The sequence below is a fragment of the Scatophagus argus genome, chromosome 1 (assembly GCF_020382885.2).
Source record: "Scatophagus argus isolate fScaArg1 chromosome 1, fScaArg1.pri, whole genome shotgun sequence".
NCBI lineage: Eukaryota > Metazoa > Chordata > Actinopteri > Scatophagidae > Scatophagus > Scatophagus argus.
Window position 1 is genome coordinate 11,870,790 of NC_058493.1, and position 72,089 is coordinate 11,942,878.

General features: G+C 40.4%; 1 protein-coding gene across 1 annotated transcript; it reads right to left on the bottom strand.

The window, feature by feature from the left end:
* Positions 1-21,631: 21,631 nt before the first annotated feature.
* On the bottom strand, positions 21,632-57,087 carry spata17 (spermatogenesis associated 17). Its single transcript, XM_046383502.1, has 10 exons — positions 56,952-57,087; positions 55,850-55,939; positions 54,658-54,739; positions 53,070-53,120; positions 50,410-50,513; positions 43,987-44,110; positions 40,229-40,471; positions 36,822-36,970; positions 35,946-36,054; positions 21,632-22,164 (listed from the first exon to the last, which is right to left on the bottom strand). The coding sequence occupies exons 1-9, from the start codon at positions 57,017-57,019 to the stop codon at positions 35,973-35,975; spliced, it is 993 nt and encodes a 330-aa protein (XP_046239458.1). The 5' UTR covers positions 57,020-57,087; the 3' UTR covers positions 21,632-22,164; positions 35,946-35,972.
* Between the last annotated feature and the right edge of the window lie 15,002 nt (positions 57,088-72,089).

Here is a 72,089-nt window from a genome sequence, read left to right on the forward strand (position 1 = left end):
GTATAATACACACATACACACACACACTAACTCCCACAATACTCTTCATAAAAAAAAAACTCTTCATTAACTTTGGTTGTATTCTTACTTTTCCACCAGTGAAGCCATGAAGTTCACATTTGTGGTTTTGAGTGAAATGTCTGGATGACTGTTGAATGGATGAACCATGAACACTGAAAAATACATTTGCATTCCTCTCACACAGTAAATTCAGCAGTGTTGAATTTAACACTGAAAGAGTCAATTCTAACACAGAGGTAGTGAAGATAATGGTCCTGCAGAGTGTAAAAAATAACGTAGAGATAAATTTTCAGCTAGTCAATTCAACTATGGTCAGAGTTAATATTTTACACTACACAGTCAGTGTTACTCAAATTTTATACTATCAAGGAAATATATTGGTTTGTATAAATTATAATTTACTATTTAATTTTCATGCCCCAATCCCTTGGTTATTGTGCACTGTCTGATCCTGCTCCCTGAGTAACATTTTTAAACAGTTTAAAACTTGCCCACAACTGCACTCAAGCAGTCTATTAAAGCCCATGTGAAAAATCATCATTGAGCACTAAAAACACTTCTTAAGGCTGCATTAGATGGCAATATGGAACTATTAAAAGGGAGGAATCTGTAGGTCCATATGCCATTTGGTTTGTAGTATAGCAATTCCTGAACATCAAACACCTTAAGCGTCTGGAATGGCTTGAACAAAACCTTAAATGCATGGTAATATTCATCAAAGCAAATTGTCTTCATACCAGAGCGAGTGAGTACAACTTTCTCATCTTTCACGATAATAGTTCTAATCTTATAAAATACTGGCATCTCATCCACTACCTCAGCACATACTATAAAGCCAGGGTGATATTCAGTGCCATAGTGCTTTAGCCACTTCACAGACAGAACATTTCAGTTCTCTGAGTAGCACAATCTTTCCTGGACCAATAGTTAATCTACACTGGTCGAGAGATTCCCAGTTCAGGGCCATGTACCTTTGGTGCTTTTTGGCCAGTGTTTTAATGATATTTTTGAAACTCTTCAGTTGAGTCTTGAAAAAGCTTTGCCTTGTAACACATATACTATGTATGCAGAATTGGTCCAATATTACTCATAAAGAGATAATGAGTCATAAATGATGCTTAGACAAGACAAGTAAGGCATCTTATTCTCACTATTGTTGCAGTCCCAGTTGCAGTCCCAGTACTTTGTCACTCCATATTTTACACTACAGAATTTACTGTGCAGGATAAACTTTGTTGATCATAGTGCTATCATCTCTAATTTCCCCTTTGGAGATCAGTAAAGTGTCATCTTGTCTTGCCAGGTCTAAAAATCTGTCCCACACTTTGGTTTATGACCAAAGAAATGACATTCCCACTATCCTCAGCTGTATGAATAACCATGATTGAAAAGACTGATTTTGTGTGTGCCACATACTGTAAATGTAGGGTCACATGCAAGAATAAACATGGGTCTCTGCTGAATATTCAATCTAAAAAAATAAAAGCTGAATTTACGTAGTTATAGAAAAATGTGATAATGTACACAAATTAAGTTAAACATGTTTGAAGTGCAAACATTGCCACCTCTTTAGCAAAGACAAATAAGAGTAATAAATTGTCAGATGTGTTTTCTACATTCAGTACTTATTAGAAAACATGAAATAATGCAATAATTCATATGACAATACACAATTCCACTTTGAGACAACATCTTTTACTCTCAGTTTCTCTCCTGTAATTCATTTACTTCAATCTCTCTCTTGCTCTCTTTCACATCTGTTTATCCACTTATTTCCCTAACACTGGGCAGCTAATCCTGACCCTCACCTTGCATCTCACTATCCACACCTCTAGGATGGTTATTGATCCACACATAGATGAAAATAGAGGCCTGGCATTTGGCGCTTGGCGGGTGTTATAAAGCAAAGTCGAGGCCGAAATGAGCCCTGCCAGACACGTTTGACAGCAACAAGCATAGACACAAACATAGCCAATTTGACCAGTCACTTAACAGTCAGTTGTACCCTTGCTTTATAAAAACATAGTTATTTCATTGCTTCTTCCTTTATGAAGTTCTCAACGACCTTTTTAGCTAGCTACCTCACACAGACTGCTATGTATGTTGAATTGTACATTCTGCTGTTAAAGTCGTGGCATTAACTATAAATTTCTCAGTAAGTTTGATATAATTTTACTTACCGTTTAAGCTACATGAGAGACTACATATAATTGAAAGAATTGGGTCTGCATGGGCAGGGTGTGATCACATCTCGAAGGAGTTGAGCTAACACTAATGCCTTTCACACGTAACAGCATGTCATTAACACTTAACAATATTTGACTCTTTTAAAATTACTCTTTAGGAGTCAAAATGAACTTTGAAATATTTAACTCTGAAATTTCAACCCTCCAGTATTTACAGTGTAGGCCAGACAGACATCCTCATATTACAAGCGCAGATTAGTTTGCAAGGTATATTGAGGCAATAAAGCAAAACAAAGCAAAGCAAGAAATGAATAAATAAATAAACACTGCCTCACCTGCACAAACATAAGCACACACACACACACACACACCGTCAACCCCAAAACATCTGAGAGGAGGGCAGAGGTGATGGGGGAAGGGGAGAGTAAAGGTGTGTCTATGCATGTATGTGTGTCTATAAGTGTGTGTATGTCTATTGGTATGTGTGTGTGTGTGTGTGTGTGTGTGTGTGTGTGTATGTGTGTGGTGAAATCAGTCAGTATATGTGTATGTCAGTGTGCTTGACAGAAAACAGAGACTGTTGAAATTGATATCCCTGGCCATCTTTTCATCCAAGGCAATATGTTGCCTGTTCAGGAGCGTACCAAACTGATGGATGGGAGGGGGGCTTAGTGTCGGGGACCCCTGCTTTAATCAACCACACACAAACACACACACACTGCAACAAACTACACTCAACACTTGTCCACAACCTCCTTAGGTGTACACGTTCTCTTTGGAATAATCACTGAAAACTGCAGGCCCACATAGGATAAGAAGTACAAAGAGAAAGAGACAAAGATGGCAGGTAGGAAATAGGAGGGAGAGAGAGAGAGAGAGAGAAAGACAAACCCTGCAAGGAAAACATTGAAGCTGGTGTTAAAATGTACAAAAAGTTTAAGATCAAACTATGCATATGTTTTTGTGCGTATTGTAAAATAAATTAACAAAGATTGATAAATTATTTTGAATAATAAATAATAATATTTGTTTTGGTTCAGACAGAAATCATTCTTAGGCTTGAATTTTTACCCTGCAAATATATATATTATATAAAAAATATATATATATTCCTGTTTAAATCAGCCATCAGCATTATCATTTAAAATGTCTTGCTTACAGTAATTGATGCATTAATCACCACATCAAGTTTCTACTAAATAAACAATTTAAGATTTAGGGAGTAGCTGGGCAAAACATTTCATATGATATTATTCCTTCATGAGTATATTTCTCACATCAGGACACATAAGACCGTAACATGTGTAGTGACTTTGATGTTCATACTAACCTAAACCATTCAGTAATATTCACTTAATTCCTCCATCATTCCATAATCTGAATAAATTCATCCTTTATTTTAACTTCATATAGAAAATTGAATTTCAGCTGTACATTAAGCTGTGATTAAATTTCTATTTGAAACATTTGTCTTTGGTCTCTCAGTGCTGTGTGTCTGTGTGTGTCTGTGTATGCACACACTAACCCTGCTTTAATGACTCTGGAAGCTGTTTATCAGTGAAGGGTATACAATCCTCTGTTGTCAGGACTGTCCAAAAAAAACGATGGGACAAAGAACACACACACAGAGACATACACACACACACACTCACGTATAGATGACGATGCTCTCTAAATTGTCCTTCACACAGCTCTCCCTGTATATTGACCGTGTGTCTTTTTTCTCAAGCTGACGTTATTGTCAAATTGTTTCTCAAACGGGACACAATTGAAAAGGCGGACAGTTGTTCAATGGCTCGAGTTTAACCATTGATTACCAATATGGCTGTCTATTCATCTGACGGCTGGAGGAATGGCCAGAAACTCTGCTCTGTACTCATCCCATGACCGTTCTTATTTCAACATGCACACAGGTGCACACATGTACACACAAACACACAGGTATTTGTATCTATGCACACACACACACACATTTCCCCTTTCATTTAAATATTGCTCCTGTCCCAATGCATTCTATTACCTGATACAGTATGATACCCACAGATCAATTGAAGCCAAGGAGACACCACACACACACACACACACACACACACACAGCAGCAGCAGCAGCAGACTGTAGCCTGCAGGCAGATGGTATCTGCAGCAGACGCTTGTTATTCTCAACAACTCTGATATGGAGATCATTAGCACAAGGAAAACACTAAAATACGTTGAAACACCTGAAGCGTATAGACGAAATAAAACTTTTTACTTGAGAAATCACCATATTAAAGCAGAGATGTGTGTGATTTCTCTCTGTAATACACTGCTGTTAAACTACTGAAAGAATATGCCACAGCTAAAAACAACAGAGAGAGAGGAACTTCTTAAAACTCAGGGACAGACAGACATGCAGTATCTAGAATATGTTATTATAAATATTTTTTTACTATATTTAAAGAGAAAATTTCATATCATTAGTGTTCAGCAGAGAAAATATCTCTATATCCACAAATTTATGTTGCTATACAATATATATATACAATATATATGATATTTCTTTCAATTTTAACACACTTCACAGAATTTTTTAGAAGAAATGTTGAGTAAATATATAGCAACTAATTATTAAATTGCATTATGATGTCCTAGAAGCCAGCAAAAAGCTGTCAAAGCATTGAACATCATGTAAATGTATAACATATATTAAAAAAAACACCAATAATGTGCTTTAATTTAAGGACTGCAAACATGTGTAATAAATTAGTGGCTAAGATAGTGTCAGTGTTTCTTCAAAATTGTGCTTAAAACTGTTGCCTTGCAAAAAGAAATTCCTCTTGTCGGACAATAAACTTGAACAGAGCTGAACTGCTTAAATCCCCTGAGCAAACATGCAATGTACAGACCATACTTCGTGTACATATATGAAAACATTCTGCTCACTAATGCAGGAGGAATTTTTCTTCCAAAGGTTATTTTTTGTGCAATGAATGATATGCACATAAACATTTAAGTACTGTATGACTGTACTTACTATTCAAACAGCAAATTAACCAAACAGTAGTAGTTATGTCTGAGGAAGTAAAGTAACATGAAGAAAAGAGATGATGAGAATTATTGGAAAAAAAAGTAGAGTAGAGTGAAGACAAAGAGGATGAACATTATTTTTCTCCTTTCTCTGTCCCTTTCTCCTTGGTGGAACTTTCCAACAGTAAATAAATTAAACAATAGAAGTGTGTGTGCGTGCTTGAGTGTGTGTGTGTGAGAAAGAAAAACAGAGGGAGATAGCGCCAGATACATTACAAGGCCCATGGTGTGTGTGTGTGTGTGTATGTTTGTACCTCACTGCTCTCCTCTGTTCCTCCTTCTCTCCCTCTGTTTGTGAACGTGTGTGAACGAGACAGTATCTGAGGGAGTGTGTGCTGCTAGATTGATGTGTACCGCCAGCGTGGCCGTTTCTGCTGAGAACGGCCACACTCCTCTGCCTAATGATGCCACATCCATCCTGGAGCGCCAAGTGCTATGCGGGTAGTAGTAGTGTGTGTGTGTATGTGTGTGTGTTGCGTCCACAAGGCGTCTATCCTGGGGGCTACAACGCAGCACCTTACACAGCCTCTGATCACTCTTTATTTGGCACAGAGCATGTGTGTGTCCATATGTGTGTGTGAGTGTGAGAGTGAAGGGTCCTATGTGCCCATTAATATTAAATATAGATACCCTTGTCAGTGAATTACATCCTCTGATCCCATATCCTCCTCTCAGGGAGGAGAGGTGAGGAGGGAGGAGACATGGGAGGTGAAGGAAGGGAGAAATGAAGTGAGGAGAGAAGAGGATGAGGACAAGAGGTGTTGGGGAAGAGAGAAAGATGACAGTAGAGATGGGTACAAGGAATGCTTATAGCGTGGGGGGAGAGGGGGAGTAAGGAGAGAGAAAAGAGAGAGGATGTAGAGGGTAGAAGAGAAGCAGAAAAGGTCATGATGAGGAGATGAAGAGTTTAGGAGAGAAGTTAGAGAGCAGATAGAGGGGGGGAAACTAAGGTAGATGTGGAGAGGATTATGGCAGACCTGTCTTGTTAAAAGTGGCTCATAAATGTTTAACTTGACCAGAGTGAGGAAGAGGAGGATTAAAAAAGGGAGGGAGAAATGAGTGTAGAAGAAGAGGAGAAAAGGGAGGAAAAGACGTGATTAGGTGAAAAAGGTATGGGAAGCCACAGGAAGAAAGGGGATGCAAAGGGAGAGAGAAGTAAGATGGGGACTGGAGGAAATCTCGGGAAAGAGGGACTACAGAGGAGACTAAGGGGTTTAGGGGGGAGGAGGAGCAACTGATTTATTGTACAGAGTGTTGGAGACTTGAGGAAAGAGGGATGAGTAGAGGGGGAAAGGGAAAAGAAAACAGAGGACTGAATCCATCACCTCGAGGGGGTAAGAGAGAGGAGAGCATTGGCAGGCAAACAGAGAAAAGAAAGGTAGAAGGAGATCAGAAAAAGAGAAAAAAATAAGAATAATGCAAAAATGTAACCTGCAGGTATAGAGTGGAAAGTGAAATGGAAGAGCAATAGACTAAGCAGATAGAGATGAAGAGAGACATCCACAGAAGCAGAGATTTGTTGGATAAAGATGTAAGAGAGCAAGAAGTGATTGAGTGATGACGGATGGAGGAAAAACAACAGTGTGAACGACAGCAGCTTTGACCTGTCATCTGTCTGTAATGAAGGAGAGAAGGGAGGAAGAGAGGAAAGGAGGAGTGACAGTTTGATTTTCCTAGCCAGGCGTTCATTCCCATATTCCCTGGCAGGCTCTCACCTGATGGAAAGATGGCAGAAAATCAATAGTCCATGTGCGTAATGGAGTAATGACTCTGAGTATATGTGTGTGTGTGTGGATAATGATAAGTGTGTGTGTGTATCTGCCCGATCCCTAAGCAATCACACACAGTTTAAGCCAGTCCCGAGGGGTGGGGGCCACTTTAACTAACAACTTCATTACTGCAGCCACACACACACACACAAGCATGCACACACAAAACACATTCTAACGCAAGCACCAAGCACTGTTGATCATAGTGACTTATCTAATTTCAGTTTTACTTTGAAATTGTCTGACAAACATACAGACATTACACTGAAATATTTGATTTGAACCAGCATACTGAGTTTACTCCCTCTGTGATTCACAGCCAGTGGCACCTTTGCTGTCAGGGCCTGCTGAATACCCACTGGTGCGCAGTGTCACTCAGAGACACACAGATACTTTGGCGATAAGAACATTTCTTTAAAATGATGTAATTTTCTTTAAAGAGCTCTAAGTATACAGTCCAGGTGTATCAGCATGGTGTCCCTTTGTGAGTGTGTGTGCTTATCCAAACAGCTCTCAAAGTGTTTCCAGTCTCTGCCAAGTTGTTCTGAGGCTGTGAAAACATTCCCAGTTCTGGGAATGCGAGGCCCTGGCACACACACACACACACACACACACACACACACACACACACAGATGCACCTCAATCAACCAATTAGGTCATCAAGGGGATCTCTCATCACAAAAACAGGCTCACTGCCATGTTCAAATGATGGGGTGCAGACATGCAAACACACACACACACACAGCCGTGATCCTCGTTTGGCTCCAAACTCAAGAGACACTGATCCACAGAATATGTGCACACACACGGGTACACACACACCACCCCTAGAAACAAGCATGCACAGATACACACAAACACAATTCAAACACACACGTGGCCCCAACTCATTATGGGTCCACTGATCAAAAAGAATGATGCTCCCTTTAACTATCTACCAGAGGAGGATGGAGAGAAAAGAGGAATTTGGACAAAAGGCGGCCCGTTGCGGCTCGGCGGCGGCACAGACCGGCAGCTCGTGGCGGCAGCCCCCTCTGTTTACTAGCGGCTAATTAATTCGCCACATATGCTGAGAACATCTGTCGCTAGTGACCTGCCGGGAGAGCAGAGGACGCACTGCTGCGATGGCCCGCTCCCCCCCACTCTCATTAGCACACACACATACAGTTTCATACACACACACTAACAGACACGGGTGAATGTATGCGCTTGTGTGCGCAGACACACATAGCTTCACATACATGTAGCTGTGTTGAGAGACATAGAGAAACTTTCATTCATGTCATTAGTTCAGGATTTGTTTGGCTGCAAGATTAGCTTCAAACGCACGACCCTTATACTCAGACATACAGGAATCACTTTGGTGCAGTTATCTACAGTATCAATGTTGACTGAAAGTGCTAAAATATGTACTTTATTTTATGAGGAGCAACTTTGTAATTACTCTATACTTAATTACAGATATCAGGTAAAAGCTCAGTCTTAGGGACATTTACCTAGAAGGTTGGTGCTGAACACAAAATATGAATTGTTAACTTCTACCACACAACAGTGTAATATTGATATTCTGCATAGGTGTTCATGAAAGTGTAGTCAGCTGAAGGGCAGCCAAGTCTCAAAAATCTATTCAGTGTGGACAGATATTACAGGCATACTGAAGGACTTCCATGATTCTAAGCGTTTACACTAATTCTATCTAAATATCTCATTAAAAAAATGACCACAACACATACAAAATGTTTATGCATTCCAAAAATAATTTTATAATTAAAAACGGTCATATAGGTCAGTGGTAGTGCGTGTGTGTGTACTTAACTGTAAATAAAAATGTGTTTTATTAGTTTTTTAAATCCATTTTAAAGACACAGATGATACAAACAGCAAACAGCAAAATACAGTCAGGCTAAGCCAAATAAAAGAACAGGGGTTCTAGTTATAAAAAAACAAGCAAACAAACAAACAAAAAAAACTTCTAACACACTGGTAAAACAATGATAAAATATTGCCAAATATTCAAACATAATGAGGAACCGTATTTTGCTCTTTACCTTGTGTCACTGCAGGTGTTACTGACTTCGTGTGTCCACATGTCTTTGTGCAGTACTTTTGCTTCTGTAATTTAAAGCCTCTACAAAGAGCTTAAGTTGAGCACTCTTTTTGTCTACCACTCTGTCCTTCATGCTGCACTGTGATGAAGCCAAACTTGGCGAAATAAAAAAGTGAAACCCTGCGAGTGTGCAAACCGCAGCACCAGCAGAAAAACTCTCACCATCCAATCAGATTCATTAACCTCTACTATCCCACAATCCCCCTGGGGGGACCTACAGAGACAAAGACAAACTCACTCCCCCTTGTGTCCTGCATGTCCCCCTCCTTCCTCCTCCCACAGCCCATAATGCTCCCTCAGTTCTCCCACTCTCGCTTACATGTCACGCAACAACCAGGTTATTGACAGTGGAATAACTACACAGGGACATACTTAACAAAGTGCAGATCTCCATTATTGCTACAAAATAAAAGAATCATGATCAGATGCCACTTTCAGAGGGGTTTCTCACAATCAAAATGCCATGTGTCTTAAAATGACTATTAGTCCATTAGTTCTCATAATTAAGTTTGAAGGTGCACCAATGAATATGGTGTACTTCAGCTGGGCTGAAATGGCATTTTGACTTAAGTTACTGATGGCTGATACTTAATCCGATTATTGTTTCCATATATAAATTTTTGAATTTTGTGTTATTTATGTAAAGTCAGTCTGAGCTTCTCCTCACCTTCAGTTTGAATGAAGGCCTCTAATGCAGCCAGCCAGTCAGTAAACCAATCAGTTGGTCAACGACTCAGTCAACCAACTACTGAACAAGTCAACAAGTCAGTCACTCGGTGAAGCAGCCAACCAAGCATCCAGTCAGTCAAAGAGCCACGCAGCCGGTGAGCCCCCCCCACCTGTCCCTGCTAATTTGGTGAGGAATCAATTAAGGCTGTGTTTGCTGAGTTCTCCTTGCCTTCAGCTCATCTGCTCCTCTCTAATGCAATTGTCCTGTGTGCTGCGTGCAGAGCGGCATAATAAAGTGATAAGGCTAATCAGGTTGGCTGCTCCTCTCCTCTCCCCATACGCACACTACACTTATTCTATTAGATGTGTAATGAGATTCTGCACTCCATCAACACGATGCCGCTATGTGTGTATGCGCATGAGAAAAAGTGTGTGTCTTTATGTGTGTGTGTGAAAGTATGAACGTGGTGTGTGTGTGTGTTTGAGCAAGAGAGCTTCTGTTCTTGCAGAGGAAATTTGCTCCATTTACATTCTATCATTAGCTTGAAACAAATGTGCCCTTGAGCTTAGCGCCCCTGTCTCTCTCGGCTGCAAACACTTTACTTTGGCAGGCGATCATAGTAACATGCGGATGCACGCGCAGACACACAAATACACACACACTCTGAGAAAGACACTTTATAATCGAATACAAAAATGCACAAACACTCACTTAAATGAAACTAACGGCACAAAGTATCACTCAAATGAACGTGTAATGCTGCATGTACGGGTGTGAGATCATTAGCTTAGGGATCATCTTACTTTTCATTATGTGAACACACACAAGCAAATATCCACTCACACGCACACACTCATACACCTTCACTTCTACCCATTCACTCATCCCTCCATTTATCCATCCATCTAACAACCACATCTCACCTATCACACACACCAGTCCATTCAACCCACCGTACACACACACACACACACACACACACACACACACACCCTCCATACAGCCAAGCAGTGAGAGTGATGGTTGAGTAGATGTAGAGGACACGAGGCTCTATGATGTGTAGAACAGTTCTGGTCAATGGGCCAGATAATGAGTTGCCATAAACAGCAGCAGTCTTCCACTGTCCAGCTCAGCTCATTACCGTAGCTAGCATATGTAATCAGTGTGTTGCTGGGGCGTGTCTTAATGTACTCTACTCTGCTGTTTCTCAAAGACAGGCCTGGGCCCACAGGGTGGGTCACAAGAAGGTAAGAATGGATCAGAGGATCCTCCTCGGGAAACGTTGGTGATTGGTATTCAAAGCTGCCAACACTGGCCGAGTTATGAAGCTGAAGTCTCCCCAGTCCTATAAATGTAATTTAGGCTAAATGAGCTACTAAAGTGCACAATATGTGGTAGAAAATACTCAATTTTAGTAGACCAAAATGTGTTAGCTTTATGAAATAAATAAGCATGGAGCCAATGTGGCTACAAGGATTTTAGCTCAAGAAGTATATAAAGTACAAGCTTATAGAGCCCCTCTTTTGTGATAGACTTCATTAACATAAATCATTTGGAAGACAACACAACAGAGGGTATACAGTATATGGGTATTTTGGAGGCCAGAAAGCTCTCAGAGAGAAATAATTAGAAAACACACACACACACCCTCACACACATACAAACACCATATCAAGCTGTGCACATCCTCATTAACTCCTCGAGTATGATAAAACACGATTCTCTCTCATCCCACCCAAGATTCCATAAAGAGGAGATATTATTTCAAGCTGCCGACACTAAATCTCTAATTATAACTTTATTTGAAGAAAACAAGGGAGCACTTAATAAGCAAATGAGAGTGATAATAACTTGGAATATGGATTGGACCTAACAGACTAGATTATAGGGGTGAACCCCTGCTGAGAGAGAGAAAGAGAAAGAGAGAGAGAGAGAGAGAGAGAGAGAGAGAGAGATGTAAATAATGTGACAGAACGAGTGAATTATGAGGCTAAATACTCAAAGCTGTAATTATAGCTTTCTTTGAATAGACAGAGATGAGTGGGAATGAGGATGATCGGATAAAAAAAGTTAACTGCCTTCTTCATTTGCTCTCATTCATACACAACAGACACTCATTCTACATCTTTATTCTGCCTCTTACTTTTTCTATCTTGGTTTTTCATTGTGTTTTCGAACAGATTTTAAAGGGAGACAGTAGAGTTCATCTAAATACAAGATGAGGATGCACAAGTTTCTCCTGGTTTATTTAAATCCATTTAAGAGGCCCTCTACTCTTTCTCCAGGTGAATATCAGTTTACTCATCCTCAGGAAGACCACTCATACCTACTTGTGTATAATATGTATATATCATAGCTCAACAACCCAATAATAACCACTTCACTTGTCTGTACCTGTGAAGTAATGTCTTTTTACCCCTTCTCCCCAAAGGCTGACACCCAGAATCGTCCCAAACATGGCAAAATAAAATATACAGACGGAGGACAGAGTCTCTGCACATACAGACGCTGCAACATCCACACACACACTTCTAGTGGGTCATAAGTGAAGACAGAGAGGGATTATTTTTGCATGAGTATATACACTGTTCGTTTTTAGGAAAGTCCTACTCATTCTTCCTTTATGGTTATGGGACCTTTTTAATAACCACTTGGTTAGGGAACATGGTTAAAAGAAACCAATGCTGAAAACTTTGGGACCTTTCCTTTTCCTTTGCCAACACATTTACCCAACTGGAACTGGATGCACACTGCTCTCATCTTTTTTGCGAGGCTGTTTTACTTAAAGAGACAGAGGTTGTTCGAAGGCAAATTATTATTCATTTTGACAGCCTGAGAAAAAGGCAAAGATCTCAAACCCACAACATCATTAAATAGTATCATGTGTCTTAACCCACTGAGCTGTCTGAAAGAGTAGCAATCAAATCTAATCTTGTGCTACAAGTCAGAGTAGTTGTAGTTATGAATGGGATTGTTATGACTTTTCAACCCCAATTTAACACACGATCCCAGCCTTCACCAAGGTCTTTCTCTCTCTCCCCCTTCACACGCTCTTTCACTTTCTTCACTTTCTCTTTGTAACCCTTTTTATTCCTCTCCATCTTCCATCTGTTTCAACACTGTTCTCAAATCTCTTTAGATTTGTCTGGTGCTACAGGATATGAAATTGACTTGTAAAGAGGAGACAAGTATTCACAGAGGGTTTTGCCATTCAAGGTTGATTTCATTTTATTCGCTATCAGGGCTGTCTGTCTGTTTGCATGTTAAAGATATGAGCTGTGTGTGTGTGTGTGTGTGTGTGTGTGTGTGTGTGTGTGTGTGTGTTGCTCTGTGTTTTGTGTCTCTGCCATTCAGCCAGCTGTACATATGTCACACAATCTCACTTTCTATACATGGTTATATTTGACATATGCTTAACGGGGGCCAGGGGTATTGCTCGCAGCGTTGTGTGCTTATGGAGGTGTGTAAGTGCATGTGTGTGTGTGTGTGTGCGTGTCCCTTAACAGCAGTGTGTGCTCCTGTACCAATCCAATGAAGTTGTCTGAGAATGACAGCTTCATTATCTTGTATGAAAGCGGGACAAATGGAGGCTTGTCTCTCTACCACTCTGCGTGTGGAGAGCTGCAAAACAACACCTTAACACACACACAAAGACACACACAGGCACACACACACACATAATTCCTTTTTTTTACTTGTGTTTCCTTCATAACTTCTCTTCTCTCGTCTCTTTCTTCTAATAAGCACATGGTGTGTGTGTGTGTATGTGTGTGTGTGTGTGTGTGTTGGCAGCTGGGACCAGTAAGTGATGACGTGTGTCTAAATGTTGATCACTGGGAGCTGCTCTGTTGTTCTGAAATGAGGTGGAAGGGGAGATATGTGTGTTTGTGTGTGTGTGTGTGTGTATGTGTTTTGGGGTTCGCTGGCAGATGTCAAACAGTTGAAGCCTCACACAGACGTGCTGACAACTCTCTTAGTAACTGGGCACCTTAGGGGGGCAAGACAGGTGTGTGCGTGTGTGTGTGTGTGAAAGAGAGAGAGTGAGAAAAAGATAGGCAAACAGACGTGACCCACCCCCCCACATCCCATCCCATCTGCGTCCTGACATCTGACAGGGGCATCACACCAGGCCAATCCATGTGTGTGTGTGTGTGTGTATACCATACCACATATCCAGTACAGAGGTAATAGTATGTAAATGACCTCACATATGTCATCTATGAGAAGATGGGGATGGACACACACACTCTTTTCCCCTTTATATCACACACACAGACCCTTGTTGCCCCCAGGGTTGGAGGGTCTCGGCCTCTGTCTGATTTCTTTGGGTCAGTCTCTCACACTTCTGACAGGGTCACATACCTCTCCTCTCATTATTAACCTGCAGTGAAAGCCACACAGGCAAACACTGAGTGCATATATGGGTGTGTGTGTGTGTGTGTGTGTGTGTGTGTGTGTGTGTGTGTGTGATTTAGAGAGAGCGGGAGTGTGTTTGAAGAGAAAGAAAATGATACACTGTTCATGTGTATGTGGGAAGGAGATTGAGATGGAAAGAGATGGAGAAACTGAGGTGTGTGTAGGAGTATATAGAAAGACAGATAGTAACTCTGTTGAGTGTGTGTGTGTGAGTGTGTGCGTGTGTGTCCTCGGGGCATTACCTATCACATTAGCGATATGACAGACTGCCCAGCCTTCTCTCTCATTACCTGTCAATCAAGCACAGTACATCACATTCAGCCAACAATACCTCACTTTAAAGAGAAAAAGCACCCAATTACAGTTTTAACATGCTGCCCCTGTGCTTCAGAACAGTTTAATGTACATCTACAACCATTTAGTAGCCTTTACCCTCACAGCTTCCATCTGCAGTCACATCCCCGCAGCCATTTCCAGTCCCACATAGGCCCTTTAATTTGGTAACAATATTATGTAAAATTGCCACAAGGTAGAAGAAAAATCACAAGTGCTTTGAGAAAAATAACGGATGTGGTGAATATATAAGTTGTCACCTGTTATTGAGGCTTGAGGAGCGCAGACTCCCAACTGATACTGCAAAAGAGGAAGAACAGAAGCAAGAGGATCAAAGTGACAAGAAAACATCCATCCATCCATTTTCTATACCGTTTATCCGTCATGGTTGCGGGGGAGCTGGAGCCTATCCCAGCTGACTACGGGAGAGAGACGGGGTACACCCTGGACTGGTCGCCACAAGAAAACAAATCACAAAAAATAGAAGAGCACTGTGTGTGTGTTGTGTTGTGTTTGAGGATGGACATGCCTTACTTTTTGCTCCCACGATTCACAGTGTGCTGTTAGATTTATATATATATATATATATGAAATTAAATCCCTTCTGAATTCCATCACAGTTACTGACAGGATTATAGTGTGTGTGTGTGTGTGTGTGTGTGTGTGTGAGAGAGAGAGAGAGGTGAAAGGTGATGAGAGTCCTGCACTATGGTCACTGCTGATACACAATAGGATTACAACCAACACCTACCTGTGTGCACGTGACTGTGTGTGTATGTGTGTATGTGTGAGTAAGCAGAGCAGTAACCAATGGGAGAGGCTCCTGAATGATAAACAGACACTACATGTGTCTTTGTTCTCTCTTTCTTTGTCTCTATATATTACTCCATCTATCTTTCCAACCATCTGGACCCTCTGTTCAAATCCTCATCAGCCCACAGACCCTCAGCCGTGAAACACATAAGTGTTGAGTATTTCACATGCGCATGTGTGAATTTTGCAACATATGCACAACAGTTAAGACAGATAATGCTTGTGTGTGTCTCATACAAATGCTTGCTTCTTATATATTTCCTTCGAGACAAACATGTCTCAAAGGAAATGTATTTGCTCAGTAAAATATGGTGAGTGGCAAAGTTTTTCTCAGTCTTGGCTGTGTTTAGATTTAGGCAAATAAATAAATAAATAAACAGACACTGGTTGAATGGTTGAGGGGAGGGTTAGGGTTAGTTTCAGTTAAATGTTAATAAAGCAAATCCTTTGTATCTTATACTTCAAGGCCACAATCCTCTCCTGACATTAACCAAGTGATGAGTCTAAATATAACCATAAAAAAGCTTAATCATACTTTAGGGCTTAACAAGAAGGATTACCCACTTGTCCCTGACAAATAATACGCCAAATCGGGCTAGTACCTCTAGCAACTTACTTGCCTGACTGGGCAAGTCCACAGTCCACCAGAACCATAGGACCTGAGACCGAACCCAGGGACTTGTAAGATGAAATGACAAGTGGATTAGCCATGCTGTTTAAACCAGCAAGAGAGGAATCGCAGAAAACATGGATGTATTTTACCAACTTCCTCGGCAAGGAGGATGGATTATATGCCTAATGGTCAGGCACATGGGAGAAGACTAACATTACAAGACACAAAGTTTTGTTTTGACAACTTGTAAATTAACATTAACTTGTCTAAGATCTATGCCCCCTGGCCAGATTCAGGTCCAATCTTTCTCAGTTCTACGTGTTCCCAGATTCCAGCTTTGAAATGATACACGTTTCTGGTCTGGTTCTGGGTAGCATATTTACAAGTCTTTTTGGATTCAGACACGTATTTCTGGACCAGTGAAGACCTCTAATTTAAGTCCCAAAGGAGTGAGCCGTGTTGCTTCCTTCTGAGCTTCATTGAGAATTGTACATGTACAGTGCCAACCAGGCACTCATGAGAAAACAGGTAAAGACATTTATGAGGTGAAGCTCAAGCAAATATTTCTATTATCCTGGAAACAGCAGTTAAGTTGGATGGTGTTACAGGATGTCAGAAGGCTGATAAGATCAAACATGATCATTTACTTTAGTCTGCGTCATTTAATAACCACTAATAAATATTTTGCATTGCAAACTTGAACATTTGTATTGTACTGCATGTATAGTTTAATTCCAGTGTGTCCTTAATACTGAAATGTGTTTAGTGGAATATAAACATATACAACATACAAATACATTAAGCAGCATCAAGAGTGTATAACAAGTTGGACCAATGCAGCTGTGCAGTGGTGCACAAGTCATTCGCCATTCTACATACTAGCAAATGAAGGGAAAAGCGTCACCGCCCACCCAACAAAGAATATGTCCATGTGTTACTGTTAACACCATGTTTGATGTGAGCATACACTGTCTCCTTACACTGTTATAAAGACAATGTCTGCTCACGTGTTAAAGTGTAGCACTGTGTTCATGTGTATATTTGGGTGTGTGTTTGTGGTCCCCCAGGCTCACTCCATCAACCTCCCCTCACCACCAGCTGTCTCCCCTCATTTACATACTCTCTCCTCCCACTAATGGAATTAGCCACAAGTTTCCTGAGGTGAGGCAACACACACACACACACACACACACACACACACACGGGGGATGGGGATGCTGCGAAGGTCAATCAGAAGATTGCAATTCAGTCCAAAACTGCTGTGCCAAAACAATGAAGAACTAAAAGAAAGTAATCATCAGAGCATTCCTTCTTTTCTTCCTCGACAATTCAGTTCAGTTTAAAGGGTTTGTTTTTTTTTCAGCCAAAAAATTCAAGTGAGCAAACTCTTAAGTAAGATAAAGTTCCAGTAGTAAGTTGAGTTACTGTACCTGTTACATTAAATACCTGATTCTGTGCTCAGATCAAATTTCTTATGTGCGCATGACCATGTAGTGCTTTCATACCTCCATGCCATGGTGGAATTAATCCTCAGCAGGAGCCACTGCTCATCCTCTGCGGCATGCTAAAAACCTAAAAACTGTCCTTTTCAGATTACATGCCATGCTAGTCTTTTTAACATTTTATTTCCTAAGAAAAAAAAAAAAAAAAAAGCTCAGCCTTGAACTGTTGAACACACTGGAGAAAATGTGTATTAGTACCATTTAGCCCACTGTCACACTATCATGACTTACTGGGATGCCTGAGCAGAATGGGGCCATTGTTAATGCTATTAGTAACTATGCTTTTCCTGCTTGCCCGGAGGTTCAAGTTCTGGGTCTCTGTAAAGCATCTAGAGACAATTTTGATTGTATAAGGTACTATATAAATAAATTCAAATTCAAATTGAAACTACTTGAATGGGATGTATGTAGATAAGTTACACAGCTCAACTTAAGCACAGTTCAACTCTTTGAGTAATTATGCGTAAAGTTTGAAGTTAGCTGAAAAATCAGCACTGTCTGAGAAAATGCACACTGACCTTCGTGCAGTCATTCATTATTTCTGTCTCAAGACTTACCACCCAGGGAGGTCCATGAGGACATGGTGCCAACACTACGGTGGCATGGCTCCCTCAGACTATCACCTCTTCCCTACATGAAGAAGGAGCTCAGTGGTCGCCATTTTGATAGTGATGTTGCTTCCACTCTCTTGAGATCCCAGATGCTGAGCTCTATAAAGAAGGGATGCATATACTCTGCGACCACCAGACTAAGTGTACAGATGTAGGAGGGGACTTTGTTGAAAAAATAAGTTTTCTAAAAATGACTCCTTCTATGTCAGGCCTTCTCAATTACTCCTCATAGAAAATGTTTCAATACTGTTGGTCTAAACATGTGTGAATGATTCAGTCTGTTACAAAGACAAGGGCATTATTCATTCATTACAGAGCATTATCAACATGTACCCTTTTGATGTAGCTGCAGGTGAACTGATCCAGACTCATGTAACAAACTCTCCTTCCAACTCCTCTTCCTGTCTCTTTACCATGACCTTGAGAAAGTGTAATGGGTGCCAGTCAATGTACTCCCTCTGCCGTTTTTACTCCTTCTCTTTGCTGTCTCCTCTGCCCCCGTTTGCCAACGCTGCTCTGTTTCCTCTTGTTTTGTCCTCCATCTCTCTGTCAGCAGGTCCCGTCCATCAATACAGAACTGTCAGTCACAGGAGTGACAATTGGCAGCTGTCGATACAGTGTAGAGGGACACCAGTTTGTATATAGGCTTCAACTCCTAAAATGCTATCAGCTGCCAATACATAGACGCACACACACACACACACAGAAGCACGTGCCTGGCTTGACATGCACACAAGCACGAAGCACACACACACACACACTCACCTTTTTCCCTTTGCATCCTCATCACGCTTCATCATCGCTGACACAGGAAAATTTGGTTTGGTAGATCAGATCAGATGAGGAAACAAAGAACCACCTTCTGACTATTCAATCTTTGGCAGCACACACACACACACACACACACACACACAGTCTTACTGATGAAGGTCTTTGACATAGACTGGAGTCACTGACATATGGCTCCCCCTGCTGGAGACCTATAAGACCTTTGGCAATGACATTGTAGTCCCTGGTTACACTGGAGCACATTAACATTCATTAATTGATTCAATCATCCATCAATTCATTTAATCACCCCTCCCTCTCTCTGCCATCCCTTTCCACTTACTTTATCAAATTATTCCCTCTTTCCTTCCCACAGTCTACTTTTATTCATTTAACTAATAAACTTATATCCTTGTAGCCTTCTTTCCATCTTTCCATTTTTTGTTTGCCTTTTTCTGTTCTTTGGACATATACCTACACATTTTGATAGATATTGAGTCTGAATCAATTCTTAAAAAGTATATTACTAGATTATAATGTGTTGTTGACCACTGAAAACTAGTATCACTTTTGCTTCAAAAATCAAGAGTCAGTTGGGCTTTAGCAAGTATGGTAGATGAAAATCAATCAAGATGTTGGTCATTAAACTGTGATGAATTTTAACAGCAGACACTTTGGGTAATAATTGTACCATTTCAGTCAGGACACTCATGGCAAGATTTTAACCACTACTTCATTATGAATTTTAGTTCGACGGAGTGACTCTGCTCATGTCATTCTCTGACTCAATCTGAGCTTTACACGGACTCGCCATGGGCTCATAAAATCCCATGGAAGAGATTGAAATGCACAACATCTAAAGACCACATAAATGCTAATACAGGAACAGGTTAAGGTAGAGATTTAAATTTCTGAAAGCAGGCAACAAGGATGCAAAGCATTGTTGTATTTAGATTAAATGAGCGGCAACTGTTTAGATGGGCTGTCTATTGTGAAAGAGAAAGAGGTCATGGTCATACATGATTGGGGGATGCATGAAACATGTGACTATGAAATGATTTCTGTGTCTGCCTAAACTAGATGAAAAGATGAAGATGAAAGTGACATATTTTGTCATTGGAGGGAACTCACTCCAACAAAATTTGTGCTCTGCATTTAACCCACCCAAGTGACGTGCACACACACACACAGCAAACCCGAGGCAGTGGGCGACCGCGTGCAGCGCCCGGGGAGCAGTGGGGGTTAGGTACCTTGCTCAAGGGTACCTCAGCCATGGACACCAGTACGGGGAATCGAACTAGCGATCCACCGGTTACGGGTCCGACACCCTAACCGCTGATCCACGACTGCCCCCGCTACTACTGCAAGGCCCCATCTGTATGTGTTTTCCCTTTTACACAAGTCTGAACTAGGAACCTGTATGATCTTCAGACTGCTTCTTAATCCATTACACTTCTTTTTAGTGTCGTTATTGCTGTTTTTAGATCTCAACAAATAATGTGGTGAGTGCAAAGTTAAATTTGTCTATTAGCTACATTCACATACTACTGATGACAATTTATTTATGCCTTTTTATTCTACTATACCCCACTATAAACTTTAAAACAGTCCAGCTGCTGCCTAAGACTATGACTTAATAGAACTGAGTGCAGTAGAACCAGATTGAAACAAACAGAGCAGACGAAAACAATGTACTGACAAGAACTGGGAGGGGACATTCCTGTCTATCTGCTTTCTCTCTTTTATGCACATGGCGTCCATCCGTATGAGAAATGTGATTACAAATGAGAGTGTGAGTGAGAGAGCCGAGTGCCACAGCTGGCATGGCATCTGGCTTGGCATATCGCTGCCTGGCCTCGCCCGCTGCCTGCGCGCTCTAATGTGGCTGTCGACAAGCCCATTAAGAAGCCATTACTAAATGCTCTCTCTCTGCTCCTCTTCCACGCCTTACAGCACAGGCCCGGGGGAATGCCAGCAATGTGGAGAAGAGAGAGAGAAGTGAAGAGACAGACAGATAAGAAAGAAAGTCTGTCTTAGCCTGTCTTAGAAAATTAAAAAGTAAACGTAATGATATAACTTTTGTGTGACTGTGCCACAGACATAAAGTGATGGAGAGGAGAGACTCTGAACTTACTTTATACTTAAACATCAAAACAGACGTTCATGTGTGAAGGTTCTGCCTCAGGGTCTCATAAGAGGAGGTGTCAAGTGAAGCCGCAGACAAAGTTCAGTGCTGGTCTAAATAATTTACTCAAGTTTTAAGTAAGCTATGAAAGTAAAAAGTGTAAAATAAAGAAAGATGATAAATTAGTGTAAGATATAGATATTCTTCAAAGCTGGAGCAATCAGGTGATTAACATAAGTTCTTAACTTTTGTTTCTGCTTGAGCAGTGAATTGTTTCAGCCCTAACTATTTTTCTGTTTGCTAGGACAAGGCTCCAAATAACAAGATCATGAATTTCCTTAGCGACCCTCACCTGGTCATCCTCATAATGTATGTTACATTATAAGGATCGTCTCAATTCTACCACTACATAACTAATAATAATAAGGGTCTGAAGTCAAACCCATGTGTTGTCTGTAAACACAAATCCTGTCATTCTGTATCAGATCATAAAAACACTGGATCAGAAGCCACATCACTGTAGAGTTCAAATATGTTTATAAATTAATTTGTTGACTTTTTTTGCTGTGTTGACAATAATTTAATGAATGTGAAATCATCAAATGTATCAACTGAGTACAAGTGCTGCTGTTGCTTTTCATATATTTTGACCTTTTATTGCTAGAAAGGAAATTTGACTTACTGAAAACTATACTTAAGATCCAACCCCACTGTGATAGTGCATGTCAATATAAACATTTTTAACAGCACAGAGCGGTTGAGGAATAGCATGGGAGATGTTCTTCATGCTTTCCATTGCTGACACTATCACTGCCTACAGGCACACATGCTGTTTCTCAGAATGGCCCACCAGATTAGACATTTCCGCTCATTCACACACACACACATTCTTGACAACACAACTGACATATCAAGCAGCAGAAAACTAATTACTGTATTAGGTCACATGAGGTGAACGGTAACTTGGCAGACAATGCTGAACTTTAAGAGTCAAAAGAAGAAAAGGTTCAGATGAACCAACAGCTACTGGAATAAATGCCATATAAATACATTAAACAATCTTTATTTGTACTTTTCTTCATTTTTCAGGCCAGGAAGAGGTGTGTCACACAATGCTGCCAGCCTTGGAGAACAGGCAAGGAAACCTGCATTGTCTTGAAAGGCTGGAGGGGAGGGGAGGCGAGGCAGAGAGGACAAAAACAGAAGGGACAGAAAAAAGAGAGACATTAAATCTTTACTGTTTTGATTAAAATATCACTTCAAACATGAGGCAAAAAACACTGTTAAAACCAAGCATCACCTGCATCAAATGTGTCCAAAGACTCCTTTTCAAGGTTAATTAAAAAAAAACTGGTCCAATGCAAACCAATCACAGGGCCAAAACAATTATTAGATGACTTGTGCATTAGGGAAAGCCTTTATTTACAAGATTTCTTTTACTCTGTGGCTGCCCATCTCACATGCTGAATTTGCATCTGGATACGTTCGGAATAATTACAGAAATCTAACAAGTCAATTTGAATTGAGTTGTCAGGCTGTGGTATGATACGATGGTACTTATTCACTTTCCTTGTCTTCTTCTTGAACAAAATAACATTGTCCAATGAAGATGGCTGAAGAACACAGCAGCTGCCATGGTAGTTTTCTAGCTTTCACAAATGAAGATAAAGATGTACAGTACATTAACCGATTATTATTCCCAAATACACTAAGACTGTGCGCCACATCCTGCTGTGTGTGTGCGTATAGCCGTGAATTGCTCTTTTCATGACTGACTGTGGCAGGTTTCTCATCAGACCCCGAAGCTTTCTTGTAGTTAGAGACCATGTACGACATAACCCCCAAACAACAAACACACATGAATGGATGCTGAACTGGGCGATGGGGTAAAAGAGAGTTTTCTGTCAAAATGCAGAGTAGCATAGATGTAGCTGGTACTACACATGCGTGTGTGTGTGTGTGTGTGTGTGTGTGTGTGTATGTGTATGTTTGTGTGTCTGCACCGGCTGCTGGAACTAAGCGGGGCTCTTAATCACGGTTGTAACGGGCAACATTACCGGCAGCGGCAGCAGGCTAATGATGAATGCCCGAGTCTCTGTGCAAACCCTGACCTCCTTTTCTGCTGTGGTGCACAAAAAGCTTGAGCTCTCTCACCAAAATGCACCCATACACATACATTTGTATACACACAAACAGGTATAAGTATGCATCAACACCTAGATAAAAACACTCCACAGACGATCAAATGTGGAAAAATTCTCACACGCACGCACACACACATGCGCACACACACACACACACACACACACCGTGTTTCCGTGTGAAACAATACAACTTGTTCTCCAATCTACCCTCTTAACCAATCACTTAGATTACCTAGAAAGCAGTGTAATATCCTTACAAATCCCCCAAACATAAAAGAAGTAAGAGAGAGAGAGAAAGAGAGGAAGAGAGAGAGAGAGAAACAGAGATATAAGAGTATTAAATGAAATGTAAATGAGAAGGAGGGAGCCAGAGAAATAGTAATGAAAGAGAGCAAAAGAGATCAGGACATGAGAGAGACAGATGGTAAAAAAAGAAGTGTGTGTGTGGGGGGGGGGGTTGCAACAGAGGGAGTGAGTAGTTATAAACGAGTGTAAAGTTTTGATGAAGGACAAACTAATGTCAGGGACTGGGGCGGTTCGGGCTTCCTGCTCCCCGGCTAGCACATGTGATCCTGCCTGTCACTCACACTCCATCGCCATGACAATCATCGTAATGCTGACGCCTGGAGGCGGGGACAAGCCTGTCCTTGTAACAAACAGAACCCCTCCGTGATCTGACGCCAACAACTGCTGAGAAGATCTCTCTTAGACACAAACACACACACACACATACACAACAGCGATCATCACACAGTGATGCTACACAAATAGAAACTCTTGCACACAAAAGTTGGTGCAAATTCCATTATAAATTCAGCTGTATTTCTCAGTAACAATGATGTGATGTGATGTGTTAACGTCACAGTATCTAGACGATGCTGCATGTTTTATCAAACATATTCATTGCGTAATACTCAGCATGTGGTTGCTTGTGCATCTGGATGTATGTGTGTGTGTGTGTGTGTGTATTATACATTTTATAATCATTTGCATTCATTCAGTACATACAAGCGATCAACGTGTTCACATGTTCACATATCACATGTGTGTGTGAGAAAGGAATGAGAGAGAGACAGAAAGACAGTGTGTGTGTGTGTGTGTGTTAGCCATGGGGTAGGGAGCAGGGACTTGTCAAGCTGAGGAAGAGATGGCAAACTGGATGGTGATGCCAGCCCTGTGTGACAGTTCCTTCACACACTTATGCACACATTTGCATGCACATACATACACACAAGCTGTAACCCCCCAAACCTACCCTAGCTTACACTGTAGAGCTGTGAAAGCTGGGATGCAGAAAGAAATCGAGACTGGTGGAACCTCCTTTTAACTGGAGGCTGATTGGTGTGTGTGTAGGAGGTGGTGGGCTGGCGGGGAGGGAGGGAGTGAGGGGGTTCAAAGTGTCACATCAATTTGTGGTTGTGCTGTTTCTGAAAGAGGCTAACCCCACTGCCACTTAAGCTTAGCACAACAATGAACAGCATAGTGGCAGACAGGACACATACATACAGTATACACATGCATGCACAGACAGACAGACAGACAGACAGACAGACACACACACACACACACAAAGTATACTTGCAGACCTATGCAGAAATGCAGACACACACGTTAACAAATCTTTTACTAGGTGTTTGTGCACTTTTGTCATTCTTGATATCTTTGAAAAAACTGATTATTTTGGTTGAAAAAGATATGTTCACTTATCACACAGGATACAACATATACTGACAACATACTGTGGTATTTTTACATAGAGGATGACATCAGTGTAGCAAGGCCTGAGACGGTGCAAAACCTGTTAAGCAATTGTTTGCTTAACAGACCGTGATGCATTTGAAGACCCTGCATACCTCAGCACACCTAAATGGACACACATAGTTGAGTTCAATGTCATTTTCTATAAATCTATCAGAGCCTAAAATTGTATTTTGTTGGGATGCTCCAATATGCCTTTGAGCCCTGTGCACAAGCAGTCACCGGAGGTGGGGTTGCTGGTTAAAAACCCCCAGGGGTGACCTGGCCAGGGCCCCAGACCACTTTAACCACTCGTCTCCATTAACAGGCTCCGAGATATCATTATGCTCTCTGGGGACCAGGCATGCTCTAACCAACCATTTAGCCTCTCTCCTCTATTTCTCTCTCCCATCTCTCCCTCTCTCTGCCATGATGTTACTCAATGAAAAAAGACAGCAGGGAGAAAAAATATGAGATTGATTTATTTGCTTCAGTGTTCTTTGGGATGGAGTCCTCTCCCTCTCTCTCTTTCCCGTTTCCACCTCCCTCTCTCTCTCTCTCTCTTTCTCTCTTTCTCTGCAAACTGAAACCAATTAGCGAGCAGAGCACTTGTAGCGGAGAATGTAGGGCAAGCGAGGAGTAATAAAAAAGTATTGACTTTTCTGTGACTGTACGCGGCGTGAAAGGGGTGCCGCGGCCTTGTCCGACATGAAAGGAGCTCCATTAATTTCACTTATTTCACCCAGGCCCCTGTCAGGAGGCCCTAATGCGTCCCATGCGCACTTCTCACATGCAGGCACTCAGACAGCGCAATGCAGCTCCGGCCTGGTTACCAAATGAGTTTACATTGTATATCAAAGCCAGAGAGAGATGGGAGCTCAAGAGAAAGGTGTAATTTCTAATTCAAACAAAGCCAGGCCTTTCACACGTAGCTAATTTTCTCTCAGCCTCACCTCCTCATCTTTCTCCTGCCTCACTTTCTCTCTTTTGTTTTGGATCATGTAAAAGCCACGGTTCCAGGAAAATGACCTACCCAAAGAGGACCACGTTTGTTTGGTTTCAATTTCCTAGTGGCCACTCCGTCCATCAGAAAAAGGTAAAGTCAAGCAAAAGAGGACACCATACATGTTGGAATAACTTTCAGTTGTAAAAGTGTAAATGGCCTTTGGTGAAAACACTGTGTCTCTTTCTAAGCCCTTATTTGAGATCAAAATTATGATAATACTGCTTAATACTCAGCATCCTGCATATAAATAAAATATATATATATATTTATACAAATATAAATTTGCTAGAACGTCGTTCTCACGTAAGTGCAAAAGGCAAAAAGTAATCTATTCAAAACCTTTTTTGATGCACTTTTTTACAACAGTATGGTGGCACATTATACCTCGATGTAACCCATAAAAACAGTCTCAAAAGCCATCCAACCATGTCAGCAACCAAGTACTTTCTTCTTTATCAAACTTTACCAAACTTTGCCATCTCCAAGGAAAACGCACAAATGCCACCATATTATTATGTAGATTCAAATCTCTTGTCACACTGTTTTTTCTTTTTCTAAAAAACACACTTTATTGTAATTTCTGCTATTCAAAAGAGCAGTCCACCTCTAACGTACAATTTTTAGGTGTAATGTAGCGTATTTTAGTGCATTTTTCACAGGTTTGCTACCTACTATTCTCTGGAGCATTATCTCCTGATTAAGTAAAATCAGCTAACAACGAAAGGCTCTGCAAACTTTCCTCATCTCTCTCTTGTCACAATTTACCTAGAATTTTAGCTTCTGTCTGTGTATGAGCATGTGTTTGCATGCATGTGTACGGGAGAGACAGACATGTTTGCATGTGTGTGTGTGAAATAAGAGCGAAGAGTAAGAGGCTATCTGCAGACAGAAACTAATCAGTGTGTGTGAGATAAGAAAGCAGCCTTTATGGTGTATGGTAATCAGCCCCCCTCGGCCTGCCACCGCCATGCATAATCACCACGACTTATTCACATGATTGATGAAATATGCGTCTGTGAAATCCGAGCTGCTTTTGTTATCATCCTGTTTTCCCCCTCTCTCCCCTCCTTTTCTTTTCTCTCAAGCTTTTTTTTTCTTCTTCAACCTCTCTGTCTCTCTGAATATCTCTCCTCTGCTCTGCAGTGGCCAAGAGATGTTTGGAACCATGTACAAACATGAAATTACACACACAGCATGGAGTCCCTCTTGAAACTATGTCCATACACACTCACACACACACACATACACACAAACTCTTCATATACTTTTCTCTCAAAAGGTAGTTATACGATGCATGGGAAAAGCAACATTGCCTGAAGAGAAATTTAAAGAAAACGAATAAGGAAAAAAGCAAAGATAAGAGTAAGAGAGATCGGGTAAAAGAGGAGCACATTAATTGTTCTGTCCTGCAGAGAGAAGTGTTGGCTGGATTGTAGGGGGATGAGAGTAGAGAGAGACAGAGAGAGAGAGAGAGAGAGAAAGATGGAGTGATAGATGGAATTAGATGGATAGATGCTTCGGACAGCTCTTGTCACTGACACTCAATCTCATTAATCAGGGAACAGATACAGAATTCACAACTAACGCAACATGAAGAAACAAAGACGAAAAAACATTTAAACAAAAAAGCAGCATTAAGTCCATACAAAGATAACCTACTGAAGGCATGAGTGGCTCTTATTACATAGATCTGTACAAGGTGAAAACACTAATAATTAAGAAAACAGTCTTATCCATGAAGTAGCATCATTCAGAAATGTAGCCTTCACAAAAAAAATATAATACATACCTCTAAAAACATAGCAAACATCTTTATTATCCTCACTGAGCCTACTGTCTCTTGAATTTTAGTGCTTTTGCAGCTAAGAAACACAGCCTTGTTCTTTCTACAGCATTTCCACAATGAGATGGCACTGAATACTTGCCTCTGCTTTACCAAACAAAATCTATTGCTAGCTCCATTTTATTTGCCATGTCAATCTTAGAAATATTAACATGTTTTGTTGGGTATGCAGCTTCAGAAATGTGGTGATGCAGCTGGAACACTGAGAAGATCTGGGTGGAATTACAGAAAAGAAATACAACATGGATGATTGTGATTATTTGTTAAAAACATAATTGGTCAGTGAAGAGCATTCTAAATAGGTCTTTTTCATTCCGAGCAGATTTAGCCAATTTTTTGTTTGGGTTATAAATAAATCTCCGCTAGTCTGAATATTCAGGTCAGGTTCAGCTTTACCTCCAAAGGGTCTGTCAGGGTAAAGGGAAACAGAGCACTAGAAGTTACGAGGATGGTGTGGCAAGAGGACTGTACTGAAGAAAACTGGGTTAGGCTAAACTGGTTAAGATTTGTTAGAAGACAATACAGTGTCATCTGGCAAGGTGCACTGCTATCAAATCAAATATGTACACGCCAACATTCCTGGGAGAATAATTTGTGACATGAAAGCCACATTTTAACTATTTACCTGGCGATCAATGTGACACAAGATAAAATAATTGCTGCCATGATAACTTTTCAGACTTCAATCTCATGATGCCTGAAACAACAAACCCCCACCAATGAGCCCCCTGTGGAACTGGGCTGCTTTCTGTCTGAATGCCCGCTTGGAAGGGTAAAGAGGATTTGGCTCAGGACTTGCAGGACTTAAGCTAACGAACAAGGCAGGAAAGGACTGGAAGAGACATAGATTGAAAAGAAGGTTTGGACTAGGACTGATTTGGGATGAGAGTAGGCGCTGGGGAAAGGTGGGGGCTGAGACTGAGGGTAAGATTAAGACTGGGGCTGAAGCTGGTGAATTAGGGCCCCCAGCCTCAGGGTGCTATTACACATGTATAATGAGAAACGGAGAAGAGGGGGGCTTGTCTTTGCACCTCAGCACACCTTAGATTAAATATGCACAATTCCCATGCAAAATGGGCCAGGAACAGCCAGGTCCAGCGTTGCTGTCTAATCCCCTGTGCTGGAGTTGTTTCAGCCAGGGTTAACAGGCTCATCAGTCAACACAGGCTGCTTAGCACAGGACATCAAGGCCATTTGCAGATTTAAGTGTTTGTGATTGCTTCTCTTCCCAGATCCCACCGTCACTGCCACCGCCACCTCCCAGACATGCTCCCTATACTGGCTAGTGAGCATATGAGCCTGCAATAAGACATACACACACACACACACACACACACACATACATATATATATATATGATTGGTTGACTGGTTGGATGGGTGGGTGGTTTGGTTGTTAGAGGGATAGGTAAGCAGACAGAGTTAGTAGATAGTTAAGTAGACGCAGCTTAATTAGGTATTTAGGCTTTTTAGCTAATTAGGCCGACTACCGTTGGATGTGTGGGTGGTTTGGTTGTTAGAGGGATAGGTAAGCAGACAGAGTTAGTAGATAGTTAAGTAGACGCAGCTTAATTAGCTATTTAGGCTTTTTAGCTAATTAGGCCGACTACCGTTTAATATTTTCACGTTCTTACAAATTAATATTATTTTTATTAGCCTATATCAGTAACAACAGATTCCTAAAAAATATGGGAAATCCATAATGATAATACTAGGAAAGAATACATAATCATACAATAATATGCTCTCAGACCTCCAACAAGCAGGCAGTCAGTGCTCAAAACCAACAGTTCAACAAATGAGTCCATATTTCTGCAAAAAAAACCTCTGGATCTGTGAAAGACTTGAGACTTCATATAGCAGTTAGCCAATGACAATAAACATTAATGAGGTCTCGTATCTGACAGACAAGCTTAACGATTCTCAGACAACTCCAGAGGTATCTCCTACAGTCTGGTCAGTGAACTGCTGTCAGCTCCAAATTATGGCCAGCTTGGGAGCTGGGTGGGTTGGTGGACGATTCATAGAGAAGAGAGGATTGAGATAGAGAATAACAGGACTGAGAACAGGATAAGTATGAATTACAGAGTTAACCTGTTGCTGGGCTTGTTGTTAAAGGTTGGTAAGCAAATTAAGAAAAGCACACATTCTTACTTAGCACGTTTCCTGAAATCATTAATATTATGCAGGCTGAATGGGAAGCTTAGGACCAGACGTAACCTGCACACTACCAACTGAGTATCACTGAGGACTCAGGACACAGGAAACATAACAGAATCAAACATATCTTTTACTTCCTATTCTAAAGTGCATTCCTTCACTTTTTTGACAGGCAAACACACATGTAAGTCTATGTCTGCTGTCTGAAGCATCCTCAGTGTCCATCTACACCGCAGCTTTATTACAGTCCATTTGCATTTCATGGCCAGGGCTGACTTCTTCTATTCTATCACTGCTGTATGAGAAGGCTGTCATGTTCCTCAAGTATGTCTGTGTGTGCATGTGTGTATATATTGTGCGCTCAGCTATTTGATAAAACACACATACGCACACACATCCATAACACGTAGTTTACGAGACAAGCAGTGGTGGTGGTGATGGGGGGTAGCAAAGAAGAGTTGCAGCTAGATGCTGCAGATGAAAAGGAAAGAAGAAAAGAGAACAACTGTGCAAATAAACAAGACAGCATGGTAAAGAAAGAATGATGGCAGGAGACAGAGATAGGCAGTGATTATACCACACTACATACAGTATGGTTCAGTGGAGCATATCTGCAGTGGGACAGGCAGTCCATTAAAAACACAGACATCCTTATCCTGCTTGTCTGCCTGCTTTCTCTTACATCCACGTGTACATGGTCAGGAAACTTGTATGTAAATAAACCTGAAAGAAATTTCCAATCCAGACTTTTTTTGATTGAGATTGAGAATAACCATGATCATAATGCATTTTATTACAGTTGGTATCTGTAATTTTAGTGTTTTTAGAGTTAGGTATGACTAGTTAATTAGTTGAAATTAAGTTATTCATCCAATTTAAACTGTGCGTATGGTTGTGTTTCCTAAAATAATGCCTTTTCTCTAGAAACCATATAAATATATGCTAACCGTAAAATTATTAATGCATGGAATTTTTAAGAATTCACATACTTGGCAAGATGCATTAAACTGACACCAGCACACTATAGTAAAAATACATCATATCATATTATATAATACATTTATGTATTACATTTCTATCCTTCTATATTTTCTTTCTCACTCTTTATTAAGGTATATCAAAATCACATAATTTCCTGCTTAACCGTAGTACTTGAATCTCGCTAATCTCACACATCATATAAGGATTTTAAAATTTCTCTGATTGGAGATTTTACTTGTATAGCACTGCCACTTAGCTTTTAAAATCACTTAAAATAAAAAAGTTTTTAAAGATTTATGTCTGTCAGATTCGGTGTCAAGCTGAAGGTTACATATAGAGAAAACAAATAAAGAAACAAATCCAAATCTGCTACTGAATTTTTCTCAAGGCAGAATTTGTGGATAGATTTAATGATAAAACACCATTAATCATTCACAATTTTATTTATTGGTTTTAAACAGGGGCTTGACACAAATTCATACAATTAAATTTAAAAATTGCCCTGAAGTGACCCAAATTAATGTGGTCATGTCGAGTCCACCAGCTTTTAACATAAATAATAAAGTCTAATGTCATTCATTTTCTTAAGTCACACCAAAATATGATTGCTAATCATTTAATTGAGACTGTGCCTTTAATATCATGTTGTGTGCACTCAGCCCTCATCGTTACTCTGTATGCAGGCCTTGTGGTGCAAAATGCCACCGTAATGGAAGTGAAGTGTTGGGTTAATTGATAAATCTGAGGTCCAGAGGAGGAAGGAGTGTGGCAGAGGGAATGTTTTATGGCTGTGCAAATGAAGGGGCTGCAGAATTTTACACACGCCGTAAAATGGTTATGAAGAATTAGTGTTCTTTCTTTCTCACCGCAGTAACATGGACACTAATGCAGCAAAGCTGGAGAGATGGATGGACATGATAATATCAGAGATACATACACAGACAGACACACAAAAAAAGTAGACACACATGAGTTCATCCATTTGCTGACCCTGCTCCACCTAATTCTGTTTTCTCTACTTGTGGCGTATTTAAGTTTAGGTATTACTCACTAATGAACACTGTCCCCATTTTAAAAAGTCTATCTTACATCAGTTGTGTGCATCATGGTGATACATTACAGCTGAGGCCATTAAAAGCATGGATGCATGTGTGGACACACTTTCCTCGTCCTTGCTGCCTGAGGCTTTGCACTGACAATACAAAAATGACAATAATGAAGCCTCCTCAGAGTAGTTGGGAGGAAACTATGGTGTGTGTTTCTGTAGGGGAAAGAAGTGGTGTGTGTGTTTGAGTGTGTGTTGTGTTGTGAGGCGGTGACGAGGACTGACACCAGGGCAGATTTAAAGTGTATGTGTAGTTGGGCTATCGGCATTGGTCTGTGTATATGCAAGTATTTGTGTGTATATGTGATTGCGTTTATGTACATGTGTTCAGGAAAGCATGTGCAAACATGTGTTTTAGTGTGTACTAGTGTGTGTTGATTCTGACTCTAGCTTTTGAAAGTTGTGACGGGTGTCAGTCTAATGCGATGGGAAGGAAAGGCTTGGAGCGCACACAGACACAGACGTGACCACTCATTGTAGAGTACTTGATTAGCACGTAGCCTCCTAATTAGCTATCCTCTATGGTTACAGGCAGTACCGCTGGTGACATGGCTAATAACACAATCACAAAATTAGCATAGACAGAAAGGGCTTTCCCACATCTGAATTTGAAATTAGTTATTGCTGGTGCATTTAGCTGGCACAGAAGCTAAAAACCTTTGAGTATCTTGAGTATCTACAAGGAGGTTTGGGCACTGTTCACTCGCAGAGCTGCAGAAAAGGGTGTGAGGTATAATCTAAGCTAATCCTAAGTGGGGAACCTGGGAAGTCAAGGCAAGGGCAATGGTAGCTGGAGAAAGGGCAACGATTACACAGCCCCCCTTGGCCTAAGCCCGGGACCATTGAGTTCCTGGAGAGGTGGACACAAGCATCTATGCGATGATGTGTAGAAGTGTTTGTGTGTGTGTATGCCCGAACAGGTGAGGTTACATTTGCATTGATAGATTTTCTTATTATGACATAGAAAGCTAAGGTAAATAAAGGTCCAGGAGTCACAGCTTATTTCTAGGGCTTGGTTTGGACTGGGGAGGCTGTGTGTTGTACTGCCAAGAGCTGTGATGTTCAAGCCAGAGAACTGTGGTCTGGAAATGGGAAAAAACTGGGCTATGTTAATGATGAGGCTTCAGGCTGTATAGAGGACTGAAGCAGGCTTAGGGTGATGATTGCAAGCAGGGATAGGTAATGTGGCAGAGGCTGGGTGAGAGGGCTGTGGCTGGGGTTTGAAAATAATTAGGAGCATGGCTGGATAACATCGCTAGAAAATGTGGCTAGAGGGAGGCTGGCTGGGCACGGTATGAAGATGATGAGTACCAGGGTTGAGCTGTCCACTCCATTGGCCCTCCGAGCTGTGACAAGGAGCTCTGCTGGCTGCTGCTGTAGCTGGGGGTGATGCCAACGATAGGACTAATGCACTAATTACCACAGAGCGAGAGAAGAGAGAGAGAGTAAACAGAGGTAGAGAGAGTTACAAAAAGATGGAGTGTCAGACAGAGAGATGAAATGGGGAAAATCTGAGGCCTAATGAGCTCTGAGTGGCAGCAGAATGATGGGACTGGGCTGAGTGCAGGCGCCACTATCTTTACCTTCCTCTTCTTCAACAGCATCCTTTGCAACAGCTATGTTATCACACAGAAATTGTTGCGTTAAGTCTAAACTCTGTTTATGCAAGTGGTAAGTAGAAAAGTGAAATACTAACACAATCACTTAACATAACTAATGATATTGCACTTTATCACCACTAGTGACGATGGATGGGAATGTTTCAAGTAGTAATATTTATATCTCAAACATTACCAACAAGCTAGTGTACACCACAAGCATGGATAGATTATGTGAAGACATAATATTTATAATAATATTTTTACTGGTACACACATTTATACACTATGTAGACAAAAAATATTGAGGTTGGGCTCGGCTCCTTACTTCCAATGAAGGGAAATCTTAATGCTTCTGCATATCAAGACATTTTGGACAAAGCAACGCTTCCAACTTTGTGGAAACAGTTTGGGGCCTTTTTCTATTTCAGCATGACTGTGCCCCAGTGCAAGAAGCAAAGTTCATAAAGACATGGCTGGGAGAATATGATGTGGAAGAACTTGACTATCACATAGAGCCTTGACATCAACCCTGTCAAACACCTTTGGGATGAACTAGAATGGAGACGGTGAGCCAGGCCTTTTTGTCCAACATCAGTGCTTGATCTCACAAATGATCCACTCCATGAATAGGCAAAAAAATCCCACAGAAACACAACCTTGCAGAAATCCTTCCCAGATGAGTGAAAGCTGTTCTAGCTGCAAAGCTATCTGTGTATTTAGAATGCAATGTCATTAAAGTCCCTGTTGGTGTAATGGTCTGTGTAGTGTATAACCTCATAATACACATCACACTTTGGAGCCACAATCCATGCAGTTTGTTTTGTTTCACACTGGATTCAGTGATGACTGAAGCCTTTATTTGCGGCCTGTATTTCAGCTTCAGCGAATGTCTGTTTGTGTTTCTAATTTGAATGGTGAGCTAAATTACCCCTGAAGTTTCTGAAGTTTTTAATTTTGGCAGCATAAGAGGAAACTTTCATTTACCACCCAAGCTTAAACACAAAGAGACCAAAGACAAGTTTTCCATCGACAAGAGTATTTGACAAATACAGCACAGATCCACCGACCAAAAGTGATCCTACTCCCCCAGCCGCTGTTGTCAGCTGCAAGGGACCCCATTTGCCCGCCCACTCACTCCCCACACTTATTTATCTCCAGTTCCTGGGGCCGTGTTAGTTCATTCCCCTGTCGCTGCTCTCTCCTTCTTCCCTTGCCCTCCCTCCATCTCTGCATCTCTCTCTCTCTCTCTCTCTCTCTTGTTTCGCTCCTCGTTTCCAGGCAATTGGGTCTGGGTGCTGGTAGTGGAGGGTAAGAGGTTGAGGTAGAGCTGCTGGGAACTTTGTGTGTATGTGTGCGCTTAAGTGTGGGTGCGTGTGTGTGTGCTGGGAAGTGAGCTAATAAAGGACGGTGATCCATGAAAGGCCTTGAGCAAAGACACAGTCAATTACCTAATGCCTGGACCAGACCGCAGGGCCCACGCACACACATTCTCTCTCAAACACACTCACACACACACCAAAGCATGCACCTCATTTACGTATACATGGAGAGGGGGCAGTGGAGGGCATAACTGGGAATTGTGTGTGTGTGTGTGTGTGTGTGGGTGGGTGTGCATATGTGTGTGATGGAGAGCGGTGATTTATTAAATTGCTGTCACTTTTGACAAATTTGTGCAACTCAAGTTGAAAGGGCTGCACTGCCCCTGTTTTACCCCTTTTCTTTTTGAGGAGAATAACACCTTTCAAACAGAAACCAAGGCAACTCAAGGATAAGTCCATGGCTACCTTCACTTCGCATGGGCTGACATGTGATCTGACTTGGCCTCATATCCAAGCTCCAGACAAGGGTTTAACATGAGTCTGACATTGATTAACTTTGATCTGAAAGGGTGAACACAAGTTTCTATAAAAGGAATCATTACAAAATTGTTATAGGATTAGAGTAAACCTACATATAAATTTCCGAAAAATTGCAGCAATCTCTTTGAATGAAGTGAAACACAATAGCTCTGTTAGGCAGAAAGATAAATGTATAGGTGGTCTTATATAAATTACCATGATGTGTTTGCTTCACTAAGTGTTTGGTGAACACTGCTGACCATATGCAAGTGCAGTTTGAAATAAATGACTCATATTCAGGTTTACCACATCTTCATTATTCTATGTAACAGTCAAGGATTGTGTCTTAATGTGATATTAGTGTGTGTTTTTCACCTTGATGGATTCTTAGTGTGGAAGCCAGCCAGGAAAGGAAGCATTCATCACCTATGCATGGGTGTGTGTCTTAATTTTGTCGGCATACCCCATAACTAAATGTATAATAATGATAATAATAATAAAGATGTTTGTGTTTGTAGTTTCCAACTTACCTCCTCTTGGAGTCAGCATGCAATATACTATCTGAAGCTCTTGGCACAGGCTGGCTGAGTAAAAGAATTGCTGTTGTGGCTCTGATGGTGGAGCATGTTTCCTGTTCCTCTGGTTAGAGAATGGCAAGAAACAACAGCAAAAGTTATATGCCAGCAAAGATGCAATTGAGCGCAGCGTTGTCCTAACTAAAATATCAAACAGTGATGCAGAAAATGTCGCAAACACACACACACACACAGAGTTAAAACACAAGTATGGAAGTTCAACAAAATGTCTGTTTGGTCATTTGATTGCAGTGAGACAAAAGACTGAAGAAGGTTGGAGTGGAAAGAAAACTGGGTGGTCTTTTCTACTGTAGCCAGGGAAATTATTGTGCGAGACAGATCAAACAGAGGGTTAATAACAGTACTTCACACCCACTCACACAACTCAGTGGATTAGCCTGGGAGTAGTAATGAGGTTATAGTCAAGTGTTTTTTCCTAATTAAAACTAATACAATCCTTAAAATAAAGAAGGGAAAGACTGGTTATAATAAACCCAGACTCAAGCAGTCTTCAAATAATCTCCTGGCACACACTCATTAGTTTTCATAAGGATGTGTCCATTTGCTACTTAATGGTGTGTGACTTTGCTTGTGACTGTGCTGAGTGCATACAGTATTCATGTGTTCACTTGAATGTGTTCTTAAGTATGTATGCCTTGGTGTATATAAGATAATTAAGAACAAATGACGTAATAAAGGAAAACCTTTTCCGTAACACTTCTGTGTACATAAAAGGTTGTATATGTGTGGTTGTATATGAGAATACTTGCGTAATCTAATTGTGTGTGGTTGTGTTTTTCAATATATTTTGAGTCTGTGTATTGTTCTCACAGTGTGCTTCTGTGGAGTCTGATGGACTCATGTTGTCGTAACTGACTCTGGGCCTCCTCCAGATGTGTGTGAAAAGTCTGCAGACGCAACGTCAGGTCAGGACAGTGCATGCGCTGCTCCCACACTTCTCCCGGCTCTCTGAACAGACCCTGGAACAACCACACACCAACACACACACACACACACACACACACACACACACACAGAGACAGACATACACAAGTATCAGATAATGATCACTCTATCTTTCTGTTTCAGACCCCCACCTCTGTCTCTCTCTGATCCCTCTCCCACAGGTAGTGATGGCTTACTGCTAAAACCAGAGGCCAATCCTCTTCATCTCTCCTCCTGTGACACAGGGACCAAGTGAGAAGCAAAGAGAGAGGGAGAGATAAGAAAATGATATCAGTAGAGAGAAAGATGAGGAAGGAGTAAAGCCAAGCACGCCAGTGTAAAATGGAGGAACAGAGAGTTGTAAAAGAAGTGACAAAGAGTGAGCTAGTTGGGAAAAAGAAAGGAAAAACATACGCACTGCATAGCTACCATATTGTCTGATAAACCTCAGATACACTTGTGGTTTAATCAGGCTTTATCTTACCCGACTCCTGATGACAATATCCTGTTTTCTCATTTTTCGTACATTTAATGCTCTCATTTCATTTCATTTCTTTTATCATTTATGAGATTTGTTTCAAGTACCCAGGTAACATCATCACAATACTGAGGCCTTTGAAAAACACGAGTTATTAAAAGAAAAGGAAATTTCACTATGACTGCCATCAAACTTGTGTTTGAAAGTGTGTGAAACTGATATCACTAGAACACGAGAAGAATAAAGTAAAAAATGAAAAGTGGAAAAGAAAATGATTTCTTAAGCATTAAGTAAAAGAGAACACATGACAACAACGAAAGGATATGTCATCTGTGACAACAATATATTTTTTTTTTTGTTTTTTTTTTTGCTTTTTTTTATGTGTTTTAAAAAGTTTGAAAGAAGACTGAAGTTTTTTAAAACAGAGGTAAAAGTTATATCGGACCACGCAGACAACAGGTTAAATTCATTGCTTTTTTTGGTCTGGGGATTTATTTATATAAAAAAGAAAAAGATAAAGGAATGCCATCATTATCTTCTATTTCTTCTTAAAATACTAAAACTGCAGTTGCATAAAATATGTGTCCTATTTTCCCTGCAGCTTTAGTCTTCCAATTGTTTTTCAGGACCAAATTTCATAAACAAGTCAGTTAAACTTTAAACAGCTGTCTGTCAATTTTATGCCTTATACTTCTTCTTGACATTGTGGCTCCTACCCTGGAGTGATGGGTTTCTTATGCCTACTGACATATCAAAGTTGCAAAGACAAAGAAAAGTCGCTTTTAGCAACACATTTTTGTGCAGTTTCCTGTCTGACCTCACTTCATCCCTTACATCTCCTGGAGACTTCATCGTGCCCATCATGTACCAAAGGCACTGGATACATTTGAAAATATTCAATAGAAGGGTTATCGTCTTAACAAGTAAATGCAGAATTTATCTCACTGAAAACCAATCTAAAATGTCGCTATCTATTTTACAAGTCAGTTTTTGTCATTTCTAAATACACAAGCTGTAATTGTTTTTTTAATTTCTGCATTTGTTGGTGTTACAGAAGTGTATTTTTCAAATTTCACTATTCTCTTTATAGTGATGATCTCAAGGCTATTAGTTCATTAATACATGAAGTTATATTTTCAAATGTGCAAAATCTGTAGAAAATATTGTGTCAGTTCCAGATACTAAACAAATATTCAAACTTTTAGGCATTTGGCAAAGAAGAATAAAGTGCAACTACATGCATCAATATATTCATGTGTGTAACTGTATAGGAAGAAGTGTGTAAACTTTGGGCTGTGCAGATTAACTTAAATGTTGTTGCTTTGTTTGAGGTGACCTTCAGTTGTTGTTTGGTGTTAAAAAGGAGGGAAGATGAGAGGGGAGAGATAGAGGGAGGGTTGGGGTCCCTGTCCTTGCTCCTATCACCACGGGATCGGTGGCCTGGCCTGACCACTTCCACAGCCAGCACCTCAACCTTATCCATCACCACAAGATAGTTATCACACGAGGGAAGGAGGGAGGGGTGTGGGGTGTAGGGGTGAGTAAAAAAGAAAGAAAGGGGGACTTCCTGTGCTAATCACACAAACACACAATCCAAACAGAGAAACACACGGAGGCAGAAACAGAGTGAGACAGGCATGTACAAATATATACAAATAATGTATTCTTGTCAGCACCAAAGGAGACTTTCCTGATATCAATAATGACCTCACCCTAACTACAGTCAGCTGCAGGTGTGTGCGTGTGTGTGTGTGTGTGTGTGGAGTGCAGCAAATAAAATGATACCGATCCATGCCTCATTTCTGCTCAATCATGTTATACATTACTAGAAACTAATAATAGGGAAAGCACTTTGCCATAAAGAGCCACAGAGCGTAAATAACACAAATGGTGAAATGGCTCCTCATCAAATCAGCAACATACACATTCACACACTCACACACAGTCCCAGTCCCAAATGAACAGCTGGACTATGAGAGACTTTCGATCAACAGTAACTGAAAAGTTCAATGACTGCATTCACCCATAGTTCACAGCCTGTTTTTTACAACAGACATTTTGACTAGTCACTGTTAGAAAAACACAGCTGTTACAAATAATATCAGTGATAGCTCAGCTATTTCAGACTGTGTGACAGCAGTGAGCCAGGACGCACAGCACCTGCAACCCTGAAATTGAAGCTGCTAACTGGAATTCAGCCATTGTTAATGTCATTATTTACACCTGTGCTTTTCCCACTGTGACAAGTCAAAATATCTTCTGTAAAAAAGGCTTATTTACTCCTCAAATTTTTGTTGTTTCAGGAACATTCAAAGTAAATTCACAAATAAATTCTTTTGTGTCTGTCACAGCACAGGTCATAAGAGTTGGACAGGCCACAATGAAGTAATGAGGGAACACAAATGATTAGCAACAGATACAGAAACAGTGTAAGAGTAACACACAGCCACACACATAGTGCTCACTATGAGACAGACACTAAGTGGCTCTCTGCAGTAGCCCCCAAGAGAGCTGTCTGCTATGTTTTAATGATGTCATTCTTCTTTAAAAGGAGTTTTAAAGGATCTGCTTTCATCAAGAACCATCTCCAAAGGGAGAAGAAAGGGATGTTGGGGGGCTCTAATAATTAGTGTGACACATAAAACTCAAACTCAAACTCTATTTCACCTTTTGTGCATGCTCTATTGCTTCTTTTTCTCATTCTTTACCCTTTAATATATTTTGTCTCTTGTATATTCCCCTTTATACTGTTGTGCTCTGTTTCTCTGTCTCCACCTGTTTAGGCCTGTCGTGGTCCCAGATTTTACCATCTCACCTGCTGTGTTTTGCTGGCAATAGGGGGCAGTATGGGCCTGGAGGAGCAGAGGGTTCCACTGGTTTTGACCCGTGGGGATCCCAGAGTCCCAGGGAAATTGGGGGCTGCTGGGCCAGGCTTGCCCAAGAGACATTCCCTGCCCCTGGGGGCCAGCCTGGTTGGGGGCTGGTATTTGACCTGCCTTAGCAGTTGTTCCATCTCATGGGGAGCTGGCCTGAATGGAGAGTTGAAGACTCCTGGGCACTGAAGGAAAACAGAGAGTGAGAGAGAGAGAGAGAGAGAGAGAGAGAGAGAGAGAGAGGTTAATCCTATATTAGAGAAAAGGTGAGAGATTAAAAGAGACAGTATCAGTATAAGCAATGTGAGACAGTATCGGTATAAGCAATGTGATATTAGATGTGTATATGTATTTTTGAGTGGTTATGATGATAAGACTCTAACTCAGTGCCCATTTTTTATTAACAGTATACTACAGTATAACTGAAGGTATTATCCAAAAACAGGGTTCAAACTAAGGATTTAGATTATTATCAGGATTACCCTCCTGGTTGTTTTACTTCAAAGATGAATTTTCTTTATCAGGGTGTCTGTCTAATAAACAGTCTCCTCCTGAAACAGTTTAAAAACGACCAAGTGTGAGTCAGTCACATCAATGTTGCTAAAAACTTTCTCAGATTTTTATACCAAACTTTGTGATTTTCTGCCTTTAATATTAGTCATACTAATCTATACTGATAGTTTTTCATTGCTTCAAATGCATGTCTGGCTGTTGGACAACCAAAAGCTTTTGCCGCAGGTTAAATATTTGACTGGAGCTGGGTAGGTTCAGGTCACACAGATAACATAACACATAAGACTATGGGGAAAATGTAGTAGTATTTGCATCAAATGCACATTATAAAAGACTTGATTGTTGTTTTTCCCTTTATCAACACATATACAAATACACACATTCAAAACTTTGCCTCCCCTATTCTGAAGTGGGGTAGAGATTTGCCACAGACCGCCTCGGTAATAATTATTCAAATCAAAGTGATCCTTTTGCCTGTGTGTTAATTACCAGACCAAAGCTTTGAGTTGGAGGACTCTGTATCTACTCTATATGCTAATAACACTGCTTGCTATTTAGGCCACTCTAAAAGACTGGGACAACGGAGAGAGAGGAGAGAGAAAGGGCATAAGTGGGAAACTGCTCCAACCATATCGACCCAAACCTCACTCTTTTATAAAATAACATATTAAAAGACTGGTTAATTAGTAAATGTTTCATTATTAGAGAATGAGTACTTTTGATGTAAATGTCAAATGTTTCAGTATGAGTAGAGAGAAATTAATTCAACCTCACTGATACTGATTGCTATGACTGTGGGTTAGAGACACAACTGGATACCAGCACATTTTTAAATGATGGTCCTTATCTTGGTACAATTTTTTGTGCCAGCACAAAGCTGACACTAGAGACCCTTGAAACTAGAGCAATTTTCACTCTAGTTAGCGGGGCAATACAATTTTAGCGTATTTTGTCACAACAGGTCTAGATTAATGGGTGTTTCCTTCGAGTAATGCTTTCCACAGCTACTTGCAGAAAGTAGATGGTCCTTTTATTTACCCCTTGCTGTTTATTTATTTATTTCTCCATAGACTTGTACAGAGCATATATTCAATCGGGAATTTTACATGCTTGAAAGAATATTTTGGGTGAGGTATATTACCTCGCCACTCTGTGTCTCTGGAGAACCGTTACTGTACCATGAACGCCACATGCTGATACTGTATTCCTCCTATGAATGTATTACTGTACTACTACCGCTGTACTGCACTTGCTCTTTTGCAATAACACACTCCCTCACTCCTTTAAGAGCTCCTAATAAAAGGTCCCTGTCTTTTAAAAATATCACAATAATATGCCAAACAAGCAATAGTTTTTATACAAGACCATATGTACTTAACTATAACTTAGTATATCAAAGTGTGCTGACTGAACAAGAAAACAAAAAAACAAAATATACCATCAAAATCGTTTATACAATAGACCACTCATCAACTCATCAAATAAGCAACACTTATCTAAAAAATACTAAACCAAAATCCTCAAACCACCAAAAATTGTTATTAGTTTCTGTCTGTTTCATGACATTTCTGTAGTCTTTAGTATCAGTCCACAAAATGCATTACAGTTGATTGTACACACATTACTCAAACAGGAAGGGACAGAAGTCTAGGGACATACAAACACACACACACATGCAGACACACACAAATTTAATCCTCACGACTCCTAACGAATCCTCACCACTCTTAAAGACAGACACACACACACACACACACACACACACACACACACACACAGAAGCCCAAAGTACCAACCTAGCTACGGGAAGAGCAATGATGTTGACCTCAGGTACACACCATCTCTGTCTCTGTCATAGGGATTTGGGGCCTTTTGGTAAGCTGTGTGTGTGAGTGTGTATGTCTGCGTATGTGCACATGTGGGCTAGGGTCCGAGAAGTGAGGAAGGATGAACTGTGTGGGAGAGCCATCTATTCACTGCTGACAAGGTCAGAGCTACGAAGTGAAAGAGTCTCCAGCCATATGCAGAGAGAGAGAGAGAGAGACAGAGAGAGAGAGATGCAAGAATGTAGGTAAGAACACATTTTCTTCTTGCTTTCTTTCCTTCTTGCATGTGCATAAGATACACTATATGGTTATACATAAAATGATAAAAAAAAAAATTAACATATAAGTGTATGGCTAATCTAAAACATTTACAACATAATCTGACTGAATTCAAACTCTACTGCACTCCTGCACCTTCATAATAAAATGTTTGAATTTTGTGTTTATGTGAGCATCTTAGGTGAACACAGGATACCTGCATTAAGCAGGTAATGATGACAATGCTGGTCGCAGAGGCATGAAGGAGAGAGAGAGAGAGAGAGAGAGTAGTGTAGTAGTGGTAGTAGTGGTGCTGAATCAACAGTGACCAGTGTGCTTTGTCTTCATTATGATCCCAGTGGGGAATCACAGAGATGCGTAGATGCCACACACACACACACACACACACACACACACCTGTGTCAGGGGAAACACTAAAACACTCCACTCAGCACATCAGAAAAGCCATGAGAACACATACACTCATCGAGACATCCCACCTGTGTTAGCAAAAGAAGGGAAGAAAGAAGAATCTTCGTTTTTCTCTCTGTAGCCTGTAACTTCTTTCTGTAACTCCCTGTAACTTAACTTAAGACTGAAACATTCCCTGCATATTTACTGGCAGGTCACTTGCAATTACTACTTTAAAGTGAAAGCAAGGAATATAATTACACAAATATAGATTTTGTACTTGTTCCATATGTACTTAAATACATCTACATAATTATGTCAATATAGTTCAGGCAGAATCACGATGAGTTTAAAGGATCATCAGCTGATCTCCCTCTTCCTCCTTCACATAAAAGACCACATTTATCCTGCTGCTATCACTACAGTTTTCACTCATTTTCACTGAGCAGTAGTTGCTGCTACACTGCAAGCTAAAAACATAATCATGTTGATGCTACTGTTGTTCATTATGAAACTCACTTCAACACATGCTGCAAATGGTGCTGATTTCTATTAAAGCTTCAGTTTTACATGCTCAACATGATATACTGAGAATATTTTTATGCAGCTGTTGATCAAAACCTGATCTAATCATGGTCATTTCTGGCAAAAAGTTTGAGATTGTGTGTGTGCTTATATTCCTGTAGACCTACCTGCTTTGTACTGAGGAGATGGTGTAATCGATGAGCTTGGTAGACTCTGGCTGTCTGCTCTTTCACCATCTGTAGACAGTCTCTCTCTTTCTTCTGGAGTTCCTCAAATTCATCCAGCTCCTTCCTACACACACACACACCATACACAAATGTCTTCACAATTGGAATTCCAAACTTCCATTTGGTGAATTTATATAATGCGTATTAGACCGGGATCACAGTCAAATATAGATGTAATAAATATACATCATGCAAAAAAAATTAAAATAGGATTAATAACTTAGTTTATTCATAATTTTACGCATCTAAGATGTAATTTCATGTCTTCATTCTGGTTTGTACTAATTGATCAAGCTTGCTGAGTGGCAATGACTGACTAGATATTGTGCCTACATACGTTATTACTTAATTTAACTTTACATCACTTGTTATAACAATCATATGAAAGTAATGTTTTAGTGATACCTTTTCTAGAATGAACCTGTGTGATTAACACTCTAAAAATGAAAAAATTGTGCAGAATGTAAACTTCATATAAGTACATTTGTGCATGTGTTGTGTATTTAGAACACAGTCTTAAAAGTCATAAAAGATGACTGTTTCCTAAAGTGTCCTTCAGATGGATGACAAACTGGCTAATCATAAGAGAGAGACTGGAACAGACATGGAAAGACAAAGAAGCTGTGGGAGAAAAACAAGAGAATGAGAGTGCTCAGACAGAAAAAAGAAAAGTGAGAGCACAAGAGGCTTTAAGTGGGAGGATGATGGATATATTTCATCACTGCAGCCAGGACAGGTCTGTCTGTGACATCTGTTAAGCGAAGCTGGCTAAATGGGATGCATTAAAAGCCCATACACAGCAATTTCATTCCGCAATCACACAGCCTTATTGTTACAAGGGGGTAATAACTTAAAAAGGGAATTGGAAACTATTACTACAACACACATGCCATGGTAATGTGAAAATACACGCACACACACACCCTTTGTTTCCTTTCTTTTTCTATCCCTTCTTTTTTCTCTACTTCTTCTCTACTGCTTCTTTCTCCATACAGCCTCTGTTTTCAATTACAAGCCTCCACAGAGGAATCAGAATATTCAGTGTGTCTGTAATGTGAGGTTAACACATTCTGCAGCTACTGACATTTAAAAAGAAATCACAACACCGTCTCTGTTGCCTTTGCATTCTCATTCCTTCCTCAGCACCAGATTAAATTACAAAATAAATGAAATATGCAGAGCACTGTGTGTGTGTGTGTGTGTGTGTGTGTGTTCCTATAAGCATTAAGCACAATAATTTAAGGCTGTTTGAATGGATGTGTGGTTGTATGTCTATATGTGCTTGTGTGTGTGTGAATGTAGAGGTTGCTTGGCCCCTATTTGTCCAACTGGCTAACAGGGAAATTACTTATTAATGTAAAATATAAAGTTTTAGCTTATTGTGGGACAGTCTGGTTCACAAACCAATTGGTGCATGTGTGTGTCTACAGTATATTTGTGTATTTTTGTTCGTTCATGCATTATTACTACCTTAAAAACTAACTGGCAATGTTTTGGGGGGTCAGGACCTTTCCTCATACGTCTGTGTGCATCTGTGTTGCAAGTGTTTAAATGTGACTGCATCACTCTGTGTGTGTCTGCAATGTGAATGCATGCACACAGTTTTGCTTCTATGTGTGCCCACATTTGTGTTTGTGTGTGTGTGTGTGTGTGTGTCAGACTGAATGGGTGACCTTTGCTTCCCTGCCCCCAGCCCCAGCATTATTAATTGCTGTGTAGTGGACAAAAGCCAAACAGATTTGTAACGGCTGAAGGCACCTCGATCTGTGTCGACCCAACCAGCCGCCACAACATACAACCCTCATTAGCCCTGTTCGGCACGTGTGTGTGTGTGTGTGCGCGTATGTGTGTGCGTATGTGTGTGTTTGACTGGGTGAAAGAAAGAAAGAAAGAGAAAGAAATAACAGTGTAATAAAACAAGCAGGTTTATTAACCTATGCCAGTGCCATGGCACAATCATCCATCCATCCATCCATCCATTTTCCATACCACATATCTATTAGGGTCACAGGGGCTGGAGCTTATCCCAGCTGACTATGGGGGAGTGGTGGGGTACACCAGTCCAGGGTGTATCCCGCCTCTCGCCCACAGTCAGCTTACCAGGGTCTTTGGGGTCAAAGACAGACAACCACACACACACACTCTCACACCTAGGGACAACGTAGAGTACCCAGTTGACCTAAAGTGCATTTTTTTGGGATTGTGGGAGGAAGCCTGAGTACCCGGAGAAAACCCACCCAGGCGCAGGGAGAACTTTGCACAGAAGGGCCCAGACCAGGATTCAAACCCTCTTGCTGTGAGGCGACAGTGCTAACCACTGCACCACCATGTCGCCCTGGTACAATCATCTTGGTTCATATAGTGTGATTTCTATATATGAAAACAGGGACAATGGGGATTAAAAACCAAGCTTTTATGTATTATTTATTTGGAGTATAGTGAGTTACAGTTTAGGCTGCAACTTTTTCGTTCATGATTTTACTTATGGGCGGCACGGTGGTGCATTCTACTTCAGTTATTCAATACTAAGAGGAGAGCATTACGACAAATGTGCTCTAAATGCATTATCATGTCAATGTATTACCGTATACATTCATATGTTGCTCGTACAGTTTCATTGTGCTATAAAATTGTCACAGTTAGATTTTGTTTTTGCACATGATAGCATAATTTTATTACAGTATGTACTCCATTATAGCGAATATTGGATGCTCCTAATGTGCTTAGCATGCCATAATGCATTACAAGAGCACTGACTAGAGATAACTTTTGAGGCCGCTGACCTGTTGGACAAACTAATCAAGAATATTTGAACTATTTCAAATAATTGAAATGCTGACATTTTCGCCCTGGACTGTTAACTTATTTAAATGGATAATATAGTACAGCTAAATTTCTCACTTCTTCCTCAATTATTTACTCATGGTTCACAAAGGGGCATCAAGGGTTGATGGGATATCAGAGAGTGAAGCATTGTGGGATGGCGGGCCACACCTGCGGTCATCCAGGCCCACACCAGAGCAGCTAATTGGCCAGGTTTTAAATATTTAATGGAGGCTTGACCTGATTGGCTGTTTTAATTGCTCCAATTAAATGATTCAATAGGTGGCATGGAGGGAGTAGTAGGACAGACAATTTAGACAGTGACCAGCTCAATGTATTGAACCTTGAACAACCTCATAACACAGCGTTTCCATTTAAGTGACTGACTGATCGATTGATGAATTCACTGAAGTCGTAAAACTAATCCACAGGTGTGAACAAGGATTCTAATGTTGAAATTATCACTAACCTATATTCCAAATATTAAAAATCAGTAAAATGTTTACAACTTCATGCATTTTTATTTCCATTTTTTTTACTGTTAAAACTGACTTCCTAAAGAAGCAGGAAAGGCATCCAGACTCTACTTACACATGCACGCATACACACACAAAGAACATACAAATCCAATCAGACCGAAGGATTGAACTTGTCTCCACCCAAACTGGATCAGAAAGGAAGAGCAGTAAAAGAAAGACTGACGCGTAGAAACGGAGAGTGATGGCAGGCGTTCAGGCAGGCCCGCACTCTCCACCATACCAGCTCTCCTTTCAAGAATGTCCTTGAGAGGGACACGAGAGAGAGAGAGGAATAAAGAAGGCAGGAGCAAAGAGAGACAGGAAAAAAGTAGAAAGAGGAAGAGAGACAGCATAGTATCAGAAGTGCTGTTCATCCTAGCAACACCAAGTCCATATATTCTCCCTTATTCGCTTTAGGATAAGTTAAAAGATTATGCCATGTTGTTGCAACATCACAGCAAGAATTATTTATCTGATTATGGCAGTAATAATTGCCCAGCTGTTTACCGCAGATAGAGGAATAATTCATGCAGTCAACAGGCCGTGGTTGGTGGCGGCGGCGGCAGCGATGACACCAGCACATTTAGTAAATATGCAAAGCGGGCTGGCTCTGCTTTCCTAATTGCCCCCATCGTCCCACTGCATGCCCTTATTAAAGCCCAGGAACTTTAAGTGTCTCCCTGACAAAGTGATAAATTGTTGGGGTATCATGGAAAACTGTGGTAGAGTGGGGACTGCGCTGGGGTCCTGACTTCATTAGGCTATGCAGGAGGAGAGAAAGGATGAATGAGGATGGACACTGAAGCACAGTGAACTGGTCACAAAAAGAGAGGGAAAGAAAGATATAGAGCAAAATAAATTGAGAAAGAGGAGGAGAAAGAAGAGGAGATTGAGGGAGGGAAGTACACTGAGGGCAGGGGATAGAAGAGGGCAGTGTAAGTAGCATGTATTAGCTGGATGCTGTACCTAATGAAATGACACAGATGGTTTTGTGTCGGGGAGATCTGTCACATGAGTGAGAAAGAGAGACTGAAACAGAGAGTCGAAGAGAGAGAAAAGAGAGGGCTGGCAGTCTATGTATTAGTCCTATATCATTACCATGCGCAGCCGATCAGCCCGCACTAAATGGGGACCATTAGGGCAACTTTGAATAATTTATTCAGCAAGTTGGACAGACAGACAGACTTACAAGAGGGAAGGAGCAAGTGGATTAAAAAGTGGACCTTTGTAGGGTGAGTGATCAGGCAACGTGCGATCTGAGGGCTCAGCAGCTAACACAGAAAGGATATTTTAAATAAATGCCGGCAAGGCGTTAATTGATCGTGACCCCAGCAGCACTAAATAAACATGTGATTAACTGGAGAGAAAGTGACCTCAACACCCCAAGCCACTGTGGAGGAGGGGCTGTGTGTGTGTGTGTGTGTGTGTGTGTGTGTGTGTGTGTATGACAAGACTGCGGATGTCACACAGTCGATAATGAAAATAGTGAGACCAAACCAGCAAAACAATATCACATCTAATGCTCCGTAAATATATTTTTAGAATTCACAGCTCTGCTCTTTGTATTTAATTGTTTTGAAAATACTATGTAATGTGAAAGGATCAAAAAATTGCAAAATACAAATTTCACAGTTATGAAATACAATATACAAATTGGTGTTATCCAGTCTGAGCTTGAGACAAACATTAGTTGCTTAGTTTACTATTTTTCATACAGTTATTACTAACTGTGCAGCGTTTGGTCTAAGTACACAATACAAATACATTTTCACTGTGAAAGTACTTTGCAGTCAAGTTTGAAAAATATGCTATATATATATAGGGTAAGTAAGACTATTTACTGTATTAGACATAACATAGTGCAGATGATAAATTATTAGAAGATATCTTTCATCACTGTCAGTGTCAGAACCCTTGACAAAGTTGTGTGTGTATCTTTGTGAGTTACAAAGAAGAAACATTTCCTTAATGGACTTTAACAGCCTAGTTCTCCATACCTCTAAAAAGGGGCAAGGAGTGTGAAGTAAAGGTGGAAGGCTGGTGGGTAAGCGAGGGGAGGGAGTCAGTGATCCAAGGAGCACTTTAACAAATTTACATTTAATTTTAGAAGAAGCCTAAAGATATTTTCTGGTAAAATATATTAGCAACATTAAAAATGTGACTATTAGCTAAAAGTGATGTTTTTTTTTGTCAAAAATAAAAGATGGCATATCTCTAGCAGTAAGGCCTGGAGCACAGGATGGTTTATTAATGCACAAGCTGCGGTTCAAATCAGAGGCTAATTTTTAATTTCTTCACATCATTCACTTCTCTCTCTCTCTCTCTCTTTTAGCCTCAAGCGCTTTTGATGACTTCTCCCTCTCTCTCGCTCTTTGTCACCCTGTCTCTTTCACTCTCTCTCTTCCCCTGTCCCTGTTCTCTTCCTATGAGGTAACAAGAATGCAACCCCCGCCCCCCCCCCACACACACACACACACACCCTTTAAGTTTATGGGTACACAGGACACCAACTGCTTTAAAATTAAAAACCTTAAAATTCATCTTGACTGATGTGTACCACCCGACTGTCTTCATGGTCCTGTAGTGCTCCATGAAGACCATGGTATGAAATGCAGCACTGAGATGTGTTTGCTTTACTCAAACACATAAAGGTACAAAAATGGTACAAAAACAGAGCAAGACAGAGAGTGAGAGAGATGGAGGAGAGAGATGGAAAAAGACACATGCAGTGAAGCACTTTCCACAATTTCCCTTCCTTTTCAAAATCGTATGCCTTGACTAAAATTTAAACCTTGTTTACTTCTAGTTGCTGAAGCAGCAGTGGGATTGTGCTGCACTTTACTTGCAATATATATGCAATATGCAATATATAAAAAGTACTGACAATTGTACTATATAAATGAAAAAATATAGTTAAAAACAACAGAACTACCTATACAAAAAAATGAAGTAAAGGAGGAGTAACTGTGTGGTCACTTGGGCCTCACGCACAGCACCATTTGGTTTGTTTCTTTTTTTTTACCTGACAAGTTCATTTTTCCTTGAAAGTCCTTCCAGATAGCTCTTGCGGGCGTGGAAATTAAAAATGTACTTCCTCACAAAGAATCCTCTCCATCTCCGCTGGATCTGTGAGTGCATGACAGAGATTTTCTTCAGAAGTTTTCTAACAACATGAGAAAAAAGGACGGTATTATGGCTTGTCATGGTGGTGTTGCCGTTTTTTCAGGCCTTAATTTATTTTAGATTTGTTTTTGCTCTTCAAATATTAAACATTACCAGCATAATACAAAATCACAGAGACAAAGATATTATGATGTCTCCTGACTAAATACAGCCAACGATTCTTCTCTTTACTTAGAGTTGCAGAGGACATATCAAAAACAGAAAATATACAGATGACAGTATTAACATATATGGAAGAACAGTTTTAAACCATGGATGACCATGCATGCAGTTTTCTCTCCTGCAGTGACAGAGAGACAATCAGCTGTCACAGCGCTATACCTTTAACTGTATCAGTCTACATTGATTGTGGAGGCTGCAGATTAGCTAGCACACACACGCCCACACACACCAGTGGACCATTTTAAAGCAAGGGGGCGGATGTCCTTCAGACTAATTAGGAGATTAAAACAACGGCAGGTAAAAGAATAATCACACTATGAGAAGAGGGAAGAGGAGAGGAGAGGAGAAGTGGAGGATGGGGAAAAACAACAAAGAGCAAAATGAGAATTAGCATTGATCTGCCAGTCAATAGATAATTTTAAATAAAGTAATTGCCGCCTCCTGAGTTCTTGCTGACCTTTGTTGACTAGTGAAATCAATGCTGTTGAATCTAATACAAATCCGAGGTGCGGCATGTAAACACTGGTTTCTATTACGGCCCTAATACATTATCCTCTGTTAGCTACCAGGCCGTGATAAAGACAACACGAGGGGAGAGAAAAAAAATAAAACAATCAAAACTGATTCAAAGGAAGCAGCATAAGGGGATTCTGAAATGATGAAATGACTGTCTCACTTTGCGTCTAGCTTTTTCTCTGTGTCTTTCGTTTGATTTACACATGGAATATTTCTTTGGTTGGTGTGAACAGATGTCCTTCACTCTATCATTTGTGCGCAGGGTCTCTCTCTTTATCTGAGTTTGTACACATGAACAAACACTATTTATTTATTCTGCCTTAAAAGCCAATGCATAAGAGACTCTGAGACTGCAGTCCAGAGCTCATAGTCTTGTCAATATTTTGCAGGATAGGTAGACAACAAGTAGAAGTTTCCAGGTGATATATTTTCGCAATACCGTTTTATTATCTATAACTACTTTTTAACCTTTTGGAGTATTAAGTTACACTTAATCAATCCACAAGGAGAATTTTGTCCCATGACATATTTTTAGCAGCACTGGTCAATGCACAGTACAGCGGTCCGGGACCAATTTAGCGTCTTACAACAGAGCTTTGGTCAAGGGCACTGGCAGGAGTGTTACTAATATCTTTCAGGTATGTCTTTTGTGGTGTGACAAAACTGTAGCAGCCAGAGAAAACACAGAAAATCACACAGAATAAAACCTGCACTCCGCATAGAGAAGCCTCTTTGGCTGTTCTGGGTTTCAGAGCCAGTACCTTCTTGAACTGCTAACCACTCAGCCACTTTTCTGCCCTTCACATATATTTAATTTTTTATTAAAATTCCTATTGCTTCCTCTAGGAAACTGTGGTTATTTTTATGGGTAATAAAGGCCCTTTTTCTCTAACTTCAGAAGCTACTGCACTGCTCTGCACGGTGACATCACCCCTAACCTTTCACCCTGTGACCTCAAACAGCTGGGTCAAACACTCTCCTATTATATGACATTTATAGAAACAACGGGGTGGTCAGTTTTACTTGTTTGGGTTTCTGTTCTGTGTAAAACTCCAAGCCCTCAATGTTCAGGCTTTTGCTCCAACATGAAAATATTGCAACCCTCTCTGTCCAGCTGGACAGCGACACACCCTCTTCAATAAATGCTAGTGGATTGTTTTGAGGGTTTTTTTGTTAGCCTGTAAACCCTGTTAATGGTTTAGGCAGAAACTGAAACTGTTTGTCAAAAGAGTAGGCTATATGGAATTGTAAAAATATAAGGTTTCTGTGCAATATCCTTGTGTAAAAGTGTCAAAGTATCAGTCACAGACACAGTGTTATGATTTATGGGTTGGACAGTAGTAACTGCTCACGGGATAAAAAATAAATAAATAAATAAATGTTGCTGACCTGAGATACAAGCCAGATGTCGAGATAAAGGATAAAGGTTTTAGAATACACTTAAATTGATGGGCCTCTTACCAAGTACCGTGAATAACTGTAACGAGGTTTGAATTTATAAATGTAAAGTGGACAATGTTTTTGGACCAACTAATGTGTAATGTGTTGAAACAAAATTATAAGTCAATTTAGAATAGCAAAAAGCATGTTCAGATTTTTTTTGTTTCGTGTATTATATCTGATTATTAGACCTAAATGATTTTAAAAAGTGAGGAAAAAAAGACACATGTATAAAAAGTCTGTGTGACGGACAATCTTTGCAATATCGTGCTTACAGTCTGTTCATTCATGGGGCCTTCCAATCACAGCACACACAGAGAAAAGAGTGTCGCCCACCATGACACTCCATTTGCTAAAACAAGACACTGTAGCGATATTTACCCTGACCGCCATCTCCTCGTAGAAATTCATCTTCATGATAAAATATGCCGCCTGTGAACACAAAGGAAAAGATGGCGTTACATCTTGTCTCCCAGGCCTCTGATCTGTCCACAGCAGGCGTCAAAGATAAAGAGCTCTTTATACATAATACATTGCACAGAGGCAGCACAGATAGGGCCACTGTAGAGAGGAAGGAGGAGGGGGGGTGGGGGTGGGCAGGAAAGGAGAGATGGCAAGCAAGAGAGACAAGAGGAACAAGACAAAAAGTCAGGGAGATGGAGGGAGAGACAGGGAGAGACAGGCAGAGAGAGAGAGAGAGAGAGAGAGAGAGAGAGAGAGAGAGAGAGAGAGAGAGGGAGGGAGGGAGGGAGGGAGAGAGTAGTTAACGGGACTTGGTATCAAGGGGAGGACAGTACTCTCTTAATACACCAACGCAGACAAGGGCCAAGAAAATCTATGGTAGTCAAGCAGCGAGCTAATGGAGATGTATGACGGCCAAACGCTCTCCTCTGGATTTCATAATCAATGACAGCACTGCCAGAAGTGACAAACAAAAGGCCACGGAATATTCAGTGGCGCACTCAACGAGCCGTCGCACACCGAACGTGATGGCCAACCACTGGGGGCACATTTCAGGAGCAAACTGGAGAGTCGGCTATAAAAGGGATTCATATCTCAACACGTCTTTTTTAATAATGACAGGGAAGAGATGGAGGAGAGAAAAGAGAAGGAAGACAAAGACTTGAAAGGAGGTTGTAAATTCAGCTTGATGTTTTGAGATGAGGCTTTGTGCACGTCACATTACACATGATAAGGTCCACAAGAGTGAAAGAGAAAGACAGAGAGGGAGAGAAAAAGAGAGAGAGGAGGGGAAAAACAGAATCTCTCAGGGCTAATTCAAAATAGTGCACTGTGGCAATTCTGAGTGATTCAAATTAGCGCTCGTCTGTTTCCAAATGAGACCAAACAGCCTCTTTTAAGCCCATATGTGTGTTGTGACACATCCTTCATCGTTTATTTCAACACCCCTAAGCCCCCCCACACCACCATCATCTACTCCCCCTTTCCATTTCTTGAACGCCTCCCAAACGGCGGCTGGCAGTTATGCTTTAGCAAACAGTCAATTTACAGGCATGATAAATAGCTTGTTGTGATACGTTTACAAAACTCAATCCAGGGGAAAATTATACGTGAGAGCACTGGGTATTGGATCCGGTATCAACAATCTGTTCAATTAAGAAGCAGTTGGAGGCAATATGCTGAAAATGGGGCCTTGTTTTACTAAAGCATGCACACACACACACACACACACACACACACACACACACAAACTCCTCTACTCTTTCCTTCTCTCTATTCCTCTCTTTACTCTTTGCATATACATCCCAGGAGCTGCGATATAGATGGGATTCCTTATCATATTGCATCATATTTCTTAAGTGTTAATTTCCCAATGTGTAATGAGTGAATTATATCTCTTAAGGTCAGACGCAGGGACTTAGGAATATAGCAATTGAATTCTAATGCATGCTATCATGCTATCATAACATAATCAATATATCTATAGCCGTTCCAGGCGCTGGCTTACCTTCACCATTTGTCTGAAACGTGCCCTTGCTGTGAAGCCCCGCCATATCTTCTGTATAATGATTGCCTTCTTGTGCAGATGGCTGTTAAAAAAAAGTCATTTTGAGAGAGGAATGGATGTTTATTTTCAGTAGTTGAAATAAAGATACATACAGAAGGAAAGAAATTAAATTGTTTTTGCTAGATCTTTAGTTTGTTTATGCTCATAAATGATCTGAGAACAAAATAAACAAAAACCTATGTTGTAAAAAGCGAGAAAATTAAATGTGCCAGAAATATGAGGGTGCTGCATGTTAAAAATACTAAAAGCAAAACGCTAAAAGAATTGCGTTCCCCCATGAACTGCAATTTAATTAAAAATTAAATTAAATTTCCTCAAATCACTACTGCTGTAATAAACTGTAATCTCTTTAAAAAAATAAGGAAAAGAGTGGTTTTGTGTTCTGCAAACAAATGTTAGGTTGTAAAGCACTTGAATCAAAAGGTCAGGGAGACATTACACTTACAAACACATACTCTCACAAAGACACACACACACACACAGAACATTTCTGTTCCTCCAAGCTTTTCGATCATGTCTGATGAGCTTTTCACCCGCTTTAGTCGGCGGCACACATTTGTATTCATCTTCAAACATACTCTAAATGCAAGTCCACTGCGATTTTCTGCCTCCAATGAGGCCATCAATTTCCAAAAGGCCATTCATATGCCCAGAAAATCAATGCTTATAGTGGGGAAAGCACAGCCCCCGAGTTGCACTTAGGCAGCTAAAATTGTTGCTAATTATCCACTTAACGCATTGATCAATTAACTAAAGTAATCTGAATTAACCTACTGTCTGGAAGTTTGTCTGGTGACCCTGCAGAGTGGTGCTGGGGTCACAGTATAGGAACGAGCAGAGATAGGGACATTCATTTCTCTGTGTGTGCCCAGAGTACAAGCGACATTTATTCCTCTAGGCCATTTGCAAAGCTCTAGAAGTGGGATAATTATGAGACTGAGTTAGTATCAGGGTTTCCCTTGAAATTAACTCTTGCCTGAAGGAAACAGCAAACCTCAAATTGGTACATAAAATATTAAGGCTTGTATTCTTTTTCGCCTATGGCATTTGAAGGAGTACCCAAAGTCTATTTTTCTCATTTACAGATGCAAACTGGACAAAACACACACATGCAGCACACATTATGACCTACCTGAGGTAAGCCCGCACCTTGCAAGCTCTGAACCAGCTCTGAATCCGGATGGCAGCCTGATTTTCCTTCTGTCTGCTCTCCTCAGCTTGGCTATGGTGCACAGATGCATAAACAGTACTTTAGCTTCATTATCTCGCTGTAATATTGCATATTAATGTTACAATAATATCTGTACGACTGAAATTTATTATAGGTCCCATGTTGTTTGCTCTGTGGGTACTTTAGATTACAAAGCACAATCTAACGTTACAGGTTAAATTAAAAATAGATGCTACAGCACCACCTTCACCAAAACATGACATCTTTGCTAAAACAAATTTGTATACATTCACACATCTGTATTTGAATGGGTGTTTGTTAGTAAGTGAAGCGTGAAAACAGCGTTAGATAAAACTTAACACAGTGGTTCCCAAACTTTTTCTGCGTCCAGTTTAGATGAGAAAATTTTCAAGAATTTATTTTAAACATTGTAATTCATTCATCAGTCAATCCATCAGCCAAATGAATTGACTTCGCCCTGTTGCTTCGTCACTCATTGTTGAAACCATATCAATTAGCCGAGGGAAGCATTAATTCCTCGGCTGCAGTGTGCTAAGCAACTTCATACGAGGCGAGTTGAGCATTTGAAGGTGCAGATGCAGCTTTAGTAAAGTGACTATGTTGTGCACGGCAGTATTAATCTATTCGTTCATTCATTTATTTGAAAAAATCAACTGGCTTGTCTTTGAGCTCCGGATGTTTTGTCTTCAAGTGGCGTCTCAACATGTTCGGTTTCAAACAGTCAGAAGCTAGCATTTTCAGATACACAACACACTGTAGGTTCTCCTCGTTACCCATCGTTGTACTGGTGAAGATGAGGGGGATATATGGTTTTACTTGGTGAAGACTCATCCTCTGCTGTAGGATAAGCTGGGAGCCCTCTCACAAAATTGTTCATGTTATGCTAGTAGTGCGCAAGCATGCTAGTTTGCCAAGAACATGGGCAAAGTTAGCTAACTGGTGTAATGATTTGGCTTTGGCTGCCAAACCGCTCAGCAACAGCCACAATAATTTTTCATAACTCAATAAAACGTACTTATATAGCTATGCAATACATACATACCAGTTTCTGCAGACGTATTCTTTTTGGAACTCTTTTACTTGACTTTTAATTTTCAACTGCTCCGCCATGTCAACTCAAGCCAAAGTTTACACGCTGTCTTGACAACAGTTGACAAGGTGATGGAGATACGTTCAAAGCGTCCAAAAAGGTAGGAATTTTCCTTTTTAGCAATGATTAAACTGCCTATCGTAACAACAACAATAAACACCAACAACAACAAAAGACACTAAACACACAACAATTATGCTATCTGTTAATGTAACAGAATAAACTTGTCGACATTATTAGGTTATTATTATTAGGTTACAGGCACCTGCTTACCTTATGTAACCAATTAAAAAAAATGTTATGGTGTTGTCATCTTTTTAATTACAGACATAAAGAAATGAAGGCTAATAGCTAGCTATCATATTTTAATTGTTGATGTCAGGATTGGGTCAGCATATTGTATAATATTTATTTTTTCAAAAAGCCTTATTTACCATTTGGTTGTCTCCATGATAAATCATAAACACCAAAACTAAAGAAATACTTTGTTGTCCGTAATATAATAGTGCACTACAGGCCATCATGTTTATTTTGTTTTGTTTATTTAGTTTCCTGTGCTTCTTCCTTACCTTATCCAGGCCTACTGTACTGACACAGAAATACAATGCCATTATTAGACTGGAACAGCAAGGGGGGTGGGGGGTTCACAGAAAAGACATTAAGAAAATGCCTGCTTTCTGGATGCAGATTGTGGATCTGAGTATTGATCTGCCAGCTGCCTCATTTCTTCCATCCATCCCTCCATCCATTTCACTTCCTTTCCTGACGTTATCACCCTTCATCATGCAGTTATCAGTTTATTTCTCCCCACACTCTTCCTTCCTTATTCCCCTCCTCGTCACTCCCCTTTAGCCACATTCGCCTGTCAAAATGATCACTTCAGCAGGGTGTGTGTGCGTACATGCATGGACTTGCGTATATGTGCAAGGAAAGATATCTGTCTGGCCAATGGTCAGAGGAAAAGACTGTCTGTATTATAAATTACTCCTTAGAGACAGGCAAATGACAGTGAAAGTGAGTGAGTGTGTGAGTGTGACTGTGTCCGTACTCTTTCATGTCTTCACCAGCATTCCTACATCTCTGTGAGCAAGGCAGTGTGCTTGTTTAAGTATCTTTTCCTCTCTCTCTGTCTTTCTCTCGGGCCAATTTGCAGTCTGACAGCCAACACAGTGTTGAAGAGCGGCAGGCAGATGTCCTAGGTAGAGTTATGGCTGGAGGGGCGAACCTGTGGTGGCTCAGCCCATCCATCGAGGGGCGGCAGGAGGGCGGCTACCCTGGTAATTACCAGAGAAATGCTGTTGTGACAAGACAGTATGAACAACGTATGTGAGTGAGACAGACAGAGATTTTTAGAGAAGTGTTGTTTTTGACAAGACTGTAAGGACGACTGGAAGCCATTTGTCCTGCCCCAACACTGATTGGGTGTCACCAGGAATGACTCTGTGACAGAAGGAGTGAGAGCACTTCATAAAAAGGCATGTTGTTTACACACTGTCTAATGACCCACTTCTAGACCCAGTCAGACCATCATCTTCTTCACTTTCCTCTCCTCTTGTAATACACTCTTCCATCAAGTTCATCCCCTTTCATCTCTTTAGCTATCTCCCACTTTCATCTCTCTTTCTCTGTACTTTTACCCGCCTCTACATTTTTCTGCTTTCTGTTTCCTTTCCTCGGTCCATTCTCAATCAAAACAGTTTTGTTGTGAGGCAATAATTCCTTATCGAGGATTACCCATGTATAACCTCTCTCTCCCTATCTCTCCTTCCGTCTCTGTCTCTCACTCCATCTCTCCATACGGGGCATGTCATTTAACATGCCTCCAGTCACCTCTCACAGTCAGGAAGCTCATCCAACCAGTCATTCTCCATGCCCATTGTTCCTAAATGAGGGCCATATGCGCTGTGGCCAGCACTGGTCATAAAGACACACACAGACGCACACACAAGCCAGTGGTGACACCAGTGGGTACATGTGTGTGTGTGTGTGTGTGTGTGTGTGTGTGTGTGTGACTGTCACATATTGCTCTGCACAGTACATGTGTATGAATCACTATTGTGCGTGTCAGTGTATGAGTGATTATATGTGAGAGTCCGTGTATGCGGGCCTGTCTGTCTGTGTGCGTGTGTGTGTATGCGTGGTGGTGGGGGGGTGTTCCAACGGCCACAGCAGGGCGCGGCGGATGGAATGTGTGTTCCTCGGCAGGACCAGTTCGGCCATTATTATTAAACATCTGTCCGCAGCACATTAATTCCCCCACTCTGACGCATCCCTCTCTGCCCAGGGATCACTTAATTGAAATCCATAATGACTCTTTCTTCTCTTCTCTCCCACACTGAGCAAAGTGAGGCTGGAAAATATATTTTACACAAAAGAGGAGATTTTGATCAGCGATTTTAAAGTCGTTCTATCACCCGATGTCGTATTTGTTTAATAGCCTTGTACCTCAAAGCATCTTGATTTGGTGTAAAATTACTGTGACTGCTTTTTCTGAAACATTTCACTCATAAACCAAATTAAATAGAAACAAACAAAACAAAGCAAATAATCCACAAAATATTAATGACTAAATGTTTTTGAGAATCAGTTAGGCTGAAACCAAGTAAAGAATATTATGTTCAACTCATATGTATGTTTGTATGATGAATAATTCTACTTTATTTTGATTCTGGTTGGCTCAGAGCATCAGCAAGCAATAAAAAATTACATGGCATCGCTGTTTCCTTTGCAAAAAAAAATTATTTTGGGATTTTTTTTGGCAGCATAATGTCTGGTGGCACCTGGTGCCAACACCAGCTCAATATTTAAGAATGTCAAGTGCCACATGTTGGCAAGAAAAAAATGGCCCAAACATTGTATGGGCTGGGACCCTAACCCTTTCTTCATTTGTACAGTACTGTATGTTAATTTAATGCCAATTCAAATTTCTATCCTGATAACTAAATGTATAATTTGTAGAGGTGCTATGAACCATTCTGTCATTAAATAGTGAGAAAACGTTAATTAAAACAATATAAAGGATACAAAATTCTGATATCTCTCTTGACAAAGTCGTAAAGTTTTTGGGTGGGTCACAATGAGGTTCCTGTTCCAAATTCCTCTCCAATTAAAGGTAAAATATGTCACTCATTAGATAAATAACAATAGGTTCAGAATAAATTTATTGTTCATTTTAAAGACAAGAACAATTATAAAAGGGGGTTGTTTTCATTAATGTTTTATTGGATCTTTGCAGAATTCTGTTTTTTTTTCCACCCTAGGCCTTATTTTCTCTGTTTTTCAAAATTCCTTATTACGCACACAGGGATAACGCCAGAAAGTCATTAACGCACTTTCAGTTTGAGCTAATGTCATGTGTGTAACACTAAAGCGTGAGTAAAAATATGGAGGGGCCCTTCAAACCAAAAGCATACCTAGGGCCTGAAAAGGCCCGATGCCCCTGGTCTTCTTAGCAAAACAAATTGCTCCTTCATATTTTCTGCCCAGGGCCATGGTTACTTTTTACAGTGGCAATGCTTTTAAACCAATTTGAAGCCATCACTTTTTCCCTCTCCAATCCATCCCCTCCCTCCCACCTCTCCTCATTCCCCATCCTAATATCCTACTAATGGATAAAAACTATGATTGTGCTGGTAGAGGAGAAATATCATACCTGTATTAGCTCACCTATACCCGCAGAGAGAGAGAGAGAGAGAGAGAGAGAGAGAGAGAGAGAGAGAGAGAGAGAGAGAAGTAATGAATTGAGCATTGTGTAAAATAGTTTAATGCAGGGGTGGTTCATCATTATTTGTGGCGGATTGTGTGCAGACAGGGGTGATCCATTAGTGTGGTCGCTTCCATCTGTGTATGCGTGTCTCCCTGTGTGTGTGTGTGTGTGTGGGTGTGCGCGTGCAAGTGTGTGTGTGTGTGTGTCCCACCCAGAAGGACATTCGCTGCTGCCGGCCCCACTGTCACAATGAGAGATTCATCACCACACTTACACACACACACACACACACGCACACACTCAGGCTACAGTACACATGTGGCATTATTGTTCCATCATTACTCTTCTCATTTTTCTTTTCAACAATTTGTCATTTGGCTGTCTGTGTTGACACACACACAGATTCAGGAAGCATGTTTTCTCTGTAGACGCTCAAGGCCAGAATTACAAATGTGAAATTGGTTTGGAAAAAATCTAAATGCAAAAGATTTTTAAATTAAAATTTTGATATCAAAACTTTTACTGTATTTTGGTTGCAACTAAAGTCTGAGTGGTAGAAGTAGTCAAATGTCTGTTGTACTTCTGTCACAATTATACTGCAAAGTGAGATGGACATAGGTAAAAGAGATTAACAAGAGGTGAGGTGACCTCAAGAGGTTTTAAAGAATACAATAACCGTGGTGTAGTTGCAGCTCAAATTCAAGTTTAATTTAAAAACACAGGCACGGTATGCATGAGAAACAAAGGCTTAGTGAATGTGGATCCAGTAGTTTGTCATAAGTTTTTCTTATTTGGAAGCAATTACGTTTTTGTTACATCTGTGTAGCCATTATACTTCTAATAGAAAGGAGGGAAATCAGCGAGCAGAGGAGAAGAAGAGAGAAACGATAAGGAGAGACATTTTTTGTTGCATGATTGCCACATCTGATGGACATTCCTTTACCCCCACACATCCACACCCACAATCACTTCTTCCTTTCAAAATAAAACCTTCAGTAGTTTAATGGAATGGAGATTTTTTTTTTTTCAGGGGCTCAATATTGGAGTGGGAAAATAAATCATCCAGTGTATACTCTGATCATGGCAGGGTGTAGGCATGCATCTGAGGGTTCTCCGTCATCTACCCCTCTGTAGCACTTCACCACTTACACTTCACTTGTTCTTTTCATCTGCCCTCATCCCCTTTTTACATTCTTTTCCTGCTCTCTTCTTGCTCTCTTGTTCTGATTCAGTCTTTTGCTTTCCTTGTCTGGTTGGTATTGCATACTTGCTTTATCTTTGTCTTTGTTTTGCTTGTCTTTGCTTTGATTTTGTTGCACGTGACTGTTTGCCTTTGTCTCCTCTTCGACATGTTTGACATAATTTCTCTCTCTCTCTCCCTCTCTCTCTCTCCTCTTGCATCTCATTTTTAATAACTTGCTCTAAATAGACATGCTGAACCCAACCGTTACTGAAAGCACAAATGGCACATAACATATAATGTTAAAAGCAACGGCAACAAACTGGGTGAATAAACATATGGGTGTCTCACACAATGATTATAAGTTCATTTTTTTAAACAATAAATTTGAGAACTGTAGGATCACGTAGTTCTTCACAAACCCTAACAGTGAAAAATGCAAACCAATGAAATCAGCCCACTGTTTTCATTTCTTTTTGTTCAGTTATTCTTGGAGTACAACTGTGCACTTATCTCTAATAAACCTTTAGCATGCTGTTGTCGCTCTCCTGTCCTGTCACCACAGGAGCTAGTCTATTTCTCTTTACTCCCAGCTAATTGGTTGGACCGTCACAGAGACAGGCTGGAGAGGTGGCCAGACCTGACAGTGAGTGTGTGAGCTTGTGTGTGTCAGATGTCCTCTGGCATGCCTCAGAGAGCTAATCATAACCACACTGCAAAGATTAATGAAGTCAAGAGCAATCAGCCCTGACACACAAACAGGGACACACACATGCACACACACTCACATACATGCACACGCAGGAATGTATAGTGGTTCTGGCTCAGATACATTGGGCTTTGTGTAGTTGAGGTTTTGACATGTGGAATGACTTGATGATTAATTGAATCTCTTCTTGTGTGAACATCTGTCATCTGTACCTACATATGTTGCAAAGTTCTTTTTTGCATGATTGCTGAAGTTGTGTTCAGCTCTTTTTTTTCTTTTTTTTTCCTGCAGTATAATGCACATTGTACTCATTACTGTATTTCTATAGTGGCTTCAGTAAACTGCACGTCCTGGACAGATGCAGGGCTGGTGCAATGTGAAAGCAGGACAGACTGATGTTCATGTTTGCTATCATCGCACATCTGTTCTGTCAACTCACTCACTTGGTCATAGGACTGGGCAACACCAAAATGTTGAGAATGAAGCACTAGCAGCCAGAAGCTGTGCTACCTATGTTAACCGCCTCATTTTTAAGACTTCAGGCAGGTGGTAATGGCAATGGACTTATCTTGGTGGGGGTGCACCTGCCTTTGGGCCAAAAGGTTCCCCAGATACTGAATCTCCCCCCGCCCAATTAGACACTTTTTAGGGGTTGGCCGTGAGCCCTGCCTTGGGGACTCCAGGACCACAGCCACCATCTGCAGACCTTGCACCTACTTGTCAGCCACAATGATGACATCATCTGTATAGGCTGCAGGAAACGTCTTGTGGTAAAGTTATTTTCCCGGAGAGCCACTGTGTTGTACAGAGGAGGCCATCATGGAGACAACTTTAATCCTTCGCTTTTCTGCCCCCAGTCAGATCTTAAGCGTAAATGTACTACATCTGGGTACATTTTCTTCTGTTGGAGTTGTGTACCCTAATTCTATTATTAAACAGTTAGGTATACTGCCAACTTGAATGGTCACAGGAAAAACAAACTTCCGGCCTGTCTGCAAAATGGATTAAGAGAAGTAGGCACTATTTACCAGCTGACAGCAGCTGGGCCTATAATGCCACCACAAGCCTCTGCCTCAAATCCCACACTGATATCAAAACCACATCCCACTGTCACAACAACCATCAAAAGCTTTTTTTACTTCCTGAATGATCTCATAATTGCCTGGCTATCTTTTGTGTGACAAACACAAACAGTGCGAGATAAAATCAAAAGGGGGAATAATGTGCATTACATTCCTTTGTTTCAGAGCATGTGGTCTTTCCCCATAAAGACCTTGACCTTTGGCCCCTATGGGCCCCTGAACACGATTCACAGACTACAGAGGTCCATGATGTTTATTTGTAGTTGTTGGTAATTCTCAGGGCGGCACGATGGTGCAGTGGTTAGCACTGTTCTCCATAGCAATAGAGTTTCAGGTTCGAATCCCGGTCTGGGCCCCTCTGTGTGGAGTTTGCATGTTCTCCCTGTGCCTGCGTGGGTTTTCTCTGGCTTCCTCCCACAATCCCAAAAACATGCATGTTAGAGTAATTGGCTGCTCTACATTGCCACTAGGTGTGAGTGTGTGTCTGTGTGTTGGCCCCGCAACTGACTGGTGACCAGTCCAGGGTGTACTCCGTAGTCAACTGAGATAGGCTCCACCCCCCCTCAACCCTGAAGGATAAGCGGTATAGAAAATGGATGGATGGATGTTAATTCTATTAATAGACTACTCAGTCAAAACAAAATATACTGTACAGACTAATTCAATAATCAATACTATAACATGTCTTTATTAGTGAATTCAGGTGTGGTATGGGGCTGTTGAGCTGGCCTCCTTACTTCCAGTGAAAGGAAATCTTAATGCTTCAGCAAACCAAGACCTTTTGGACAATGCCATGCTTCTAACCACACAGTATGACTACACCCAGTGCACAAAGCATGGTGCATTAAGACATGGTTGGATGAGTTTGGTCTGGAAGAACTTGAGTGGCCCACACAGAGTCCTGGCCTCAACCACATCAAACACCTAGGATGAACTGGAACAGAGATTGTGAGCCAGGCTTTTTCGTCCAGCATCAGGCCTCACAAATACTGTATTGCATGAATTGGTAAGTCCCACAGTCAAAATTTTGTGGAAAGCCTTCCCAGAAGAGCAGGAACATTATTAACAATTAATGTGCTGGAATATTACATTTATATTCAAATACACATAGTTGTCAGAACCAGTGCCTGCAGTGTGGTGTGTATACTGGTCACCTCTCCATCATCTGCTGCCTGCTGCTGTCGCGTTTGTCTTTCTCTCTATTCTCTCTCTCTCTCTCTCTCTCTCTCTCTCTCTCTCTCTCTCTCTGTCTCCATATTTTACTGCTGTCTCTCTTCTCCATCTCTCCATCAGCAACTACAGGACAAACAGTGACAAGTAACATTATGTCAACATTATTTTATGGGAATATTAATTTCATTTTCTCCTTTCACACAGAGACACAGAGAGAGAGAGATTACTGGGTTATTCCTTTATTTGTATAAATAATCTTATTTTGCCATATCGAGCATACTACATTGGTGCATAGGCTCCTCTGTGTCAGTGACTTTTTAACTTAGAGGAAAGTATATGAACTTGGTGAAATGATGACTGCACTTCAGAACATGTAATATTCCTTTCTTTGTGTAAACATTTAACATGTTAAACACTCCAACTAATTCATGAAGAAGGATAAACCTGAAGTACAACAAAACTGTTGTGGTCCTTGAATGCTGGATATGTCTTAAGAATGTTGCCATGTGAGTGCAGATGATAATTGTTTAATCTATTTGGCAGTTTAATTTTGGATCCTTTCAGCGTGTTTATCATTTCAGACAGTGTAGGCCTGTAGTGGTAGCCACATTTTGCTTGCCTTTACACAGTCTGTACATGACCCTGTCCATGCTTTTAAATTCAAAGTACTTACTGGTCACCAGTGACCACACATAACACGCATCAACACACTTGCATTTGTGTTTCACTGTGCGTCTTTGACTGGGTTTGGCCTTTGGCCATTATCCCAACTGATAGGTTTGCTTTTCCACTCCCATTTACCACTAACTGATTGCTATGATTGCTTTAAAATGTTTTCGTAGAGTGTGTTGTATAAATGTAAAAGTAGTCTACTGGATTACTCCAAAAGATACTTAAGATATTGTGTAATATATCCAGTTTTGTTTTGCAGTTAGTATTGCTTTACTGAGTAAAAATAAATTTTAATACATAACATTTAATCTCATTTCACTGGCTTTGTAATACTAACCCTCCAAATTTTAAATGGAATATCCAATCATTTTTTAACCACAGAAATTTCTAATAGGGAACATAATGTAATCAGATTACTGGAATACAGGTATATAGTCCACAACACTTTGCTCACTTACGTCCAAAAAGCCTCATTCTTCACAGAACCAATCTAACTTTCAAATCAACAGGAATCAGCCCTGGCCACAGGTGACTGGCCTGGCCAAATAGCCTTTCATTGTGTGTGTGTGTGTACGTGCAAGTGTGTTGGCTCGGGCTTGTTGTGGATTACAGATTTAGATAGAGGATAGAGGTGAAGGTCCCATGATTTCACTTAACAAAGTAGCCAACATTTCTTATTTCTTTTCACATATTTTCAAACCAAATAGATGTCATCATATTTTATTCTAACTCATTTTATCCCAAAAGCAAAAACTGGTCTAAATTTTCATTGAACTCTAAAAAATGAACACTATAAACAACAAGAAATTAAGGACTATTTATTTAATTTTTATATATATATATATATATATGGACTCAAACATTAGCAGATTAGACTATGACGAACTAAAGTTGGTGGTGATGGGGAATCCTCCTTTCTTCGTTTTCTGTCTACATGTTTTCATCATTTACCCTCAAAATAGACACCCACAATGAAAGTGACAGCAAAAGAGAGAAAAGCAGGAAAAACACTTCAAGAGATCAGGACAAAGGCAGTTAAATATGAGCTAGGCAGAGCAGAAACCAAGCAGTTGGCACTAAGGCAAACACTACATCATTTACAAGCATTACCATACCAAGTGATAGCAGAGCAAATGTGTAAACCTGATGACAATGTGCTTGTCTCTTCACATGTCAGAGACAGCAGCAAAGGTCACTGAGCACTGAGGAAGTATGAGGCTTTTAGGGATGAAGAAAACACTAAATACTCCTAATCCCCCGTTTATTTGCCGCATGGATGGCTAAAAGCTACTCTCAGTCTCATAAAATTAAAACCAAGCATGCACTGAACTGTGGAGAACAGGCTCGGCTATGGGAGGATGGATAGAGAAGAAGCGAAGAGAAAAATACTTTGATGATGAGGCAAGAATGATAGTGAGATGGAAAAGGGAAGAGAGAGATGGAGATGGAGAAAGTGTGAAGAAGAAAAGGGAATTGAGAAGCGGTGATGTGCAGCTCCAAAACATTCTTTAGCAGAATGAGCTGTCACCTGTACCTCCTTTTCCTGGCGATCTATGGTTCACACTGGCTGCCTTTGATTAATACATCCTACCTAAATCATCGAAAGTTCCCCTTTCCTTCTTACCCATAAAATGCAATACACAACACAAATCAGCCCCTTAAACAGTGGAGCCAGATAACAATCGGAAAATAATGCATCTTACCTGGGCCATCCCGATAAATTGTTCCTTATAACACCCTCCCTTAAACCAAAATCAATTCATCCACCTCCAATTTTTATTAAAATCCCCAGTAATAAATCTTCCCCCAATGTTTGTTCATCTGTTTTTTGATACATTTATATCACTTTCAGTTCTGCTCCAGTGTTTCCCCTGCCTCTATAGCGTAAAATGGGAAAATCTATTTGGGGCCAATAGAATAGTTAAAGGGGTGTTATGGGTGCCTGTTCTTGTGGTGAAAATGGGTGTCAATTTGTGTGTGCGCGTTTGTGTGTGAATGTGTGACTGTATATGTGCTTGTGTGTTAATGGAATCAATAAATGTGGCAGTGTGGTGAGTAGAAAGCAGCCTTCCCCTTGCCTTTCTGATTAACCCACAGCACTGAAAACCTGACAGCAGTATAACAGTATTAGAGGTGTGTGTGTTGGAGAGCGAGAGAGATGGTGTTCGCAGACAACGGTGTTCAAGTGTCCCAAGTCCATTTGAAACAGCCTTTGTCTTTTCATAACACCCTGGGCCATACACAGCCATGCTTACAGGTATAAAAGTGGTTGCTGTTTGTGTGTGAGTGCAGCGTTGAGCTTATCTGCTTATGTGTTTGTGTGGATATCTTAGTTGGCTCACCTTTTTACAGCAGCTACTAGAAGTACTCTTCAATAACAAGAGTAATCACAAGTTTCCAAACTCTGTTTCATTCAGATAACATTGGATAGCTAGGGAACTGGAATGGCAGTGATCATTTCTTAACCAAGTGTTTCTGGTGGTTTGTTTTTTTTTTGTTTTTTTTTTGCAAACCTAACCAGACCTTATTTGCATCATTCTTAAGAAATGCAAAGTTGAAATGTAAAGAAATGTTTTGTTTTAGAAATGTTCAGTGCATTTATCCTGGTGACTTGGTTGTAAAAGAAAGAAAGAAAGTTTCACCAAAAAAAATCTGCACTTTGACTTATATTTGACAGCAAATCACACAAAATGCCTCCAAACAACTTTCTTTTGTTTATATTAAGTTCACCTCTCTACAATGGCTGACTTCACTTAAAATGGCATTACCGCTGGGTTGCAGTAACGAAGGTCTGTCTATGAAGTGCAAAATGTACACTTTGCACATTTTGTGTTTTCATATGCAGTCGCTTTCTTGCTGATGTCATTGTTTTACCCTTCTTTAACTTAAAGGTATACCATTCCGAATTTGTTGTTGCTGTTTGTAAACACACTGATCACAGGTGCAGGAAGTGAGAATGAGGGCTGATCACTGATACCTGAGTGGGTTTTAGAACAAACATATAATTACAAGCTGACTGTTATTTTACATAACAAGACAAAAATGGCCAAGCTGGCACTTCAGAAAAAGAAAAAAGTTCATTGCCCAAACTTGTTGCTGTCTGATGACATCTGCCACAATCCCTGTATCCACCGTTAGACCATCGTTATTTCAGCTGTCAAGCAGTTGCACCTGTCCCCACTCACTCATTAAGCCCAAATAGTATAGATACCAGTATGCCACAGGCCTAAACCTTAATGCACCACCACCAGGGTTTGAGGTAGTTACAACAGCTCCAACACAAACAGCACAGAACCAAACATTCCTCTGTACTTAAAGAAAATGCAGTGGACTCTATGCAAATGAATATATTAATGGGAAACAGGTAAGCATGAGAAAGGGATGTGATATTTATATTTCTGTAAACATGCAAATCAAACACAGCTTCTGAGTATATCACCTGCATAATAATAAAAGCAAAATATAAGAATGAAAAAGTGCATTGTATTTAAACATTTTTGGGGTAAGCAGCAACAGGAACAACAAAAAGATAAGACAAGCAATACTTCTGACAATGATTTTTTTTTCTTTTCTCAGGCTCAATTCAGAAGTCTTGCTTCAGCCAAAGACGGTAAGGTGCAGATTTTTAAACCATTATTCTGTGCTTGGCCAAAACTCAGAGCAGAGTGATAGAATTGCAATGCAATCGACTTCAATACCCAGCATGTTGTCTGATCTGAATGATCTATTATGAAATCAATTAACACGAGCAGACAGAAACTAAAGGCTAACTTGATCACTTACTATTGTATCACTTTGTTGAGCCTTGTCTTAGCAACTGTCAAAGATCAATGCATCTGAGTCCTTCCAAAAGGTTTAGGAGAAATGGTTCTTCCTATTAGAGGAACTGCTAAAAACTCAAGGACATCTGAAAGATGACAATCTTAACATGAAAAGTTGGTAGTAAATATATCTCTCTAAAGGTGAAAGATTCAAAATTGTGCCTCAAAATTGTATTTTAAAATACTTGAGTAAATGTATGTGGCTTCTTTCCACTCTGTGTGGCAGAGGCCTGGTTGTTTCAGAGAAATCTAAAGTTGGTGAATCCATTTTTACTTTCCTGGCTGCTGGAATACTCATTTCAATACATTTTTCATTTGATGTGTCACATTGTTAACATCACCACAAAGCAGAGAGAATGATTACGTTTCCCGCTTTTTTGATTTGCGTTTTTCTTTTTTTTTTTTTTTTTTCAAGTTGACTGTTGACACATCTACATGTCTCTGTATCTTTCTTATTGTTTTAATGTTCTTTGCTTTTTGCTGTGACATATTTCCTTAAAGTAAAAAATGCTGAAAAATAAAATAACATTTTAGTTCATGCAAGTTCTTCCTCCTTGTTCATCATCCAGCTTTTTATAAATTTTGTTTATCTCAAGTTCTTATCACAGTCTGACTGAGTAATGATGGACGATGCAAGAAGTCAGACAGCAGAATGCAATAGGAATACAATACAATAAGCCTCATCGCCCTGCATTGTCTCATTTGTTGGGTGATCAATGAATGCTTTGTAGAGTGCTGGATCAGTGCTGAGAAACGGAGAGATGTGCAGTGATTTATTCTGGGTGTTAAAAAATAATTTGTTTGGATTGATTAACGTTAATTAATTATGCTAATTGAGCAGGATGAAAACAGATGTCGAAAGTGCCCTCCTACTCATCCCTCGGTAAAACTGGTCCTTTAATTACAGATGCTATTGGTTTATCTAAAAATAACTCATAATGCATGCAAGTGTTTGCACACAGTACACACACAGACACAGACAGGCACAGGCACATGCGCCCTGACCATTGTGCTCTGTAGGTTCACACTCACCCACACAGACTCAGGATTCAAGTAGTGTTTGGGATACATGCAAAGTTTACATTTGATTTGATAATATTTGAAAAAACTCCTTTTGAAATAAGAAACTTTGAATATCATTCAGTTATTTTATTTTTTACTAATGTTTGGTTTCCCCACCTGAAGCAACCTCGTCAATATATTTTTAAGTGCCTGAAGACTGCAAGAAATTCATTGTGGTTTTGTTTGTCTATTGGTTTCTAATCATGTTGTTGTTTTCAGATGCAACTTTCACACTGCGCTTATTGACTTTAGAGACTTCTGTAAGCATGCATCCAGCTGTCTGTGTGTATATTTGGGCAGGGAGGCTCACAATATTATCATGAATATCATCAACTGATTTGAGTACAACATTGGATAATTTTGCGTTTAGACACAAGTTAGATATTACGTGATAACTAAAGTTAAGCTCCAATTTAGGTATGTTTCTGTGAGTGTTGATCTGAGGAGTTGAAAAGAAAATTATAATTCCTGCTGTCTTGGTAAATGTGTGCTCTATTCGTGGCTCTGTGTGTTTGTGCTGTGATCAAGCAGATGGAGTTGCTATCTTTCTCGACCAAACCCTTTATGTGTGTGTGTGTGTGTGTGTGTGTGTGTGTGTGTGTGTGTGTGTATTCACATCTATGTGTGAGACTGTGTAAGTATCTGTGAGCCTAGATGGGGCAAGAGGCTGCGCTGAGCCGCATGGATTTGCTGCTAAAGTTTGAACAGTTTTAAATTAAAATGTATTGCCCATTCTCAATGTATTGATCTCAGGCCCAGCTGTGTCAATACGCCGCCCCGGCTATTTTTCCAATAACTTATAAAGATCTGCCAGCCAGGCATAAATTCATTACATAGCTCTGAGTTTATATTCTCTCTCTTTTTTCTCCCTTTCTCCCCCATCCCTTTCCCTCCCTCCACTCTTCTCTTGGTCTCTCTTTTCACCATCTCTCATCTCCTCTCTCCTGTCTTCCTCTTCTTTTTCTTGTCATCACAGCCCTTATTCCTGTTTAAGCATTAAGTCAGGAGGCTGTTTTTGCTGCTGTTTCGCTGTGATGGTTATCGACCACCAGCACTCCCTGTTGGAATTATGTTGTTTCAAAAAAGCCAGCCCAAAGGAACTCCACCCAAGGTGAAAACAAACAGTGATCATTGCTGTTTAAGTGATCAATTTAAAGAGTGTTGTGTTGCATTACTCCTTACAATAAAAAGTTTTTGTTTTATTTTTGTTATTTTTGCATCATATGACAAAATATTGAAGTGAGAAGAGATTTTAGCAAAACATTAAGTTATTTTTTACTTCTGTGCTTTTCACGGACATAAAGAAACCACTTGAATGTCTGAAACTTTGAAAACTTTCACACATTAATTACTCCCCTAACTTTTCCACAACTTGTTTTTTCTCTTGCTACTCTAATTCAGCCAAGATTACGTTTCCTGTTGGCCAGCCCTTGTCTTCTTTTTCCTTACCATCATTATTTCTTCTCTTGCACTATTTCCTCCCTTTTCTCCCACTTTCTTGTCATTCTTCTGCTTTTATCTACTTCTCTCACGTCTTCCTACTTTCTCCTCTCTTCTCTTCTCTCCTCTGCGCCCTCCTCCTTCCTCTGCTCTTTCCATCCCTCTCCCTAATCTCCCTCCACCTCCTCTCATTGTCAATACCTATCTAATTCCACTTTAGCACCAGTAATTGGCTGATGGATAGA

What these genes read in the sequence shown, in the direction of transcription:
- spata17 (XM_046383502.1), bottom strand. Translation starts at nt 57,019, where the DNA reads ATGGCGGAGCAGTTGAAAATTAAAAGTCAAGTAAAAGAGTTCCAAAAA. An exon ending in ACGAGGAGATGGCGGTCAGG is followed by an intron (nt 50,514 to 53,069) that starts GTAAATATCGCT and finishes ATGCACTCACAG; the next exon opens with ATCCAGCGGAGATGGAGAGG. An exon ending in AGGAAAAATGAACTTGTCAG is followed by an intron (nt 44,111 to 50,409) that starts GTAAAAAAAAAG and finishes GTGTGTGTGTAG; the next exon opens with GAAGGAGCTGGATGAATTTG.